Source organism: Indicator indicator, chromosome 1 (assembly GCF_027791375.1).
Source record: "Indicator indicator isolate 239-I01 chromosome 1, UM_Iind_1.1, whole genome shotgun sequence".
Taxonomy (NCBI): domain Eukaryota; kingdom Metazoa; phylum Chordata; class Aves; order Piciformes; family Indicatoridae; genus Indicator; species Indicator indicator.
In genome coordinates, this window is record NC_072010.1 from 130907885 (window position 1) to 130975394 (window position 67510).

At 55.0% G+C, this 67510-nt stretch overlaps 4 protein-coding genes across 4 annotated transcripts in view; all 4 read left to right on the forward strand.

The window, feature by feature from the left end:
- VEGFD (vascular endothelial growth factor D) overlaps window positions 1–13380 on the forward strand; it is a 23354-nt gene extending 9974 nt beyond the window's left edge. Inside the window, exons 2-7 of the mRNA XM_054388167.1 lie at window positions 2459–2669; window positions 5973–6163; window positions 7841–7989; window positions 9239–9336; window positions 12754–12949; window positions 13254–13380. Coding sequence (XP_054244142.1) covers window positions 2459–2669; window positions 5973–6163; window positions 7841–7989; window positions 9239–9336; window positions 12754–12949; window positions 13254–13380 — 972 coding nt within the window. The remainder of the gene's footprint in view (window positions 1–2458; window positions 2670–5972; window positions 6164–7840; window positions 7990–9238; window positions 9337–12753; window positions 12950–13253) is intronic.
- Window positions 13381–19127: 5747 nt separating this feature from the next.
- PIGA (phosphatidylinositol glycan anchor biosynthesis class A) lies at window positions 19128–26512 on the forward strand. Its single transcript, XM_054397592.1, has 6 exons — window positions 19128–19246; window positions 19498–20162; window positions 20774–20906; window positions 22245–22377; window positions 23925–24131; window positions 26261–26512. The coding sequence occupies exons 1-6, from the start codon at window positions 19128–19130 to the stop codon at window positions 26510–26512; spliced, it is 1509 nt and encodes a 502-aa protein (XP_054253567.1).
- A 5168-nt stretch (window positions 26513–31680) lies between these two features.
- ASB11 (ankyrin repeat and SOCS box containing 11) lies at window positions 31681–41219 on the forward strand. The gene is made up of 7 exons (XM_054383277.1): window positions 31681–31858; window positions 35405–35484; window positions 37125–37232; window positions 39101–39251; window positions 39554–39688; window positions 40779–40970; window positions 41095–41219. The coding sequence occupies exons 1-7, from the start codon at window positions 31681–31683 to the stop codon at window positions 41217–41219; spliced, it is 969 nt and encodes a 322-aa protein (XP_054239252.1).
- A 3635-nt stretch (window positions 41220–44854) lies between these two features.
- Window positions 44855–55489, forward strand: ASB9 (ankyrin repeat and SOCS box containing 9). The gene is made up of 7 exons (XM_054397700.1): window positions 44855–44948; window positions 49644–49723; window positions 50738–50845; window positions 51111–51261; window positions 52172–52306; window positions 54645–54836; window positions 55365–55489. The coding sequence occupies exons 1-7, from the start codon at window positions 44855–44857 to the stop codon at window positions 55487–55489; spliced, it is 885 nt and encodes a 294-aa protein (XP_054253675.1).
- The last annotated feature ends 12021 nt before the right edge of the window (window positions 55490–67510 follow it).

Consider the following 67510-nt stretch of genomic DNA (forward strand, 5'->3'; position numbering starts at 1 on the left):
AGGAAGCTGAAGAGACAAGGACAAACCACTGAAATCTGCTACTCTACTGAGCTGCACACAGCATCTCTTACAGCCTCAGGACAGCCCTCTGCAGCCCTCCTGTAGATCCCTTCAGGAGGTGCAAGGCAGCTCTAAGCTCCAGGGGCACTTCTACAAGAGTGCAGAGCTCTGTCTTGTGTTTTAGAGTCCTCTCATTTCAGCTTACAGCTTCTCTGTGGATCCAGGCTGGTTTGGCAGCCTTGGATGCTGCCCCAGAACATCTTTCACTGCAGAGAGAGGGAGAGCAGCACTTTTGTGGCTGGTTAGGAGCTCCCCTGCCAGCACTTGCCCTACAGTCATGTTCTGCAAAGTCAAAGAGGCAGTTCTTGAGCAGGGGGGAATTTCTCTGGGGTTCTTCAAGCAAATGAGCATTGACACATTGACCTCCAGCTGCATTTCAGCTTCCCTAGATCAGCAGAATCCGGAGTGGCTTGTTTGTCAAACCATCCTGAGAGCCAGTCAGTGGTGCTAAGTGTTGACGTTCCTTGGGAGCCATTCGTCCTTCAGTGCTGAGAGAGGCTCCCCAGACTCCCCCAGACAGGAAAAGCCTGGCAGCTGCTTCTCCTATGGGCTGCAGCCATCTGCAGAAGGAGACATCGCAGCCTGCTGAAGCACCAGATAATCACAGGCTCACAGGAGCTTAGGGGTTGGAAGGGACCTCTGGAGGGCTTTGAGTCCAACCCCCTGCCAGAGCAGGAGCATAGAATCCAGCACAGATCACACAGGAACACATCCAGACAGGGCTGGAAAGGCTCCAGAGAAGGAGACTCCACAACCTCTCTGGGCAGCCTGTTCCAGTGCTCTGGGACCCTCACAGTGAAGAAGTTCCTCCTCTTGTTGGAGGATGGGCATGAGAGCAGAACAAATAACTCCTTCTGAGGGAACTGCACCAGGAATTCTGGGTCAGGGGAAGGTAATCACCCCAAAAGGAACTTGGCCCCTGGGTAAAGGCTAACATCTGTATGTTGCAAAATAAATGCCACAGATGTTTCACTAACAAATAACAGCTGCACCCAGGGCCTGCCTTCCAGAGCTCATCTACAGCCCTTCCTCTTGGAGGTGACCCCTTGCTTCCCCAGCCCTGTACACAGCACTTGAATGCTGCTGTTTCAGCCTGCAGCCTGCTCTGTGCTCCCCATGGCCAGCTCCCTGTGCCTCAGCTTCGCTTTCCAGAGGTGTGCTTTATTGGTGGCAGCTGGCACTGCAGCCCTGCATTTGCAAGTCAAAGAGTCAGCTGCATGGGCAGAGAGCAGCTGAGAGCAGCAGCCCAGAGATAACCTGGCACTGGGGCTGCAGCAGCAGCTCTCAGCCCAGGACAGCTGAGCCCCTTGCAGAGCTAACCTGGCACTGGAGCTGCAGCAGCAGCTCTCAGCCCAGGGCAGCTGAGCCCCTTGCAGAGCTAACCTGGCACTGGGGCTGCAGCAGCAGCTCGCAGCCCTGGTGAGTCAGTGGAAACAAACAGTGCCTGGACAGAGGGAGGCACAAACATTGCTGCCAGAGAGCAGCAGGCAGAGCAGGGAGCATTGCTGGGGGTGTTGTGCAAGGTTAGGTTTCTGTTAAACAGGTATGGTCAAGGTGATGAACAACTTCAAACCGATAGGGCAGGACCTTCCAGGGAGGCTTTTCCAGTGGGATGCAGAGGTGGAGAATGCAGTGACTGCTAGTGCTGGGCTGAGGTTGCACTTGAGGCCTCTGTGGCTGACGAAGGACCCAGGATGGGCTGTGGCAGCTGCAGCCTGTGCTTTGCAGCACACTGCATGTCCTGTGCATGGGCCCTTGCAACCAGGACAGCTTCCAGCTGTGCCACCTGGCCCTGCAGTGGTGTCTCACAGCTGGTACAAGGGTTTGGCACCTGAGGTGGCTTGCTGCAGAGGCAGGAGGGTTGTGCTCACCAGCTGCTCACTCAGGTTGTCTGTAGGGGTGATGGGATTCAGGCTGGCCAGCTCAGGCACAGAAGCCACAGGGCTTCCACTTTCCAGTTCATGTGGGCACAGAGCAGCAGATCAGTGCTGCTGGGACATCCCTGTGTGCTCCTGGTCTCCCAGGGGCTCAGGGCTGCCTCTCTGTACACATAGAATCATGGACTTCTCAGGGCTGGAAGGGACCTCAAGGCTCAGCCAGTCCCAACCCCCTGCCATGGGCAGGGACACCTCACACCACAGCAGGTTGCTCACAGCCACATCCAGCCTGGCTGCAAAAACCTCCAGGGATGAGGCTTCCACCACCTCCCTGGGCAACCTGTGCCAGTCTCTCACCACCCTCATGGGGAACAACTTCTTCCTAACATCCAATCTCAATCTCCCCACTTTTACTTTTGCTCCATCCTCCCCAGTCCTATCCCTAACTGACCTGCTCCCTGTGCTGCTCTGGGGACAGGCTGTAAAGGTGCAGGGATCCTGACTTCTGCTCCCCCTTGCAGAGGACATACCTGTCAGCACTGGAGCAGTCAGAACAGCAGATTAGGAGGGCATCCAGCCTGGAGGAGCTGCTGAGGATCACCCACTCAGAGGACTGGAAGCTGTGGAAGTGCAGGCTGAAGCTGAAGGGCCTGGCCAGCCTGGACTCCCGGGCTGCATCCCATCGCTCCACCAGATTTGCTGCTGCCTTCTATGACATTGACACACTGAAAGGTAGGGCAGACCCTCACCTCTGCTGCAGCACCACTGATCCTGAGTAGTAAAGCCTCAAGTACCAGGGGTTTGCTAGAGCCACAGAGCTGGGCCACAAAGATAACCCAAGGGCTGGAGCAGCTCTGCTGCGAGCACAGGCTGAGGGAGCTGGGTGTGTGCAGCCTGCAGAGGAGAAGGCTCCAGGGGCACCTCAGAGCTGCCTGCCAGGACCTGAAGGGATCCTGCAGGAAGGCTGCAGAGGGACTTTTCCTGAGGGGGTCTAGAGACAGGCCAAGGGGGAATGGTTTGAAGCTGAGGCAGAGCAGGGTTAGAGTGGAGCTGAGGAAGAAGTTGTTGAGTGTGAGGGTGGTGAGAGTCTGGCACAGGCTGCCCAGGGAGGCTGTGGCTGCCTCCTGCCTGGGGGTGTTGAAGCCCAGGCTGGTTGAGGAGCAGCTGAGTCTAGCTGAGAGGTGTCCCTGGGCATGGAGGGGAAGTTGGAGGAGCTGAGCTCTGAGGTCCCTTCCAGCCTGAGCCATTCCCTGCTTCTCTGAACACACTAGAAACAACAACAGAGCATGCTTGGGGAGTGACTTTGCAGGAGGAAGTATCAGGCAGCAGCTGCCACAGGCCTCCCTGTTTGGTGACCAAGCCAGGTCTGCTGTGCTCTGTGTGCTTCCAAAGGGGAGCTGGGCTCGGTATGGATTTGTCTCTCCACTGCAAGGAGGGGAAGCCAACCTGCAAGGAACAGGGTAGGATGACTGCCCCAGGGGGCAGCCAGCTGCTGGAGCTCAGCATTTGCTCACAGGCAGACAGGGAGGAGCTTTGCTGCCAGCAGAGCAATCCCTTTTATACCCTGATGTAAAGCAGTAGAGCAGCAGCAGCAGTATCTGGGTGGGAATTGCAGAGCAAGGAGCTGGTACCGTAACTGCAAGCTCCTTGAGCTTCTCCAGCGAGAAGTCAGCTCACCCCCCTGGCATACCCTGCCTCTGTGGTGTGCTGGGCAGACCTGACCAGTCTCTAGCCCTGCCAAGGCTGGGGCTGAGCCATGGCCCTCAGCACCACATTTCTGCCTCTTGTAAACACCTCTAGGGATGGGCATTCAGCCTCCTCCCAGTCAGGCCATGCCAGGCTTTGAGAACCCCTCAGTGAAGAAGTTCCTTCTAATCCCCAACCTAAACCTCCCCTAGTCACAGCCTCCCCTGAGCAGCTCAGCTCCCCTAGCACTGCAGAGAGCCTGCATCAGAGGCACATTTCTTAGCAGCTGCCCTTGCTCACAGAACAGATCAGGCTGCTGCAGGACAGAATGGGACACCCACTTCTGCAACTGCCCCTTCCCACAGCAGCCCTCTGCTAAAGCAGTGCGTAACCAAGTGAGGATGAGTGCAGTTGGAAAGGTCAGCACTGCTGGCACTCAGGGAAGTGCCACTGAGGTGGCTGCCTGCCACAGCTCCCTGAGCTTGGCAAACACCTGAGCTGCTATTTGAAGGCCTGACATGAGGTTGCTGTTTGATAGATCACCATTACTCTAGAAGTCCTACTGACTTTAGTGACTCGTCATTTAAGCTGGGAAATCAGAATTAGGAGCCCCAAATCCTGTTTCTTGTACTTATTGCCTGACTGGGAAGTGGAGTGAATCAACCCTGGGGAAGGGCTTTGCAGCAGTAAAAACAGGATTGAAAGAAAAACAGTCAGGAGTTGAAAAGAATGAAAGGCAAGGCAAGCAGGAAAGAGAAAGAAATGCTGCTCTGGAGACAGTGTGGCCTGGAGATGAACAAGATTCCATCATTTTGGATTTGTGCTTTCCAGAAGGTCCCTGCAGTCGTAGGCATTGCCTGCACACAGCAGAGGTGAGCTGCACTGGAAGTCAGAGCAGTGTTCTCAGCAGCAAAGTCACTTCTGATCTCTCAGCAGCCTGCTGGAGGGTGGCAGACATCATGATTTAAATCAGGAACTAAAGTGTGAGCAGTGATGGCTCTTGAGTAATCCTGTCAAAGCAGGGAAGCAAGAGTCTGAGTAAAGCAGAGCCACCTCTTAAAAAAAGAGTTGAGAGCAAATCCTAGAATGGCTCAGGCAGAGCTCAGCTCCCCCAAACTCCCTACCATGCCCAGGAACACCTTTCAGCTAGACTCAGCTGCTCAAGGTCTCATCCAGACTGGCCTTCAACACCCCCAGGCAGGAGGCAGCCACAGCCTCCCTGGGCAGCCTGTGCCAGACTCTCACCACCCTCACACTCAACAACTTCTTCCTCAGCTCCATTCCAACCCTGCTCTGCCTCAGCTTCAAACCATTCCCCCTTGGCCTGTCTCCAGACCCCCCCAGCAAAAGTCCCTCTGCAGCCTTCCTGCAGGATCCCTTCAGGTCCTAGCAGGCAGCTCTGAGGTGCCCCTGGAGCCTTCTCTTCTGCAGGCTGCACACCCCCAGCTCCCTCAGCCTGTGCTCACAGCAGAGCTGCTCCAGCCCTTGCATCATCTTTGTGGCCTCCTCTGGCCTCTCTCCAGCATCTCTGTGTCCTTCTCCTGCTGGGGACAGCAGGACTGGAGGCAGGATTCATCTGCTGGCAGTGTCAGAGCTCTCTCCCCATGGTCAGTCAGTTCTTGCATTCTCCTTCCCACAGCCAGACTGTGAGAGATTGCTCTAAGGAAACCCCTGGTCTGCACCAGCTGAGCGTGTGGAAGCTGCCCCAGTGTTCTGAAGAGGCAAATCATGCCTGAATTCACATTCCTCTTCTTAACTGGAACCCCCTGATGGCACTGAGGTGTGAGGCTGTTTGTGTTGGATTTCAGTAGACACTTTGGAAGCAGTGCTCCCTGGCTGGCATCCAGGAGGGGCAATAATGCCTCTGACCAGAATCTGGTAATCATTAATGTGCCCTTGCAGCCAGGCTCAGCCTCTACTTAGTCTGCAGGGGGAAACACACAAGGAGAGGATAAAATGACCCAAAGGAGGTCTGCCCTGGAGCCCAGCAGGGCAGATTGTGGGTCAGCTCTGTCAGACTCTCAGCTAGGGGAAATCTGAGCAGCTCTTCTGAGCCCACAGGAATCAGCAGAGATTTTGGGCATCCCCACTGCCAGCTGAAGGCAGAGCAGTGCAGGGACCTCTGCCAGGGCAGCTGCTCTGAGTTACTGGCATCAGTTTGCACTCAGGCTCTCTCTGATCCTTACATTGATCCCAGTCAGTGCAGATGGATCCCAGTCAGTGCAGCTGGATACCAGTGAGTACAGCTGGCCTGCCAGCACTTCATTTTGCTGTATGAAATGCTTCTCCCTCACTAATCAGAGGCTTGGTTTTGCTGTGTTGGCTCCTAAAATGTTCTGTTCTCTGCAGTCATAGATGAGGAGTGGCAGAAGACTCAATGTGTGCCAAGGGAAACCTGCGTGGAAGTGGCCAAAGAGCTGGGCACAACCACCAACAAGTTTTTCAAGCCCCCCTGTGTGACTGTGTTCAGATGTGGGGGCTGCTGCAACGAGGAGAGCCTGAGCTGCATCAACACCAGCACCACCTATGTCTCCAAGACGGTAACTGAGGCAGTCCTCTGCATTCTCCTCAGCCTGCCTTGCTGAGAAGGGAGGGCAAGGAGGATGTTTGGGTTCTGAGATCCTGTTATGACAGCTCTGTCTGTGCTGCCATAACAAACAGAAGAAATAATTTCTCACATATGCAGAGTGAAGGCAGGCAGGAGCCATACCAACCCTTACCCTCATGCTGCCTGATTAAAAACAGGTCTGTAGGGGTAGAGATGGGAAACCAGGCCCTGGGAAGGTGACTGCAGGCTCACATGTTGTCAAGCAGTTTAACCCTCCTTTGATGTCCTGTTTCTTGGGCTTGGAGCCTCTTGAGAGCATTGGTTCCTCTGCACCAAAGGATTAAGAGACACTCCAGGAAAAGTTGCTGTGTGAGGCCAGACGTCCAGGAGGTGCATTTCCAAACTGCCAAGGGTGCCAGAAGGGCTGGGTAGCAATTGTAGAGGTGAGCCACTCCCAGCAGGAGACACCAGATGTTCTCCATGTGAATGCCTTAGGATATGAGTGTCTGAAATCATAGGTCCCTTGGAAAGGAAAGGCTTAGACCAGCAGTCAGTTAGAGAAGGTGTAACAGGAGACAGAGAGCAGAGCTGGAGTGAGCAGTGCCAAAAGTGAGCAGAAAGGCACCAGCCAGAGAGCCTCTTCCTGCAGCCTGCTCCTGCATCGCCCCTCATCCTGCTCCTGGGGAGTACGTTCAGTTCCCTTCTGTCTTTGTTTCAGGCCTGTTGGAATGTGATCCCAGTGGGTTTGGCTGTGCTGGAATATAGCTGGAGTGAAATAAATCAGGGCCTGTCCCGCTTGTGTCTATGTTCATTAACTGCTTTCATTCCACAGCAGAAGGAGGAAGGACTTATGAGCTGATGGCCACACACAAAAGACATCTGATCAGCTCAGGGAGCTAGGTCAGCCTAAGAAGAGTTTATTTATGGGTGGCTTTGGAGCTGCAGTTGATAAGTTTGTTGAAAAGCTGCAGTTCTGCAGAGTGTAAGGTTCCCTTAGCATCCCTCAGCTGAAACACTCCCTCCAAAGCCCCCAGCTGCCTTCCACTGCTGGATCCACCACCAGCCCAGACCTGTTCCTCCCAAGGAGTGGGATGGCTCCCACCTCAGTGACAGCATCTGGATTTCTTGTTAGAAATGATCTGCTTAGGGCTGTTCCCACCACCTGCAGCCAGCCTCTCTGATATCCCAGGCTCCCTGTCCAGCTCTCTCTCTCTTGGGGACAGTTCTCAGCTCCCTGCAGGAGCCCACTTGGAGCAGAATGAACTCTGCTCTATCTACTGCTATTTCTTCCCTCCCTGAGGAGGCTGTGGGGGTTAAAGTGGGCTCCTAAGGATGTGTGCTTTGATTACAGCCTTTCACAGCCTAGCACATCTGTCTTCTCAAGTGGTTGATGATGGAACTGGGAACCAAGCTCCCAGCACCTGTATCTTTCCCATTTGGCCCTAGCATGTTTTTAAGTGTGTTTGCAAATGATTTTGAGTGGTCTTGGGTGTGTAATAACTGCTGACACAGCATTGAGAACAGCAAGCTCCTACCTTGGTGGGCACTGCTTGTTCCTCTCTTCCCCTGCTCATTTGTACCTCCAGTAACTGTCTCCAGAAGAAAACCCTCAATGTTAACTGCATGATAGAAACTGGAAAAAAATAATGTTGTTCTTTCACCCACCTAGCTGTTTGAGATCTCAGTCCCCCTGACAAGTGTTCCTGAGCCTGTGCCCATCAAAGTTGCCAACCACACAGGCTGCAAGTGTCTGTCAAACCCCCAGCACCATCAGTTCACCATCATACGGAGGTCTGTCCGGGACCGAGAAGAGGATGGGTGAGTTCCCTGCTTTGCAGGCTCCCACACAGGCTGTGCATCCCCAGTGTGCCAGTCATGTTCTGATCTGGGCATGACAAAGGTCCCTTCCCTTCCTGGTAGCCCAACAGTTCTTCCAAGTGACTTGGTTATCACTCAGGGTTTGAAAGCTTCAGCTGCCCCTGGGGAGCTGGAGTGAGTGGCACCAGAATCCAAGAAGCACCTGGCTCATTCAGCACCTGGCTAGTTCAGCTCCTTCTGGAGTTATGAGGACATTGAGGTGTTTCAGAGTGCCCATACCAACACTGTGTGCCACTGGACCATCAGGGTGTGCCCACATGCATCTTGCCAACGTGACACGAGCAGCTCTGCCCCTGCACTGTTTAGCCAGGGTGCACAAAGTGCTGTGCCCAAGCTCAAGCCCTCTGCCACCTCCCATGGCACACTGGGGCAGAACCAGTGTGAGCCATGGCTTTGCACTTTCCAGCTGGTTCTGATTTGCATCTGTCTGGCTTACTGGCTGGAAAGTGATCTCACATCTGCCTCCGAGATATGGTATGAGATACCTGCAGTCCTGCTGAGCCCAGGCTGTGTTCATGGAGCACAGACCTGAGGGACTCCCTGGAGGTCAGCTCAGATGCCTCTGTCCAGCCCTGCATGCAGGCTTGCCCACCAACCTGCCCTTCAGTCAGGCACCCAGGCTGGGGGACAGGTGGCATTCCAGCAGAGCCCCCAGGCAACCTGCTGGCCACTCTGAATCCTCTTCCCACACAAATGCAGAACCTGCTGACTGCAGGGGGTTGGACTGGATGGCCTTTGGAGGTCCCTTCCAACCCAACCCATTCTAGGATTCTATAATCTCAGCCTTCTCCCAGGATGTGAGCTCCCTCCCAGTGCCCAGAAGTCATGCTGGCCCCTCTGACCCTGCCTTGAGCATGGGCAGGCTTGGCCTGGAGCTACACTCTGGTAGCAGGGCAAGGTTAGCACAGCTGCAGGGCAGGAGCACTGCAGCCTGTTTTAGGGCACCGTGGAGCCCTGAGATCTTGGCTGTCTCCTCGCTGTGATGTGCTATGTGTGCTGTGCCTGCTCCACCAGCTGCTGGGAGCCAGGCAGCTCAGCCCAGCCAGCAAAGCCGTTCAGGCTTAGGCTGTTTGCAGCACCAGCACCCCAGAGACTGCTCCTGCACCCAAGGGACAGAGCCAGCACAGCAGCAGGCACTCCTGCTCCTGGGTTTTCAAGCCCTCTTTTATTTTCTTTCCCTTTCTTCCAGATGCCCCTTTAGCAACAAACTGTGCCACAATGGATGGGTCTGGGACAGTGCCAGATGTGAATGTGTGGTAGATGCACAGCACCCCAGCAGACGAGAAGGTAAAGCTGGAATGGCCAAGGACCTCTTTTGCTGCCTGTTTCCAGGCTGCTTGGCTTGCACTTGGGGTTTGTCCCATTTTTGTCCATTGAGAGAGGGAGAGTTTGGACTCCGCAACCCCAGGCAGACCTGGCTAATGCTGTAGGATAGCATAGGAGGTTCCACCTCAACATGAGGAGGAACTTCTGCACTGTGAGGGTCCCAGAGCACTGGAACAGGCTGCCCAGAGAGGTTGTGGAGTCTCCTTCTCTGGAGCCTTTCCAGCCCTGTCTGGATGTGTTCCTGTGTGACCTGTGCTGGATTCTATGCCTCTGCTCTGGCAGGGGGTTGGACTGGATGATCTTTGGAGGTCCCTTCCAACCCCTAACCTCCTGTGAGCCTGTGAACTCTTCTGAAAACAAATCACCTTGTGTGCTTATCCCCACCTCATGGTTTTGTGCTTGGACATTTGACTTCTGCTGCCTTGAGCATCCTGGGCTGGTGGGAGATGTCCCTGCCCATAGCAGGGGAGTTGGAACTAGGTCAGCCTGAGAGGTGTTTATTTATGGATGGCTTTGGAGCTGCAGCTGATAAGTTGGTTGGAAAGCTGCTGTTTTGCAGAGTGTAAGGTTCCCTTAGCATCCCTCAAATGAAACACTCCCTCCAAAGCCCCCAGCTGCCTTCCACCTTCCCTGGCAGGGGGGTTGGAACAGATGGTCTTTAAGGTCCCTTCCAGCCCAACCCATTCTGTGGTTCTGTTAGCAACCTGAGCAGCAAAGTGCTACAAAGAGGGGAGAGGGCAGGCTGGGTACATTTCTATTTCACATGGCTCTTAATCTGTGTGCTGGGCTCTAGGGAAAGCTTTTGAACTGCAGAGGGTGAAATATCCTCTGGGATGTACTGCATGGGGAAGGTGCTGAGTCTTTATTGAGGGAGACTCTTAAGAGCAGACTTACTTAGGAATAAACAAAGTAAAATCAGTCCCGCCTTTCAGTTGTAGATAGTGCAAAAGATTTTATGACCTTTCAGAGTATTTAACTACTCGTTATGATGATAACAAGGTAATAATGATAAGGTGCTTAGGTAGTCAAACAGGTCTGGGCTGCTTTATGCTTTAGCCAAGGAAGTCAATGAGCTTGAGCAGAAAGTTTTGTGTTTCAGTGAGAACTGTAGCTGCAAAGTTCATGCAGTGTTTGTGGGTAACATTGTGAGAGCAAGGAAGAAATCCTCCAGAATGACTTTTACTGAACTATCAAAGTGTGTCCCAGGAATAGTGCAGTGGTTCTGTCTGTTCCACAGCACTCATGGTGCTGATGGTCCCTGCCCAGGGCTCCATGTCAGTGGCTTGGGGTCTCTCCTCTCACACCATTTTTCCAGTAAACACAAACTGCTTCCCGACTCTGGGTTTTTTTGTTAGCTTTAAAGCTAACAAATTACTGCCAGAGAAAAGCAATGCAGCTTGGTGATGAATAACCTACCAATGAAGGAGAAAAATGTTGTCATCCTCTTCTGGACCTTACACTTCCCATCAGATCCCTGGCAAAGGTGGGGTGAATGTGCTCAGTAGCAGAGGTGCAGCCATGGTCCTCAGGGCTGGGTATGGAGGCTTTTGTAAGGGTGTGAGCAGTAGGACAGAGGGGAATGGTTTGGAGCTGAGGCAGAGCAGGGTTAGAGTGGAACTGAGGAAGAAGTTATTGAGTGTGAGGCTGGTGAGAGTCTGGCACAGGCTGCCCAGGGAGGCTGTGGCTGCCTCCTGCCTGGGGGTGTTCAAGGCCAGGCTGGATGAGACCTTGAGCAACCTGGGCTGGTGGGAGGTGTCCCTGCCCATGGCAGGGGGGTTTGAACTGGGAGATCTTCAAGGTCCCTTCCAACCCAACCCATTCCACAAATCTATCCATAGATGAGATCCTCTGCTCTCCAGGTTAGGTAGTTAAGCTCAAGTTAGGCTTTTGTCTGCAGAGCATTCTCTGTATTTCAGAGCAGACCCAGAGGACTGTGAGTAGCCAGAGTCCTCTTAACTCTTAGCTGTTTAACACCAGCTTGGAGCTTTACAATCTGTGGTTTGCTGAGTTACAGCTTTTGTTGCCAGGCACTCAGCATTCCCTCAGCCACAATACCCCTCTCTGAAGCACTCTGTGTTTGGCACTGGCTGGAACAGAAGCACTTTAAAACCTGTGGTGGAAACAAAGTGAGATGGAAACACTCGACACCACTTCACACACCCCAAGCTTTATCACCAGGAATTTGGGGCTGATTCCTGCTTTCTTCCCCCCACCCCAGTAAGGCTGAGGTTGTTTTGCCTGGATATTGATTTTCCAGCATGAAGTGAATAAGAATGAAGGTTTCTTTCCAGTGCTGGGTAAGCCTTCCCTGGCTCCTGAGAGCTGGGGCTGCAGGGGTCATGGCTGCAGCTTACATTCCACATTCCCTAGGATAGATCCAAGAGCTAATTGCAAAGCTGCAGGAAATGACCTTCCCATGACACCTTCTATGCTGTGCCCTTTAACCCAGGATGTGCTGCTAGCATTTTAATAAAGCTCTCTCCAAAGGAGTTCCCTTTCTGCCAGGCTTAGTCTCAATTTGTCCTCCAGGTGTGTGTTTTGAGGGCAGGTAGATGAGACAGGAGACAGTGAGCTCCCCTGCCCGGGGTATTGCTTCTGAAGCTCAGGATTCTCCCCTTTACTTAACTGAGTAGGGTGCATCTGCTCCTGTGGAAGCAGTCCATCAGCTCACACCTTATTAGACTTAGCACTACTGTTGTAAACATTCCCACAGTAGGTGGACAATGAGGTGCACTGAGCAATGAGTCTGACAGCTTGTGCTGGGGATGTGCACTTTTGGCTCTCCTTTCTGAGATGTTCTTTTTAAACCCTGCTGTCCAGTAAAGGTTTGTGCACTCCAGAACCCGACACTAGGCTGTTTTCATATCCAGCACCCCCCAAAAGCATTTGCATAGCCCAGGAGAAAGAGCAGTAGTGAAGTGAGGGAAATGATCAGCCCAGGTCCCTCAAGTGCTTTTCTGCACTGTAAGTCACGACAGAAACTCCTAAAGACTAGAGCTGGGCAGAGATATGTGTGAGCCCTGGTGACTGCCAAGCAAGAGCAGCCCTCCTCAGAAGCAGTGCTCAGACATGCAGAGCTGGGAGGGGGCTAAGGAGAATCTCAGGAGGTCTGATGAGGCAAAGGGCAGGGTTCTGCACCTAGGTCTGGGCAACCCTTGATGTCAATCCAGGGGGTGCTGGTGGGGGAGAAGCTGGACAGGAGCCAGCAAAGGGCACTGGCAGCCTTGAAGGACATGGACCTGATGGAGAGGGTCCAGAGGAGGGCCACAAAAATGATGAGGGGGCTGGAGCAGCTCTGCTATGAGGACAGGCTGAGGGAGCTGGGGGTGTTCCCTTCCAAGCCAAACCATTCTCTGGTTCTCTGCTTCTCTGTTGCAGAGCTCCCCCCCCTTGCTGAGCTGGCTATGTGTGGACAGCACATGGAGTTTGATGAAGAAAGTTGTGAATGTGTCTGTAGGCAGAAGTGCCCCACGGATTTCTTTCAGAGTAAAGAGAACTGCAGCTGCTATTTGTGCAGGGAGAGCCAGGAGAGCTGTGCTCTCAAACACAAGATATTTCACCCTGAGACCTGCAGGTAAGTGTCCTTCTCCTTCAGGGGCTGTGCTGCAGTTCCTGAGGTAGCTTGCAGAGGTGCTGGAGGTGCAAATGCTGAACTAGCCAGGAGGTGCACTTGGAATTAAATCATTGCTGGGGTAGGAAGAAGAGGCAGTACAAAGTCTTGGCTCCCTCTCTGGTGGGCTGCTGACACTCTGCCAACAGCGCAGAGAACTGCAGAGCTCCTAAGACAAGCTGAGCAGTGTGGCAGTGAGGCTGTTGTGTGGCAGTGAGGCTGTTGTGTGGCAGTGCTGCTTGTAACTGTGGTCTCCTCTGTCAAACAGCTGTGAGGACAAATGTCCCTCACAACCCAGAATGTGCCCAACTGCCAAACCAGTGTGCCCCAGGCACTGCCGCTGCCCGAAGGAGAAGAGAGGTCCTCATGGGTCCCAGAGCAAAGAAACTCCTTGACTGAGCTTCCCCAGCCTCCAAAACCCACTGCTTTGCAAAGTAGTTGTCACTGACTCAAACTGTAGCCAGCAGGAACCTCTTCCACAGCAAGAGAAGCAGAATGACTGAATCCAGTCTGCATTTATTTATTAATCACTAACTGCAGGGGAATCCTCTGGGACACTGCTAATTGTTCTCTGAGAGGCACCAACAACTCACAGCTGCTGGAAGCAAGAGTGGGAAGAGCCAGCTCAGCAGCCTGGAAGATGGAGGTGGCACCTTGGTGATAGCCACAGTCCACAGCAGGCCTGGCAGCAACTGGCAGTAGCTGACCACAGCCTCGCAGTCCTTAGCGAAAGCAGCTGGTGGGTGAAGCTTCCCTCAGAAAGGCAGTGTAGAGGAGTGGGCTTCTAGCAGGGTCAGCCCTGAGCCCTCTATCTGCTCTCCAGCTTCTCCATGACCACCTGGAGTGTCTTGTACAACTGCTGTCAGATGTGCCATATTTAAGTGTATATAGGAAAATAAAGACATCAGTTATTCAAGTGGCTTTCCTCTTCCTCTCTTGTTGTAAAGCTCTGCCCAACACAAAGAAAATGAGCAAAACCCCAAGGCCACTAGGACTGGCTTCTGCCCAAGCCCAGGTCCAAACCAGGTCCCTTGCTCCACCAGTTTGAGCACAGCTGAATTCTTTTCCCCACAGCCACATGTCATTGACTTCTGTGCTGCTGCTGCAGTGTGCTCCTCTCCCTCAGGGGATGGCAGCCACACAGGGACTCACTCCTCAGTGCACTCTTCACCACAGGAGGCTTCTCCTTCCATCCTAGCAGCTTTGCCCTGCCTGCAGCAGCTTTGCCCTGCCTGCAGCAGCTTTGCCCTGCCTGCAGCAGCTTTGCCCTGCCGCTCCTCTCAGCAGCATGAGAGCTCAGCACCAGTGTGAGACCCAACCTGAGCACAAGGACAGCATCATGCTGTGAGCCAGGCTAGAGGAAATGTGGTGAGCCAAAGCCTGAGCTGGAAGTGGCAGCCCTGCTAGCTGGATGCTCTTGTCTCCTTGGTTGCATTCTCCAGTTCCCCACTGCACTCTGACCAAAGGGAATGGAGCAAACAAAACAACTGCTGCAAGAATTGCCTGGAAGGACAACACAGAGGTGGGTGCTGGGCTCTTCTCACACTGATGAGTGACAGGACAAGGGACATGGCCTCAAGCTGCACCAGGGGAGGGTCAGGCTGGCCATTAGGACATCTCTTTTTCACTGAAAGGCTTGTCAGGCCTTGGCACAGGCTGCCCAGGGAGCAGGTGGGGCCACCATGCCTGGAGGGGTTTAAAGATCCTTTAGGTGCGGTGCTTACCAATATGGTTCGGTGGTGAACTTGGCAGAGTAGGAGTAATGGTTGGACCTGATGGTCTCAAGGGTCTAAGACTGCAGGAGTTGGAGTGCTTGACACAATGCAGGGAATAGAGAGTGGCTTTCTGCTGTGCACCTGGGGTTCTTTATACTGAAAGAGGGAAAACCAGATTGCTTTCTAGGGAAATCAGAGCCAGGGCTCATCAGCTGCACTGAATCCTGGGGTAAAGCACCAGATAATGTCTTGTGTCTCTTGTCTGGGCAAGGCCTTTAGGATGTGACCCTGGTTGGCTGCCCCAAGCTTTTCCTAAGCTCTTGTGGTCCAGGTCTGTGCAAACCCTCTGGCAGGCTGTCCTTGTGACCTGTGCTGGGGACACCTCACCAAGGAGCACAGCCTGACCTGGGAATGGTCTGGGTGGAGGCCCTGCAGCAGTGCTGCTGCGGGTCTGCACTGGGCTCCCCTGCTGAGGACAAGGAGGGCAATGTGACCCCAGTACAAAACCAGGTGAAGCAGCTCAGGAGCAGGAGCACAGCCTCACAGTCCCCTTGCTCCTGCAAGAGGCTTTAAAGACACACACAGGCATGTGGTGGCTGTGGTTGCCTCCTCCATGAGCTGTTTCCAAGCTGGATGAGGCCTTGAGTAGCTGAGCCTAGTTGAGAGGTGCCCCTGGGCATGGTGGGGAGATTGGAGGAGCTGAGCTCTGAGGTCCCTTCCTACCTAGGATTCTGTGATTCCTGTTTTCCAGCCCCCCAAAAGTTTTTGATTCTGCTTGTTGCTTTCTGTTGGTTTTGTTGTTTGTTTTCTTGTGCCACTGTAAGGCAGGAGTTCTGTTATCTAAAATAGGTTATTTTGCTTTACAGTAGCATAAAAGAAAAACAAACAGAAAGCTTGAAACCTCCCCAAAAATTTGTGGCAGCTCTTGGAGTGGTCAGCTTCCTCTGTGCTCTCTAAAGAACTGTTACAAGGGTTTCAACTTTCAAGTATCAAAGAGATTGTTGCCCTCTAATTTTTGACTCCTGGCATGAATTGATCTCTCTGGAGCTGCAAGAGGTTTGCCAGGACAAGGAATCTACATTCTCATTTATTACACTCCACATCCCAAAGCAAACAAGCCAGGGGTTACAAATGACGTCCTGCCATTCATTTCCTTCCTGTCAGACTCCTACTTCAGCAGTTACTCACAAACTTCACTGGGAATGTTTCACTGGGGAGCAGAAAGTCTGCTTTAAATTAAGTTAAAAGGAAAGTGCTCCATCAGGCAGTAAAGCAAACTGAGCACATGAGGGGGGCCAGCTGCAGGACCTTGCCCTGGGACTTGCTGAGCCTCAGTTGCCAGTGGCCCACAGCTGAAGCCTGTCCAGATCCTCCTGGATGGATCCCTGCCCTCAGCTTGAAGAAAGGCTGCTTTCCTTTGAGGGATTTTCAAGTGTTGCTACAATAAATGGCTCCTGCTTTGCAGTTTCAGTCTGGCTGCCTGTCTAAAGCTGGAGATGAGCTATCCAGTCCTGGGGGGCTCCTGTTCAGAGTTGATTAGCAGCTCAGCTTGCATTCAAAAAACAGACAGCAGGCAGCTCCCCCACTGATGGGCACCATGGGCACAGCCAGCAGTGCTGTGCAGAGCACTTGTGGTAGGACACAGCACACATCAGGCACAGCTTCTCCAGCCTCACAGGGAGATGTTTTGTGTCTCCAGCAGTAGGAACAGGGCTGAGGTTTGCAGGAGCTCCATCTGCTGTTGCCACTGCAGGCTTTTTCCTTCCTCCACCACCAGGTCCTTACCCTTGTTTAACTTTTGTCTTGAGAACCCATCCAGGAGTCCTGGCACTTCAGTGTAAACTCTAGGATATAAATTCCTAGGATGCTTTAAAAGATGTATTCAAACACAGTCTGAGAGGTACAATCAGAAGGGTCTCTTAAGAGAAGCCTCCTAACCCAGCTGAGGCTGAATGCTGAAACACTTCAGTGGGGGCTCAGAGCTGCAAAAACAGAAACTCAGATCTACAGCTAAATACAGAACTCTGGTAGAGCTGAGCCAAAAAGAAGCAAACCAGTATCTGGTGTGGTCAACAGGCTGTGGCTCCAGCACCACTGAGAGCAGATCTGGGGAGGGGCAGATTAGAGAAAGGCAGAGCTGCATCCGTGTCACACCAACCAGGTGACTTCTTACAGAGCTGGGGGTGCAGTGGCTGCAGGGCAGGCACAGAATGATTGAAGGGTTTGGGTTGGAAGGGACCTCCAAAGGGCATCCAGTCCAAATCCCCTGCAGCACTGCTTCACAGCTCTGCCAGGAGCTGCTCTGTGAAAGGCTCATCACCTGGGGTGGTCCATCAGTGATGCTCTGACATGAGCAATGTGCACGCCTGAGGCACACTGAGTGTAAAGAAATGCATTAATTGTGTGCAGACAGCAGAGCCACCTCACCAACAGGGACAGAGTTTGCTCCACAGACGTGCAAGAGGAGCAGCACCAGCCCAGGCTGGGGACAGGGTGGTGAATTCAGCATGAGAGGAGGCTGAGAGGGAAGCGCAGAGCAGAGGGTTCAGCAGGCATTTCCCTCACATTTTCAAGAGCACAGAAGTGGTCTCCCCAAGGCAAGATGTCACCTGCTAGCAGAACAAAGCCACAGGAGGCTCTTTTAAGTGTCCTCCATCTTCTCTCTCCATTAACTCGATTTATGAGGGTGCTTCAGGGAGCACTCGAGCAGCAGTAATTACTCTGCTGTCACTGGTTTAATGTCTTTGCTCCCTGCTTTCCATATCCCACAGCCCCCTCTGACCTTATACATTCTTGGAACGAGGCAGTGAGAGCACCGAGTGCAGGCATTCAGGAAGGAAGACAATTTAATTCTCTTCAGCTGCTGGTCACTTCTCAGCAGCTTCACCTTAGGTCGGGGCAGGGATGACTGGATCTGCTCGGGATCAGGGACAGTTTTATGAATGAACATAGCCAATGAACAGGGTGTGGTACCTCAGCCCTGTGCTACTGCATCCCTGTGGCACCTCATTCTTGTGCTACTGCATCCCTGTGGCACCTCATTCTTGTGCTACTGCATCCCTGGGACACCTCATTCTTGTGCTACTGCATCCCTGGGACACCTCACCCCTGTGCTACTGCATCCTTGTGGCACCTCATCCTTGGGAATCAGTCATGGACAGCAATTTAGCAGCACCCCTGTGAACTTCACAGTGTCAAACATTCTTTTCCCTCATGGGGTGTTCCAAGTGCTTTCCTCCTCCTGGCACTATGTTGTCTCTCTCCTAAGTGTAACTGAATGCAGCTGCTTGACCCTCCAGCTGCAGTTTCTCTGGGGACTGGAATCTCTTTGCTCCTGGCTCCCAGCCTCTCCTCTCACAGCAGGACAGCTGCCACTGCATGGGAAAAGCCTGCCCACTCCTGGCCTCACACCCAGCTTCTTATCCTGAAATTCAGGTTCTTGTCCCTCCAGAGGACAGGTGATGGAGTCAGAGCTGCCAGCATAGCTCTCACCTTTCTGAACCCCTGAGAAGTGGTCAAACAATGAGCAATGTTTTCCTTCTTCAGCACATTGTCTTTCCTGCCTGCCAGTCCACAGAATGAAGTGCTCGATGTCCTCCTTGGGATCAGTAGCTCCAAACCACCTCTAAGGTTCCAGCAGGCACACAGCCAGCACTGCTGCCTAGGTCAGCTGCAGGCACTCATGGCACACATTTGTGTAGGAACAACGACAGGACTGAACCTTACAGCCTCTGCATCTTGGCAAGAAGCAGCAGCTGCCAAAGATCACTTTGGGAACAGGCAGTAAAGGCATCAGCAGCCGCAGCCGGGGCAGTTATCGTCCTCCTGGGCAGCCAGCTGCAGTTCGGGCCCCCGCTGGAGCTGCTAACAGCTGCATGCAAAGCTCCTTGAAAGGACCAGCGGTAGCCAAGTGCCAGCGGCTGGGAAGTCAGGGCACAACTCGCACAGCTGCCGGGCTGCTGCTCAACCTCACGACATGTTTATTTCAGTTACCGAATATTCAATTCAATTCAGAATACCGTGGCACAACGACCCAGGAGCATTCCCGGCGTTCCTGCCGTGCCCGAGCGCAGGGGCACGGCAGCAGAGCAGCACCCGCGACGGGGCAGGGCAACGCCGTGCCTCGCACGCATCGCTGCGGGCGGCGCCGCTTTGTCTGCAGCCTGCTTCTGTCTGTTACAGCAACCGGCCGAGAGCGGCCCCCCCGCGCACCAGGGGCCGCGCTGCTGTAGGGCAGCCTGGGCCGGGGGGCGCGGGCAGAACCCCAGCCGCGACAGAAAGCCCTGAGCCGAGGCCCCTTCGGCGCCCCGCGGCCGGCGGTGCGCCGCGCGAGCAGCCCGGCCCAGCTTTCGCCGTTTCCCTTCTGCCCGCCGCGGCCGATCCCATTGGCCGCCTCCTTTCCCGGGTGACGCGGTGCCGGGCGGCGAATGGCCGGCGCGGCAGGCCGGGGGCAGGAGCGCGGGGCGGGCCCCGGGCGTGCGGTTGCTGCGGTGACCGGAAATGGGAGGGCGCCGGGAAGCGGCCGCGTAGCGCCGGCGGTCGGCAGGTACGTGCACGCGCGCGCGGGCGCACGCGCTCCCCTTCTCCCCCGCTTCCCCCCTCCCCCGAGGCGGCCGCCGCCGATCACCTTCTTAAAGGGCCCTCGGCGGCTGCCCCTCCGTGCGCGGCGCCGGCAGGGGCGGCGGTGCGGCCTGCGCGGCAGGCATGGCTGGGCCCGGCGGCGGCGGCGAGGGCTTCGAGTGGCCTTGCGGGCGGCTGCCGGCGAGTGATGGCACTTGGTGGTGGTTTCCCCGGCAGGAGCAGGCCCGGGATGGCGGGCAGGGGCCCGGCGGGACGGGCGCACAGCGTCTGCATGGTGTCGGACTTCTTCTACCCCAACATGGGGGGCGTGGAGAGCCATATTTACCAACTGTCGCAGTGCCTCATCGAGCGGGGCCATAAGGTCCTGGTGGTCACCCACGCCTACGGCTGCCGGAAGGGCGTCCGCTACCTCACCAACGGCCTGAAGGTCTACTACCTGCCCCTGAAGGTAATGTACAACCAGTCCACGGCAACCACGCTCTTCCACAGCCTGCCCTTGCTCAGGTACATATTCGTGAGGGAGAGGGTCACCATCGTCCATGCCCACAGCTCCTTCTCGGCCATGGCCCACGACGCCCTCTTCCACGCCAAGACCATGGGGCTGCGGACGGTGTTCACCGACCACTCCCTCTTCGGCTTCGCGGATGTGAGCTCGGTGCTCACCAACAAGCTTCTGACCGTGTCCCTATGTGACACCAACCACATCATCTGCGTCTCCTACACCAGCAAGGAGAACACGGTGCTGCGAGCTGCCCTGGACCCCCGCATCGTCTCGGTCATTCCCAACGCCGTGGATCCCACGGACTTCACCCCAGAGCCCTCCCAGAGGGATGACAAAACAGTGACCATCGTCGTAGTCAGCAGGCTGGTGTATAGGAAAGGTAATGCTCCGCCAGGGGGGTTGGACTTGATGAGCTTTGGAGGTCCCTTCTGACCCATCCTTTGATCCTAATGGGGGGCAAAACCTGAGCCTGTTCTGGCTGTGCCTTTCTGTAGGATACGGTAAGGAAGGGTTTGGTTTGGTGCCGCTCACGCTGTGTCTGTGGTGGGGATTGGCCTTTAAATGGGAGCTGTAAGGTGACAGCCCTGAGCCCTTCTGTCTGTGCAGCTCCCTGCTGCTTGCTGGGCTCCCAGGTGCATTTCTTGAGGTGTTTTCAGTACCTGCAATATTAGAACATTTGGAAGGTTTGACTTTGGGACATGATTTATGCCCTGATCTCTATATTCTGTTAGAAATGTTTGAACTGTTTCCCATTCATTCAAGCAACACAGGTTGCTTGAATGGGAAACACAGCTGAAGCAGGTTTTGTTTTTTTTTTTTCCTAGCTCTCTGCTAATGGTTCAGAAGTTGCCTTCTTTTCTGAGTGTTGTGTTCAGCAGTGGAACTGACTTCAGGAGGATTTGGGTTTTCTTCTCTTGGGGAGTTGTGGCAATCATGCTAAGCTCTCCAATCTAATGCAATAACAGTTTGCCCTGAATTTTCTGCTCTTAGGTATAGATTTGCTTAGTGGCATCATCCCTGAGCTCTGCCAGAAGTACCCAGAGTTACATTTCCTGGTTGGAGGGGAAGGACCAAAGCGCATCGTGCTGGAGGAGGTGCGGGAGAGGTACCAGCTCCACGACAGGTTTGTTCTCTGCTGCCCTTCAGTGCGCTTCAGGGGTGGGAAGCCAGCAGCCACAGCTCTTCTGCCTGCCTGCCCCCCTGAAACACCCACCCCGAAACATGAGGCTGGGGAAAGTGTTACTGAGGGCAAGGTGGATAGGCCAGATACTGACTGAGGACTGTAGGAGCTGGACTGTGAGCCTGCAAATTACTTCACAGAAGGACCTTGTGTGAACCTTCTTCCAAGCCAGGGAAAAGCTTGGAAGCTTTTAGTTAGATATAAACTAGAATCATAGAATTGGTTTGGGTGGAAAAGACCTCCAAGGTCATCAAGCCCAACTTTAAATCTTGGAGTCCTTCTCCAGGAGCAGGGTAGCAGCAGCACACAGACTGCCTGAGAAGCCAACACAGCTCCTGCTTGAGGCATGCAGCCAGGGGGGCAAATGAGCTCACAAGCTGCCAGCCTCCACCTGGACCTTTCCCTATGGTCCAGGCAGCTTGTGCCAGCCTGGGGGTCATTAGTGATCCTGTTCCTCTGACACTCTGGTGTTTGGGTCCCCTGTCGCCATGTGGCACAAGGTGTCAGCTACTTTGTCACTGCTACTCCAGAAGCAGACTGCTGGGAATTCACTGTTCTGGGAGGAAACTCTCCAGGGTAGTGCTGCACACCTCTGTGTGTTCTTGTGATAATGCTCTGAGCATGGTCTCAAGTGCTGCTTTGTTTTGTGCACATGCATTTGGCTTTGGGGTTTCCTTGCTCTTCAAAGACAGTTTTGTGTGGCAAGCACCAGGTTCTTGTTTTTCCATTTTCTCTGTTCTTTCCTGTTGCCCATTCTGCACTTCAATCAGTGCTTGCTCTGGCAAAGTTGTTAGCATCCTTCTTCTTTCTCCCTTTTCTGATTCCCAGGATTTCTTCAAAATAATAGCTCCTGGTCATTGCAGCCTAAATACCTTTCTTCCCCCCTCAGACTTTGAGAGCGATCAGAGCTCACACTGAAATTTCAGATGATGGATCCAAAGGAAGGAAGGCAGGAAAGAAGGAAATCATGAAGATTTACCATCTTTTCCTTCCACAACAGCAAAGCTTAGCAGCAGTGCTTTGAAGGCAAAGACATTTCTCCCCCGTCAACTTTATTTTCAGGAGTTCATTTTAGTGAAGGAAGAGGCAAAGCCTTCTGTCTGTCCATGGCTGGGACAGCCTGGAGAGAGAGTGGATCCCAGGTGCCTGTGTTCTTCTCAGCCCAGAGGTGTGCAGCACTGGCACATTTTCCAGTCCGTGTAACACCAGGGCAGCATTACTGCAGCTCAGACCTAGTGCTCAGCTCTTGTTTGTTTGCTCACTTCTTGCTCTTCCATGCAGGGTACGTCTCCTAGGAGCCCTGGAGCACCAGGATGTCAGAAATGTTCTAGTCCAGGGGCACATCTTCCTCAACACTTCCCTCACTGAGGCCTTTTGCATGGCAATTGTGGAAGCAGCAAGCTGTGGTTTACAGGTAAGAAACAACAGTAATGAAGAACTCTCAGCTCTCTAGAATGCCTGAGTCCACCTGGACTTAAACAGTGCTTGCTTGCAACATCTGATTCCATCTGAGGCTCTGTGAGGAGCAGAGGTCCCTGGAAGCTGGGGCAGAAAGGTTAAACAAAGCTGCTGAAGCTCCCAGAAGAACCTTGTGTGGAGTTGGTCATAAGGTGGAGATGTGCTGACTTGCAGGTCTCTGAGCTAAGCAGGCTGCCTCTTCTGTGCCTGCCCCTGCACTGAGTTTCAGGTTTTACTTTGCCACTGCTTGTGGAGGAGCCGCAGAGAGGTGGCTCATGGGCATGGCCAGTCAGGCCTAGGGACTCAGCAGCCTGCAGCATTGTGCTGGAGCTGCTTTCTTCTTGCATCCACAACTGCCATCTGTTTGCTTAAAGGAGCTGGGGGTGTATTTGCCTTGCCATGGGGTGTGGAGAGAAAGAGGAAACAACTCCAAGAAAGTTAAATCAGCAGCCACAAAGAGCTTAGCTTCTCACATGAGGTGTTTTAGAAGCCTGACAGAGATCTGATGTGCAACAATTACAGCACTTGGGAGGGGCTCTGCTTCTTTACTCCTTTGGCAGTAGTCTCTGCCTCCACCTAAGGGCAGGGAACTCTGCAATTGTCATAGTGCCTGCTGCTTAGAGCTGATTGGGTGACCTCAGGCTTAGTTTCTGATTCCCTCTCAAAGGAGTAATTCAGATTAAAGTTACTGCAAAGGAGCTAAGGTAAATGTTCAGAGTGCTTCAGAAAGCATCAGCTGCAGGCAGGTGCAGATGATGTTCTCCCCAAGCAACAGGAACAGTTCTCATGAGGGATTGCAGAGAGAAGGTCCAGAGTCTGGTGACACAGATGGGGTTGGGACAAAGCTTCAGCAAGGGTAGCAACCACTCACTAGATGAAGGCTGCTCCCTGCTGACCTCCTGCTGCCTTCATGGTTGGACCTGATGATCTCAAGGGTCTTTTCCAACCTGAGTGACTCCATCACAGAATCATAGAGTGTGAGGGGCTGGAAGGAAACTCCATAGAGCATCCAGTGCAAGCCCCCTGCCAGAGCAGCAGCACCCAGGGCAGCTCACACAGGAACACAGCCAGGGGGCTTTGCAATGGCTCCAGACAAGGAGACTCCACAACCTCTCTGGGCAGCCTGCTCCAGCCCTCTGCCACCCTCACAGGCAAAAAGCTTTCCCTGGCACCTCCTCTGCTCCAGCTGGCACCAGTGCCCCTTGTGCTGTCCTTGGCCAGCCCTGAGCAGAGCCTGGCTCCAGCCCCAGCCCTGCACATCTTTCTCCCCAGCAATGAGGGCAGCCCTCATCATTCCAAGCAGTCAGTCTGACCAACATTAAAGCTAATCCCCTGTGCCAGGTTTTTTCCCAGGCCTACACATCTAGTCCAGGTAGAGGTAGAATTCCCAGCTTGCAGCCTCTGGTTGGATGCTTTTTGTTTCCTGTTGCTGCTGGGTGCTGTGCCTGCCCTGTGCAGCAGCAGCAGCAGCGCTCAGTGGTGTTTGTTCTGCTTCCTGGCCAGGTGGTGAGCACCAGAGTGGGTGGCATTCCTGAGGTGCTGCCAGAGAGCCTCATCATTCTGTGTGAGCCCTCTGTGAGATCCCTCTGTGGAGGCCTGGAACAAGCCATTGCCCGGCTGAGGTCAGGGGCACTGCCATCCCCTGAGGCTGTGCACAGGGAGGTGAAGACCTTCTACACCTGGAGGAACGTGGCAGAGAGGACTGAGAAGGTGAGTATAGCTCTGCTTTTACCCTCTGCTCAGGTCAGTCCTGCAGCAGCTCCTGCTGTGCAGCACTGCTGTGTGCACTCTGTGTAGTCTCTGTGCTCCCACTCCAACACCTGCTTCACACACCTTCACAAAAGGCTCTTTTTTTCCCCCCCCTAAATAGGTGAGCTTTTATCTACCTGCATTTTTCTCATGCCGTGACCATTCTGAGGAGCAGCCTAGGGCGCTGGCTACATTCCTGCCCATCTATTTGTTTTCCACTTTCCACATGAAGTGACTTTCTTGGCAGTGTTGGGAAATGTTGTGTGAAAAGGAACAGCAGAGGCCATGATGAAGATTTGTCTGGCATCAGCTTACAAGTGGTGTGCAGTGCTGAGAGGCAGTGCAGTGCTGGCAGGATGGGCACAGCTGCATTGCCATAAGCTGTGGGTGTGATGGCAGTTCCCTGGCACACTGCTGAGATTGTTTTTCAGACAATGGGTTGGGTTGGAAGGGACCCCAAAGATCATCCAGTGCCAACCCCCTGCCAGGGGCAGGGACACCTCCCACCAGCCCAGCTTGCTCAAAGTCTCATCCAGCCTGGCCTTGAACACCTCCAGGCAGGAGGCAGCCACAGCCTCCCTGGGCAACCTGTGCCAGAGTCTCACCAGCCTCACTCTAAAGAATTTCTTCCTCATCTCCAGTCTCAATCTGCCCTCCTCAAGCTTCAATCCATTCCCTCTCATCCTATCACTCCCAGCCCTTGGCAAAAGTCCCTCCCCAGCTTTTGTGTAGCTCCCTTCAGGTGTTGGAAGGCTCTTCTAAGGTTTCTCTGGAGCCTTCTCTTCTCCAGGCTGAACAGCCCCAACTCTCTCTGCCTCTCCCCACAGGGGAGGTTCTTCAGCCTCTGATCATCTCTGTGGCCTCCTCTGGCCCCACCCCAGCAGGTCCATGACCTTCATGCTGGGAGCAGTTCTAATGTCAGGATTCAAGCTGCAGGTCAGTGTGAAAGCTCAGGTGGTAGTGAAGAGTGCTGCCTGCAGCCCTCTGCCTTAGGCAAGGGAGCAGCCGAGTTGGTGCCTCTGGGTTACACTGTGTGCACTCAGAGGTGTATCTGCTGTGTCAGTGCTGAAGCATCAGGTCTGACCAGTTTGTGTGACCCTTTGGAAGCACCCCCAATGCAGTGCCCTTGATAGTTTGTCACTGCAAGCAGCATTTCAGCTGCAGAGCTTTTACAGAGGTTAGTGTAGATTGCAGTTTCCCTTACAACCCTATACTGAAAAGGACAAACCAGAAACCTCTGTGTAGGGAAGTCACAGAACCCTAGCATGGCTCAGGCTGGAAGAGGCTTCAGAGCTCAGCTCCTCCACCCTCCCCACCATGCCCAGGGACACCTCTCAGCTACACTCAGCTGCTCAAGGCTTCATCTAGCCTGGCCTTCAGCACCCCCAGGCAGGAGGCAGCCACAGCCTCCCTGGGCAGCTTGTGCCAGACTCTCACCAGCCTCACACTCAACAACTTCTTCCTCAGCTCCACTCTAACCCTGCTCTGCCTCAGCTTCAAACCATTCCCCCTTGGCCTGTCTCTGCCTGCTGTGAATATGAGATGAGAACCCCTTCAATGAATGACCCAAACCCATCCCTCTGGCCCTAGCCTCACTGGAGAGTCAGGTGGTGCAGCCACCCTGCCCAGTGCAGTGCTTTGGAGAGCTGTCAAAAGCCTTTTTCTCCTCAGATAAATGAAAGGCAGTTTCAGAACAGCACTCACAGATCAGCACTGCAGATCCTCAAGGCTTTTGTGGGTGTCCTTTGTCCCTTTTGGTGTCAGGGATAGAGAATTCATTTTGCATGCTAATGGGAGCTGGGTTTGTTCAGCCTTGAGAGGGGAAGGCTCAGGGCAGACCTTATCACCATGTTGCTACCAAGAGGGTGGAGTGTCTGAAGCTGTTGTTGTCTCTCCCTGCAGGTATACAGCAGGGTGGCAGCTGAGGCCATGCTGCCCATGGCCCTGCAGCTGGGCAGGCTCATGTCCTACTGTGACACCCCTGGCACTGTGACATCCCTGGCACTGTATGGTTGTGTGGCACTGAGCTGTGGGTGTTTCCTGGGGCAGGGGCAGAGTGCCTGAAGCTGTTGCTGTGTCTCTCTCTGCAGGTATACAGCAGGGTGGCAGCTGAGGCCGTGCTGCCCATGGCCCTGCGGCTGGGCAGACTCATGTCGCACTGTGGCCCGGTCACCGGCCGCATCTTTGCTCTCCTGGCTGTCCTCAACTTCCTGCTCTTGCTGCTCCTGAGGTGGATGACTCCAGATTCCATCATTGATGTTGCAAGAGATGCCACAGGACCTAAAGGTGCATGGACCAAGCAGTGTTGTGTAGGAAAGAAAGGAAGAGTCCCAAGCTCCTGAGAGGTGGAGAGGAGAAGACGCTGGGGGCACCGAGGGCTCTGTGCCTGCCATGGGGACTCTGCTCCTGGCAGTCTGCAGTTTCCTTCTGAAGCTCTTGGACAGAGACTTGCTCAACTGTGCTACCTCAACTTAGGGTGATGTTCTCATTGAGCCTTGGAGTCATGCAGGTGTCTGGACATCCCTTTTGCACTTCAAGCTGGGAGCAGAACATGGAGTGTGGGCTGTGGCAGAAGCCTTGCAGGCAGAAACAGAATAGGTTGTACTTGACAGCTTGACTGGTCTAGAAGGTGACTGAACTACAGTGAGAACTGCGAGAGCCAAACACAGACATGGTTAGCTTGCAGCAGTCTCTGCTAATTCCTGATCTTTACTGTGATTTTTATTTTGAGACCTGTTTAAAAGTATTTCATAGAATCACAGAAGAGCTCTGAGTTCTCTTCCAGCCTGAGCCAATCTCCTCCAACCTCCTCACCATGCCCAGGGACACCTCTCAGCTAGACTCAGCTGCTTAAAGCCTCATCCAGCCCCAGGCAGGAGGCAGCCACAGCCTCCCTGGGCAGCCTGTGCCAGACTGTCACCACCCTCATACTCAACAACTTCTTCCTCAGCTCTACTCTAACCCTGCTCTGCCTCAGCTTCAAACCATTCCCCCTTGGCCTGTCTCCAGACCCCCTCAGCAAAAGTCCCTCTGCAGCCTTCCTGCAGGATCCCTTCAGGTCCTGGCAGGCAGCTCTGAGGTGCCCCTGGAGCCTTCTCCTCTGCAGGCTGCACACCCCCAGCTCCCTCAGCCTGTGCTCACAGCAGAGCTGCTCCAGCCCTTGGATCATCTTTGTGGCCTCCTCTGGCCTCCCTCCAGCAGCTCTGTGCCCTTCTTCTGCTGGGGACACCAGAACTGGACACTGTTTAGTTCAACCTCCCCCAAAGAGGTGACCCTGGCATTGGACATGAGTCCTGCAGTCCATGCCCATGGACATTTCAGAGCCTTAGTCCTAGCAGTTGTGTCCCTGTGAGTGTTCTGCCTGCAGGGTTGCTGTTCAGGAGTCCTTCCTGCGTCACAGTGGGACCATCCTGTTATCAAAGCAGAGCTCCAGCATGAACTGTTGATGGCTTTTAGCAGGTGCCAGGTTTGTGCTGCTCACTGCCCTGTGGGAAGGTCCTGTCAAGCTGATGGCGTTTCTCTGAGCACCTAGGAGAAGCAATTCTGTCAGCTGGAGATAATTCAGCCTTCAGGAACAGCCCAGGCCTGCAAGCTCCTCCAGCAGACCATGCCAAAGTGTGCACAAGAGAGACCTCTGAAGGGCTCAACAAGCAGCACTGTGCTGGCTCTCTCTCTCCACCCTCCCACCCCCTCTTGCTTTGGTTTTGGGATTTTTCTGGGTTGCTTTTTTGTTTGGGTTTGGTTTTGGGTTTGTTTTTTTTTTTTTTTTTTGAATGGTTGGGTGTAAAAATTTCCTTTCTCTTCCTTCTGACCAAAATGGCAGTGCAGGCCCTGGCTGGGAGGGACAGGGCTCAGTGTGTGTAGTTTCACCTAGCCTACATCAGAGACACTGTCAGACAGGTTCTGCAAGTGGAACAGAAGCACAGAATGGCTCAAGCTGGAAGGGACCTCAGAGCTCAGCTCCTCCAACCTCCCCACCATGCCCAAGGACACCTCTCAGCTACACTCAGCTGCTCAAGGTCTCATCCAGCCTGGCCTTCAGCACCCCCAGGCAGGAGGCAGCCACAGCCTCCCTGGGCAGCCTGTGCCAGACTCTCACCACCCTCACACTCAACAACTGCTTCCTCAGCTCCACTCTAACCCTGCTCTGCCTCAGCTTCAAACCATCCCCCCTTGGCCTATCTCCAGACCCCCTCAGCAAAAGTTCCTCTGCAGCCTTCCTGCAGGATCCCTTCAGGTCCTGGCAGGCAGCTCTGAGGTGCCCCTGGAGCCTTCTCTTCTGCAGGCTGCACACCCCCAGCTCCCTCAGCCTGTGCTCACAGCAGAAGTGTTTTTGGAAGGCCTTCCTTGAGTGACAGTAACCCCTAGGTGTGCTTTTCATGGAGAGAAGAAAGCCCCCAGCCCCCAGAGCTCCCTGTGTCTGCTGGCAGTGCTCAGTCTCCTCTTCCTGGGGCTGCATCCCAGGGGCTGGCTGTCTCCTTCCTGTCACCAGCACCATGCCCTGCCCAAGGCACTGGGTTCAGTTCTCTTCAGGCATCACTGAAGACTAAAACTCTGACACTTGACTGACTTTTGAGTATTGCCCTAGTGTTAGCCACTATTAACAGTAAATTAATAGTAAACTAATAGTGCAATATGAGGCTGCTGTTCCCTGAGCCTTGTCTGTGCAGGGACTCAACCTCCAGGCTGACATTTCCTGGTATCATTGAGCAGGGAAACCAAGCCACACACCAAGCCTGGTTTCTTTACCAGAGTTTTTAAAAAGCCTTTTCTATCTTGCATTCTGCACTCTACTGCAGTCTATTTTTTCCAGCTGTGCAGTAAAAGTGGAGGTCAGGTCAAGTGGTGCCAAACCTTGGTGTGCTCCAGCTGGGTCTGCAGCTTGCCTGGAAGTTCTGTGCCTGCCCTTTAAGGCTGGGGATTTTCCATTAGCCTGTGGGAACATGCAGTCAGGAAGGGCAGAACATCTGCTTCGTGTTCCTGCTTGCTGCTTGGGCTGCTGCTGAGGAAGGTGACTATTAAAAGCTGTCTGCAGAAGCTGCCTCCAGAGTTTCATGCCTGACTCCTCCAACTGCAAACCTGCTCACTGGAGCAACTCTATTGCACAAGCTGGGAGGGTGCCTCAGCTCCTGGCCTGCTGCAGGGGAGGAAGGGCTGAGTCACAGAATGGGCTGGGGTGGGAGAGACCTTAAAGATCATCTAGTTCCAACCCCTGCCATGGGCAGGGACACTTTCCACCAGCCCAGCTTGCTCAAGGCCTCACCCAGCCTGGCCTTGAACATCTCCAGGGAGGCATCCACAGCCTCCCTGGGCAACCTGTTCCAAAGTCTCCCCACCCTCACTGGAAAGAATTTCTTCCTCATCTCCAGCCTCAATCTGCCTTCCTCCACCTTAAAGCTGTTCCTTCTTGTCCTATCCTGATGTCATCGACTTTGGGCAGTTTGAAAAGCTGCCAGGGGCTGAAATAGGAAAGTTTCAATAATGCCACTAATAATAACAAGAGAGCTAATGAGTGTCCCCAGAAATGACCAACCCCAAAGGGCTCAGCTGTGCTCATAGGTAACATTTGGTGGTGCTGAAATGCTGGGAAGGTGTCAAGGAAGAGAGAGCAACACTGAGTCATGTCTGGCTTTGGTGTGCAGGAAAGGGAACACCCAAACACCTTCCACAGAGCAGGGAGGGACCTGTCACTGATGGGATCACTGATCTGCACTGGAATCCATCTATCTGCACTGGAATCCATCCATCTGCACTGGAATCCCATCCCAAGGGCAGAGGAAGTTGCTGTTTACAGTGCAGTAGAGCAGACACTGAGTGAAGCCCCAGGCAGAGTGTTGGGAACTGGAAATTCCATGTGAAAGGAGCCCAAGGGGAGCAGGGATGGCAGAGGCCTCTCAGGCTGTGCTGGGGGGGGGTCTGGAGTGCCCTGGGAGAAGGTGACTGCACTGTGATGGGCTCATGTCTGGGGTCCAGCTTTCCCCCATCCTTTCAAAATTAAAGACTTTGGGGTTTTTCTCCCTCAGGATCTTTCCCCTGGGTAGTTGTTGGTTGGTTTGGGTTTGTTTCATATATGCTTAGGCTTAGAACCAAGCAGTTGTGGGAGTTGATCCTTTTGATGCTGCAGTCAGATTGTGTAAACAGAGAGAGGAACAACCAAGCTCCTAAGGAAATGGTTTACAAACATTATCAGGTTTGAAAAAATCACAGAACCCTAGACTGGCTCAGGCTGGAAGGGACCTCAGAGCTCAGCTCCTCCAACCTCCCCACCATGCCCAGGGACACCTCAGCCAGACTCAGCTGCTCAAGGTCTCATCCAGCCTGACCTTGAAAAATACTTCAGTAGTACCCAATTTGGTGTCACTGAAGTGTGAAACCATCACAGACAGGATCAGGCTCATGTTTGCTGTACCTCTGTTGTGGACTTCTGCAGATTTGCCTAATTCCTTGAGCACTGCCATAGACAAAAGGCTCTGCTCTGTAAGGGAGGAAAGATAAAGGCAAGGTCATGGAATCCTAGAATGGGCTGGAAGGGAGCTCCAAAGGCATAGTTTGAAATAAGATAGAATCATGGAATGGGCTGGGCTGGAAGGGAGCTCCAGAGGGCATCCATCCAACCCCCTGCACTCAGCAGGGACATCCTCCACTAGAGCAGGTTGCTCACAGCCTTCTCCAGCCTCACCTTCATCTCCAGCCATGGGGCCTCAGTTCCCTCCCTGGCCAACTTCTTGCAGTGTTGCAGCAGCCTCCTGCTGCACAATTTGTTCCTCACATCCAATCTCAATCTGCTCTGCTCTCATTTCAAACCCTTGTCCCTGCTCCTGTCCCTGCAGCCCTTTGGGAATAGTCCCTATGCAGCCTTCTTGGAGCCCCTTCAAGTCCTGGCAGGCTGCTCTGAGGTCTGCCTGGAGCCTTCTCTTCTCCAGGCTGAGCACCCCCAGCTCCCTCAGCCTGTTCTCACAGCAGAGGTTCTCCAGCCCTTGGATCATCTTTGTGTCATTGCCGACTGCGGTTTGCTGCCTTCCTGCCCAGGCAGCAGCAGGAGCTTAGCCAAGCAGAGCTGAGGTGGTGCAGTGGGTGGTGGATAGCTGAGAGGATTCCCTCATGGGCTTGTGGGAGAGCAGCTGGAGAGTCACTGCAAGCACAGCTGGGCTGATGAGCAATTGCTGCAGCCTCACCTGTGCTGCCTCCTTAAATGGCCCTGCTCCAGCACACAGCAAATGCAGCCTGGGAGTGAGGGCTCTGGGGGGCACCTGAACATCCCAGTCCTGTGGTTCTGGGCAGGACTTGCTGTTTGGTTCCTGTATGGCACCTTCACCCCATCCCATCCCTTCCCTTGTATTGTTCTTCAGTGTCCAACAGCCACACATGAAAACACCCACCCCAGGATGTATTTCTGGTAAGTGAGGAGCAGCAGGTTCTGTGCAGTCTAAAATAGCTGCCAGGGAGCACCAAGAATAGCCACTGAGTGCCACCCTGCCAGCCTGGGAGGCAGTTCAGAGAGCAAAGCAAAATGGAGGGCAGAGCTGTGCTGCCTGCAGTCACTAACATCTACCTGGCCATTTTTGCTTTGTTTTGCTTCAAGCTTCTCATTAAGATCTCCTTGGCTTTGCTGACTCATTTCTATATTGTCAAAGGCAACAGGAAAGAAGCTGCCAGGATAGCAGAGGAGATCTATGGAATAGTTCCAGGTAAAGTAAAACCATGTAGGCTCTAACACTGAACTCTGTCTTTGCTGCACTTTTGTGACTGGGAAGTGAGGAATCTGTTGCTAAATGCATGGGGGAGTGTTGGAACCTGAAGTCCCTTCCACTTCTGGGGGCTCTGCAGTGCTGGCATTGCTCAGGTATGCAAAATATCAGACTCCAACCACTGCCCAGACAGGGAGAGGGCAACATGAAGGGATCCTGCAGGAAGGCTGCAGAGGGACTTTTGCTGAGGGGGTCTGGAGACAGGCCAAGGGGGAATGGTTTGAAGCTGAGGCAGAGCAGGGTTAGAGTGGAGCTGAGGAAGAAGTTGTTGAGTGTGAGGCTGGTGAGAGTCTGGCACTGGCTGCCCAGGGAGGCTGTGGCTGCCTCCTGCCTGGGGGTGCTGAAGGCTGGATGAGGCCTTGAGCAGCTGAGTCTGGTTGAGAGGTGTCCCTGGGCATGGAGGGGAGGTTGGAGCTGAGCTCTGAGGTCCCTTCCAGCCTGAGCCATTCTGTCATCCCCAAGTGATTTGGGTCCTTCCTGCCACTGCCATAGCAATAAGCAGCCAGGTGATGTATCCCTGTGGCTGCACTAATTAAACCCACACAGCACTTCAAGTTCATCATTAAGGAGCTCTGCTTTTCCTGCCTGAGGATTCCTCTCAGCACTGGGAGCTGGCAGATCTTTGTGTGGTATATCCTGGGGGCACTTGCTTGGTGATGAGCTGTGCCAGCACAAGCAGGCAGGCAGGTGAAGGTGAGCAGAGCATGGGCAGTGCCAAATGGGCCCTCAGAGCAGAGGGATGGAGATGTGGGCAGCAGAAATGCTGCAGCAAGGGACTGGTTTCCAAAGCCCTTCTGCACAGGCACCAGTGGGTTGTTCATTTATCTGTCATTCCCCACAGTATGCTCCCAGTCCTGTGCTGCTCTGCTTTTCACTCCAGGGGTCTTCCTGCAGTTGTGGGCAGACACAGATCAAACAGTTTCTGCTCCCTGCAGGTTCTTACCAAAGCGCCCTGAAGTTTAGCAGGCCACAGCCTATTTTTATCTGCAAGTTGCCGTTTGCAGACAGCCATGCTGGGATCATCTTGCAAAACACAAGGGCATGTGGTACTGCTGCTGGGGCTCAGTGCTGGGCTCCAGCTGCAGCCTCACAGCCCTTTCTCTCTCCTGGCAGTGAGGGGACACAGCAGCAGCAGAGCTGCTCCATTGCTCTGCAGCTGCTCCAAAAGCCACAGCATTGTCAGACATGGCACTGACAGCTGGGAGGGGAAGAAGTGCCCCATATGGGAACTACATCTGCCACAGTCTGCAGGCAGGTAGGTTGCTGTGGTTGCATGGCAGCATGCAGCAGCATGAGCTGCTGTGGGGCATGTGAGTGCGCAGGCAGGAGCTGTACCTGCATGCAGCCTGTGCCAGCACAGGAGAGGGCTCAGCAAGGCTCTGCAGTTCTGCTGCCTGACCTGTACTGAAGCTTCCTACTGGACAAGGGCCCCAGGCTGTGTCACATACAGCCTCAGAATGGCTCAGGCTGGAAGGGACCTCAGAGCTCAGCTCCTACAACCTCCCCTCCATGCCCAGGGACACCTCTCAGCCAGACTCAGCTGCTCCTCATCCAGCCTGGCCTGGAACACCCCCAGGCAGGAGGCAGCCACAGCCTCCCTGGGCAGCCTGTGCCAGACTCTCACCACCCTCACCCTCACACAGCTCCACTCTAACCCTGCTCTGCCTCAGCTTCAAACCATTCCCCCCTTGGCCTGTCTCCAGACCCTCTCAGCTAAAGTTCCTCTGCAGCCTTCCTGCAGGATCCCTTCAGGTCCTGGCAGGCAGCTCTGGGGTGCCCCTGGAGCCTCCTCTTCTGCTGCACACCCCCAGCTCCTTCAGCCTGTGCTCCAGGAGAGCTGCTCCAGCCCTTGCATCATCTTTGTGGCCTCCTCTGGACTCTCTCCAGCAGCTCTGTGTCCTTCTCCTGCTGGGGACAACAGAACTGGAGGCAGGATTGGAGGTGAGGTCTGAGCAGAGCAGAGCCAAGGGACAGAATCCCCTCTCCTTACCTGCTGCCCACGCTCCTCTGGCTGCAGCTCAGCACACAGCTGCCTGCTGGGCTGCATGAAGGCACTGCTGGCTCCTGGGGAGCTGCTCAGCACCCAGGACCTCCAAGGCTCTTTCTTCAGGGCTGCTCTCAACCCACTCTGCACCCAGCCTGGATTTGTGCCTGACTCTGAACTGAGTTTGCCTGTCTCAGTCCCCAGCAGGAGCAGGGATTTGGGTATGTTTGGGTATTTCCAGGAAAATGTTCCTCAGTCCCTGCCTGCTTCCTTTTCCCATCATTTCTCCTGGTGCAGCCTATCTGGTCCTTAGGAAGCTGCTGTTATATTGTGCATCTGCCCTTTCCATGCCAGCCTCCAGCCTCAGCAGCCCAGGAAGGGCCTCCTAAAGAGATAGAAACAGCAGTGGTAAACCCTAGCCCCATGGGAAACCATGGTTAAACCCCAGCCCCATGAGCTGGAGTCCTTTCTGGCTCTTGGGAAAGACAAGGAAACTCCCTTGGCCCAGGCTGGGACCTCTGCTGTGTCCTTGCCCTCCAGTCCCCAGGGCTGTGTCTGTGCCTCTCATTGATGTCTCCCTGCCTCAGCAAAGAGCTGGAATAGAGAAAAATGGGAAAACACAAGAGGAGAGGTGTCTGCAGTGCAGTGGTGCTGGGGCTGCTGCATTCACACAGCTTGCTCCTGTGCCCTGGCACTGGGCATGCAGCTGCCCCCTGCAGAGGTGCAGCACTCTCTATCCTGGTGTGGCTGGAAGCTTTCATACAGGACTGGTGAATCTGCTTTCCTCTTGAGCCCCAGGGGCTTACACTGGACTGCCTGCCCCTGCCTGTCTGTAGTAGCTGTGCTGAGGAGCTTTGTTTCATGACATCTGTATTAAGATAAGGGCCAGGGGTAGCCTACAGGAAGGAGTCTCAACAGTTCCACAGCTCCACATGATTGAGGAAGAGCTGTGAAGCCTCATGCAGAATTTATTCTCCCATGTCTTTGGTGAAACCTCCAATGGGGAGGCAGATGGAATCTGGCCCTGGTAGTCTGTGATGGAGGAGATTGTTTGTGGAATTGTCAGCTCAGGCAATAAGGCTGCCAGGGACACGCTAGAGTTCCTCTGCTGGCCAAGCCAGCCCCATGTCTCCCTGCCAGGAGCCTCCTATGAAACTGCAAGAGAAGCTGGAGCATGATTTGTGACAAGAGCTCCTTAGGAAAGGGAGGCTAAGGTGCTTTGGAGCAGAGCTGCAGGGCTCTGGAGTTCCTGGTGAGTCCCTGCAGCACTAAACTCCTGGTGTTGGCTGCCTGGTCCGAGCTGGTTCTAAAGGTCCTGCCAAGAAGCTTTTGTTGAGGTCCCTTAGCAAGCAGCCAGTTTGCCCAGGAGTGCTGAGCCCTCAGCTGCTGTGCTGAAATCGGTTTACCCACCGCCCCCAGGCTGGTTCCAGTCCCGATCTGCGTTCGCACACAGCTCCTGCCCTGCTGCTCCCCTAGCTGACTCGGCTGCGTGTGTGTTGCAGGAAGCTGGGCAGACTGCTCCCCTCTCCACGAAGCTGCCTTCCAGGGCCGCCTGCTGTCTCTGAAGACTCTGCTGGCACAGGTAAAGCCCTCAGGTAAAGCACAGCCTGGCAGGCAGCACAGCTTCTGCTGCGCTGCAGCTGGGAGGTGGTGCTCTGCTGGGAGGCTGCAGCAGGGCACAGCAAATGCAGCGGTTTGCAGGCATGCCTCTGGACCTGCATTCGTTGGGATGCTGGGGGCAAGGCCAGGAGCAAGGCTCTTGCAGCCTACTCTAAGGTGAGCAGAGGTCCTCCCAGCAGAGGAGCATTGCTGCCACCTCCTGAGCTGCAGACTCATGGCACAGCAGCGGTGCTGCACAGCAGCGGTGCTGCACAGTGCAGGGCAGCCGCCAGGCAGCCAGCAGGGCTCTGCCTCTGCTCCCCAGCGTGTCTGTGGGATCCCAGCGCCCAGGAGCTGCGCCCTGGAGCAGGCAGGAGCGCTGCTCTCCCCCTCCTGGGCAGGGTTGCTGTCTCCCATGGGTGCTGGAGGAGCTGGCTGAGGGCACTGCTAAGCCACCCTCCCTGCCAGAGTGGGGTCTTGTCCGGGGATATCTGCAGGGCTCAGTTCGGTGGTGGCCAGCGACAGGACAGGAGGCAGTGGGTACAAACTAGAACACAGGGGTTGCACCTGGGCTTCAGGAACTCCTCCTTTGGTGTGAGGGTCCTGGAGCCCTGGAACAGGCTGCCCAGGGAGGATAAGGAGTCTCCTCTGAAGGCTTTCAAAACCTTCTTGGATGTGTTCCTGTGCTGTCAGGGGGTGTCAGACTGGATAATGCCCAGGGGTCCCTTCCAGCCCCTGCCGTCCTGTGACTGTGGTTGTGCAGGAACAGATATCAGGGCTGTCGTTTGGGGCAATAAAGCCCTGCAGTGAGGCATCTGGCAGCCACAGCCCTTCCTCTCCAGGTGCAATGCTCCCTGCTTGGTCAGACAAGAGGGACTGGACCGTGGGTGGGATCTGTGCCACCAGGTGCTTACTACCTCTGAGTAAAACACGCTGGGCACCCCAGGTAGGCAGGACACAAGTCTTCTGAGGGGCAGAAGCAGCTGGAGTAGTGTGGGAGGAATCATCTGCCAGAGGAGCCTCTTGCTCTCCAGTGGGGCAGCCAAGGTGCCCCTCCAGGCTGCTGATACCTGTGCCAGAGGCAGCCCTGTTCAGGGAGGTGAATCACAGAATCAGAGAATGTTAGGGGTTGGAAGAGACCTCCAGAGAGCATCCAGCCCAAGCCCCCTGCCAGAGCAGAAGCACCCAGGGCAGCTCACACAGGAACACAACCAGGGGGGTTTGGAATGGCCCCAGAGAAGGAAGCAATCAAAGAATGCCCCCAGGTGTAGCTCCTGGTGCTCCCTAAGGCCATGGAGCCCTTCATGTGCTGAGCTGTGACCTGTGAACAGCTACAAGCAGGAGGCACAGCTTGGCCCTGCTGCCTCTTTAACACCACCAGCAGCTGCTGTGCTTGGGGCCCTGAGCCCAAGAACCCAGCACAGGCACCTCCCCTGGCACCACTGCCACCCTCCCAGGCGGCCCCACGGCTGTGCCGTGCCAGGCTCCAGGCGGCTCCGCGGCTGTGCCATGCCATGTTCTGGATAGTCCCGCGGCTGTGCTGTGCCAGGCTCCAGGTGGCCCTGCGAGCCCCAGAGCAGCCGTGGAGTACAGGCAGGGCTCTCCCCTCCCCTTCCCTTGCAGGGCTTCAACGTGAACCTGCTGACCACTGACTGTGTGTCGGCGCTGCACCAGGCCTGCCTCGGGGGCCATGTCGCCTGTGCCAAGCTGCTGCTGGAGAACGGTGCCCAGGTGGGTCCCTGGGGGTGCTGGGGGAGCAGAAGGGCCCAGAGCTGCCTGCATCAGCAGGGCTGTTGAGTGGGCAGTGCCAGGATGCAGGCAGATGGCAGCAAATGCCAGGAGGAGCAAGCTGCATGTTGGGCTCCAGAGTGTGAGCAGAGAGGTGTTGCCCACACCCTGGTTATCTGCCCATGCCATGCTGCCTTGCCCACCTCCTGGCCCCCTCATGGCTGTGTTCCAGCCAGTTCTGCTCACTGGTTTTCTATGAAGGTGAGCAAGCAGAGGAGGCACCAACCAGGAGTCCTGGCTGCCAGCTCTGGTGTAGCTCCAGTCCAGCGTCACTTGCTGCTGCACCACTGGAGCATGCTGAAACCCTGGAGATGGCAAGGACTGGCTTGGGACTGGGCACCTGGTGGGCAAAGGAGCTGAGTCAGCAGCACTGTAAGCAAGTCAAGGGTTCCAGTGAAGGAGGACAAATGCTGTCTGGGAAGGGATCAAGGGCAGATGGGTCACTGCTGAGCTACCCAGAAGAAGGTCTCCAGACATCCCTGCCTGGGCCACTGCTGAGCTGCCCAGAGGACAGCAGGAGGTCTCCAGACATCTCTTGCCAGTCCCATTCTGTGAGCCCAGGGCTTTCTGCCACAGTGCTCTGACCCCTTGGCAGCGAGGCTTCTGTGCTTGCACTGGCACCAAAGTCCTCTGACTCCCCTCTGGCCCAAGACTTCTCCACACCTTCCTCTCCCATGTCTCTCCTCTTCTCCCTGAGCTGGCAAGCATGCCATGGCCTCTTAGGTGCTTGCACAGGCACTGCTCTGCTCCAGGCTTGCTGCAGAAGTGGCCTGTGAGAGCTTGCCTCACACCTAACCCCAGCAGCCTTATCCCCTGCACAAGCCAGGGGCTGAGCTGTCCCTCTACAGGCTGCTGGGGGCTGGCTTCCTGCCAGGGTTTTCCATCAGCTGTGGAGGGAGGGAATTCCTTCTCTCTGATGCACACAGCTACAGGCAAAAGCATGTGAGCAGAGACCCTCCCAGGCTCCTTCTCTCTCAGGGAGTAAGAGTTGAGTTTCCATCAACACTTAGCTTCCTGCAAATGTGCTTTCAGGTCAAGGCATGGAGCAGGAGGGAAATGTTTGCAGCTAGAAAGTAAAGGGATTTGCATCTCAGCCTGTTCTGGCTTTCTGTTGATCCAATCTAGAAAGTCATGGCAGCACTCAAGAAATAAAATCTGCTTTCAGAGATTCACAGAATGGGTTGGGTTCGAAGGGACCCCAAAGGTCATGCAGTGCCAACCCCCTGCCATGGGCAGGGACACCTCCCACAAGCACAGCTTGCTCAAGGTCTCATTCAGCCTGGCCTTGAACACCTCCAGGCAGGAGGCATCCACAGGCTCCCTGGGCAGCCTGTGCCAGAGTCTCACCAGCCTCACTCTAAAGAATTTCTTCCTCATCTCCAGTCTTAATCTGCCCTCCTCAAGCTTCATTCCATTCCCTCAAGCTCCAATCCATTCACTCCCAGCCCCTGTCAAAGGTCCCTCCCCAGCTCTCCTGTACCCCCCTTCAGGTACTGGAAGGCTACTCTAAGGTCTCCCTGGAGCCTTCTCCTCTCCAGGCTGACCAGCCCCAGCTTGCTCTCAGCACTGCAGGAGGAGCATTCACAGCAGGCAGTGTCACTGCTGCTCTGGAAGAAGGACAGAGCTCAGAGAAGGTTGCAGATGTTGTGCCACATTGTGCACCCCTGGGAGCTGCTAGGGACTCGATGATCTTGGCTCTGTGCCATCAGCTCTGGAGCGGAGCAGCAGGAGCAGTGCTGCTGTGCAGGGCAGGCACGCTGCAGGGGCCTGCTGTGTGTGCAGGTCCTGCTGAGCCTGTGCCTCTGTTGCAGGTGAATGCAGCCACCCTGGCTGGGGTGACTCCAGTGTTCAATGCCTGCTGCAGTGGCAGTGCTGCCTGTGTCAGCATGCTGCTGGAGGCTGGGGCCAAGCCGCAGCCCGGGAGCCACCTGGCGTCACCCATTCACGAGGCCATCAAGAGAGGTAAGGCTGAGGCCTGGGGGGAAGCAGACAGCATCTGAGGGATGCATCTGCTCTGGGTATTAAGGGGGCTGCAGAAGTGTCTGTTCATCCTGCTGCAGACCAGTGGGCTGGGTGTACCCCAGCTGAAGAAGCTGTAGCTCTGGTGCCTCAGGACATGGGGGATGGTGGCTGGGGCATGGCAGGGCTCTATGAGCAGAAAGGTCTCTTCCAGCCTGGGGCATTCTGAGACTCTTGTGACTCCTTGGTGGTAGCTGGGTGCATTCTGCTCTGCAGCACCTCAGTGCTGGCTCTTCTCTCCACAGGTCACAGGGAGTGCATGGAGATCCTCCTGGCTCACCAGGTTGACATTGATGAGGAGGACTTGCAGCATGGGACCCCACTCTATGTGGCTTGCACCTACCAGAGGACAGACTGCGTCAAGAAGCTTCTGGAGCTAGGTACAGATGGAGAAGGGGCTGGGGGAGGGCTGGGGTGGTGTAAACCAGCACTGCTGGTCTCTGGAGGCTTCCTCTCCCTTGCAGACATCATGGATTACTTCTACAGGAGGTGTTTGTGCAGCCTCAGCCTGTGAGACTGCTTCGAGGCTATACAAAATGTGTGCCACACTCATGAGGAATTGGTGCTTTCCTCACTAAAAACCCCTAGCTGCAGAGACCTCCCTGGGACTGCCTGAGTGTGACAATAAAACGCTTCATTGCCCAGGGTGGTGACAGGCAGCACTGGCTGACATTAGAGACCAAACCAGCTCCTGATTGTGAGAAACTGCCATGGATGCTGCAGTAAAGAAGAATGATGAGTGCAGGTCCAGACACAGCCCAGGAGCCAGCATCCATTCCTGCTGGCACTGTGTGTTAGCTGCTGTGGGGTCACTGCCAGCTGCTGCAGCTGTGGCCTGGCAGAGTCAGGGCAAGCACTTCCCTTGCTGTGTTCCTTGAGTTACTACAATGAGATCATGGGATCACAGGCTCACAGGATGTTGGAAGGGACCTCTGGAGAACTTTGAGTCCAACCTCCCTGCCAGAGCAGGGCCATAGAATCCAGCACGGGTCACACAGGAACACATCCAGATGGGGCTGGAAACTCTCCAGAGAAGGAGACTCCGCAACCCCTCTGGGCAGCCTGCTCCAGTGCTCTGGGACCCTCACCCTGAAGAAGTTCCTCCTCATGTTAAGGTGGACCCTCCTGTGCTGAGATACCTAAAGGGGTTGTTTATTCCCCCTGGTAATTAACTGGAGATGCTCTCTGTTAGGTTTGATGTTCTTAGGAAGTTTGCAGAGCACAAGGTAGGCTTTGCACACCCAGTGGGCTGAAGGTCAGGTTCATCACAGAGAGGATTTTCTGGCTCAGGGGAGTTCCACACAGCAGATCAATTTTGCACTGCTGCTGCTGAGAGAGCTGAGGGAGGCTCTTGTGCCACCCACCCCCAGCCACCTGCTGAGGCTGCTGGTGGGAACCAGCCTGTGTGCTGGGGGCTGAGGCAGCTTCTGCTGCCTGCCAGCTCTCCCCATGCCCTGCTATTCCCTCCAGGAGCCAACGTGGACAAGGGGAAGCACTTGGACATGCCGCTCCACGCTGCTGCCCGGAGCTCCAGCCTGGAGCTGGTCACCCTGCTGGCAGACTACGGTGCCAACCTGAGGAGCAGGAATGCTGACTTCAAATGTGCCCTGGATCTCGCCATACCCAACAGCAAAGTGGAGCAGGCACTCCTGCTTCGGGAAGGTAAGGCTCTGCTTCCTCCTCCTCTTCTTGTGGAGTAGAACAGGTTCTATTCCCTTTAGCCAAGGACACTGCTGGGTGGAAGTTCTCTTCCTCTTCTCTTTCTCCTCTCTCTTCCTCTGCCCAGGTCCTGCCAGCCTCGCCCAGCTGTGCCGCTTGTGCATCAGGAAGCAGCTGGGGCGCTCCTGCCTGTCTGCCATCCACAGGCTGCACCTGCCTGAGCCTCTGCGGAACTTCCTCCTTTATCGATGAGCCTTTGCCTGCCCTGCCCTGGGAAAGAGAGAGGAACAGAGGGTTTTTTTACTCCAAAAACAGTGTCTCAAAGAAAAACAAGCCAAGGCTCCTGTGGTGGGTTGAAAATTCCCCCAGCGTTCAATTGCCAGCCCAGCCCAGTTGGGAGGACAGGAAGCTGTGCTGACAAGCAAAGCTACAAGCTACAATGGAATGCAATGAATGTGTACAAACTATACAATGTTTACAGATGTTTACAAGTGAGAAACAGCACAAGAACCCCCCTGGACAAAAACCAGGGATGCCAACAACAGCTTCCTCTTCCCTGCCCTGTTCCCGCTACCCACCCTGTACCCAAGGGACAAGAGAAGGAGCAGAGTAGCTACTCAGCCACAATAAAAAACAGAGCCAAGGTCAGTGAAAGCCAGCAGCAGCTCCAGCCAGAGCAGGGGAAGCAAAAAGAAAGTTTACCTTACAGCTCATGTTTGTTTTCTATCCAGTGGGAGGCGGCTATCATTGTTTTCCTTTTCACATCCAATGGTGATTTATTTACATCCTACCACTTTCTCTTCAAGATCTGTGGCAAATTTTCCAGGCACAGCCTGAAACTACCCCAGCTTCATTCGCTGCCTGCTGTGGCTGTCACCCATCGGCTGCTAGGTGACAGTGCACATTAAAAACACTTCTGGCAGCCTGTGAAGGGTACCATGGCTGCAGTTCCTTCACAGCCTGCTGCCATCCACCTGACAGGTGTGTGGATGCCTGTGCACACATCCACCCTCCCCCAGAGCCCCCTGCATCCAGTGTTTTATTTATCTCTGTGGTGTCTGTGCACCTTCTCCCTCTTGCCCATCCACTCTCACTGTTAAACCAAGGGAGTAGCTGATGGGCTTCCACCAGTGTGAGCAGGAGTCACAGAGTGTGAGGGGCTGGAAGGGACCTCCAGAGAGCATCCATCCAAGCCCCCTCCCAGAGCAGCAGCACCCAGGGCAGCTCACACAGGAACACAGCCAGGGGGCTTTGCAATGGCTCCAGACAAGGAGACTCCACAACCTCTCTGGGCAGCCTGCTCCAGCCCTCTGCCATCCTCACAGGCAAAAAGCTTTCCCTTCTCTTGCCCTGGCACCTCCTCTGCTCCAGCTGGCACCCAGTGCCCCTTGTGCTGTCCTTGGCCAGCCCTGAGCAGAGCCTGGCTCTGTCCTCCCCACACTGCCCTGCACATCTTTCTCCCCAGCACTGAGGGCAGCCCTCAGGCTCCTCTGCTCCCAGCTCCAAGCCCCAGCTGCCTCAGCCTGGCCTCACAGGGAGATCTTCCACTGCCTGCAGCAGCTTGGGGGCTCTGCCATGGACTCTCTCCAGCACTTCCCTGAGGTTCTTCTTGAGCTGAGGAGCTCAGCTTCACAGGTCTGAGAGGCTGATGATCCATTCCTCAGGCCATGAGATGTAGTGCTTGCAGTCTGACCTGTGCATGCTGGTACCAATTTTCCCTGCCCACCCCTCTTAAGCCGGGGGGAATTGACCTGCTGAAGCCTGAGTCCAGCCTGAGCCCAGCAGCCTTTCACCTCCTGTCCCTGCTCCAGCATAAGCAGCCCCTCTGATTCAATGCTAATCCCTTAATTTCACTTTCCCTCTCTGGACACAGGTCTAATGTGTACTTTCCTAAGATCAGTTCAGCACAAGTAGGATAAATTCAGCACAAGTAAGGTCAATCCCACAAAGTCAAATCAATCCAGCACAAGTAAGATAATTCAGCAAAGCAAGACCAGTTATGCTGGCAGCAGTGTGAGTCTGAGCCTGCAGTGCCCCAGCCAGGAGTGGATGCAGTTTGCAGGCTGTGCACACACTGGGTGCTGTCTGCTGCCCATAAAGCTGGCAGTGACAGGAGTGACCTGGTAGAGTGCAGCACAGCAGGAATCTCAGAGATCCCAACTCCACATTTTCAAGAGCCTCTGAAAGTCAAATGCTGCCAAGCAAGCAGCACCTGCATGGTGTGATGGCAGCAGCCCTCCCTCAGCCCCGGGTTCAGTGCCAGCTCAGCTGCTCTGTCTCTCAGGAGGCAGGCAGAGCCCCCCTTGCTATCCAAGCAGGGCCCATCTGGGGGGCCTGTCAGTCTGCACTGCCAGCGGGGAGCTAACTGATGAGATTGATCCGGAGCTGTGTGGTACTGAATGGATGTCCTGCTGCACTGCTCAGGGGAAGCAGCATCTCACTGGCAGAAGGCTTTAAACTGGAACATGAATCTCCACGCAGGCATGCGAAGCCGGGCAGCCTCCCGGGAAGGGCTGTGTTAAGGAGCAAGCAGAAGCTGCCCTGTATTTATTGCTGGTATTAGCTTCCCAGCAAAAAAAAATCACCTCCCCTCTGCTGCCTCCTGGAGACATCAAGGAGACATCAGATCAGAGAGTTTGGAGGGGACAGAGCCTTCACAAATCAGAAGTCCTGATGGTAAGTGATGCCAACTTGTTGGCACGGGCAGGGTCCCCCTGCCTGTTGGTGTGGAGAGGGTCAAAAGCCTGAGGCTGCTTTTTTCTAGGAGTGCTTCCCTCCCACCCACGGCAGGCAGCCAGGGCAGCAAGGCAGCACAGCTGGTCTGCCAGGTGGCTGGGGAGGCAGCAGCTCGACTGGCATCTGGGAAAGTCTTTGGGCTGCACTGACCTGACCCACACCATGCAGGAAACGCTGCACACCGTTGGGAATGGATGGGAAGAGCTCAGGCTTTGCACACTTGCAGCGGCTTGGGAGGACATCTGGGGCTGCTGCTGAGCAGGAAATCCCTCCTTAAGGATTTTGTTTCTTTCTCTTTTTCCCTTTTATTGGATGTGTCCCAGGCACAACAACTACGGAGACTCACCCCTGGGACCTTTGCATTCCCCTTCTCATCAGAAGGAACACGAAGCTGGGTCAGGGGGTTGCCGTTTCTTCACTAGCAGCTTGGGGTCTTTGCTTTAAACCGAGAAACTGCTTACAAACGCAAGAGCCAAAGCTCCCGCGGTGACTGTGACTGGGCGCAATGGACTGGACTGGGGCTGTGGGGAAGGACGGGAGCCAGCTGGGCACTGCCATCTCCACGCCGTGCAGCCAGCACACGGCCTCCCGCGGGCAGCTCGGTGCTGTCCGTGCCGGTGGGGTGGGCGTGCCGGCGGCCGTGCAGCAGGCGTTCGCCTCTGCCCGCAGGCTGCCAGGTCTGGGCAGAGAGCAGGGGAGGCTTGGCACGGCGCTGCGGTCCGGGCGGGGGGAGCGGCGCGGATCCAGGCGTGCGGCTGGCTCCGTGGGTTCCCTTTGCACATGCCCCGCGGGCAGGCTCTGCTCCGCTGGCTCTGCCTGCTCTTCGGCAAACTGAGAGGTTCCTTCCCGGTGGGGGCGGGCGGCGGCGGCGCCGCCATTGGGCGCTGCGTGGGCAGGATGTGACATCAGGGCACAGCTCTGGCCCCGCAGGGCTGCCGCTGCTGGCTGGGGCAGCCCGGGACTTGCTGCCTTAAATCCCAGCCCAGGTGCTCGACTGCTTCCACGAGGTGCTGCGAGGGCTTCCCAGGCTGCTGCAGGGTGTGCTTGGCTCTGCCTGATGGCTGAGCGCCGGAGCTGGGGGCTTGCCGGACAGGATGGGAGCTGAACTCTTCAAACACACAGCAAAGGGGAAATGAGCAGACGGCGCTGAGATGGACGAGGAGGGAACGAATCCAAACGGCAGCAAGCTGCAGGGAGCTGCAGGCCGGGCGTCAGCCACGTCCCTGCCAAACCCAGTGATGAGAGGTAAGTAACTGCTTCTGTCCCGCACCAGCCTGCAGCGCTGCCAGGCAGGCGCAGGGCAGAGCGGGGCTGCAGGGCACGCTGCAGGGCATGAGCGGCCCCTCCGCACTTCAAACGGGGCTTTAATGAGCTGCTTCTACCTGCTGGGAAGCTTTGGGTGATGTTTGGGTGTTTCACAGCAAGGAGTGCCGATTTCTGTGCCGCAGGCTGTGCCAATGCAGCCCCGGAACCACAGCACGCTGAGCTTGCAGGGTGGCATGTTTGACTCAACAGTGCCAGCTGCGAGTTCAGCACTGCCTCACTGCCTCTTTCCCTCTCTTTTCATTCCCTTTCTCCTTACTTTCCCCTTTCTTCTTTTATTTATTTCCTTTTTTGTTGTTGTTGTGTTTTTGTTGTTTGTTTTCATTTGCCTTTTCTTTATTTTTTGCTTTTCTTTTCCCTTTTTTCTCCTTCTTCGTCCTCCCTTTCCCCTTTTTTCCCCTTCTTCGTCCTCTCTTTCCCCCTTTCTCCCCTTCTTCGTCCTCTCTTTCCCCCTTTCTCCCCTTCTTCGTCCTCTCTTTCCCCCTTTCTCCCCTTCTTCGTCCTCTCTTTCCCCCTTTCTCCCCTTCTTCGTCCTCTCTTTCCCCCTTTCTCCCCTTCTTCGTCCTCTCTTTCCCCCTTTCTCCCCTTCTTCGTCCTCTCTTTCCCCCTTTCTCCCCTTCTTCGTCCTCTCTTTCCCCCTTTTCTCCCCTTCTTCGTCCTCTCTTTCCCCCTTTCTCCCCTTCTTCGTCCTCTCTTTCCCCCTTTCTCCCCTTCTTCGTCCTCTCTTTCCCCCTTTCTCCCCTTCTTCGTCCTCTCTTTCCCCCTTTCTCCCCTTCTTCGTCCTCTCTTTCCCCCTTTCTCCCCTTCTTCGTCCTCTCTTTCCCCCTTTCTCCCCTTCTTCGTCCTCTCTTTCCCCTTTATTTTCCCTTTTCCCTTTCTCCTTGTCCTTTTATTCTTTCAGATGAGCAGACTCAGGTGGTGTTGCCCAGGCTGAGCTACCAGCCCTAGTGTGCTCTCCTGCAACAAGCCAGGGCACAGTGGTCAGCTGTGGCCAGTGCTGTTGTGGTGGCCTCCCTCTCCTCACTGTTCTGTTATCTGGATCAGAGGCATTGAAAATTTATCACAGTGACAAAAGCTAAGCAGAGCAATTGCCCAGAGCAGTTCAGCCAGGTGTGTGTCCTCTGCTGTCTGAGCACATGGTGAGTACAGAGTGAGTAAGGTAACTGCAGCTGGTGTGAGTTTACACCGTCCTCACTCCTTGCCTGGGCTGCTCAGGCTGCTTCCACTGCCAGCAAACAGCAAATGAAGACCCTAGAAGTGCACTAAGGGGATGCACTCAGGGGTGCTCAGTCTGTTGTGTTGCCTGCCCCTTCTCATGCGTGCCCTGTGTGCCCATCCTGGGGCAGGTGTTGTTAACAAGATGGATCTAACCAGCTTCAGCCTGGGGATGAGCTCCAGGGAAGTGGAGGCTGCAGGAGGGGAGCCCACATGCCCCACTGCTGCACACAGCTCCAGTTGAAAGGCAGAGTTCAACCTGTTCTCCTCCTGTCCGCCTGCTCCCTAGCAGAGCCAGGAGGTCAGCAGGCTACCTGAGGCAGGGATGTGTTTGGCTCAGGCCACACATCACAGAGGATAGAGAGAAGCCTTAGAATGTGGAAAGTACCAGCAAAGGTCCTCTGCATGACATCTTCTATACAGCCTCTGCTGTGAGGCCAGGCTGAGGGAGCTGGGCTTGTGCAGCCTGGAGAAGAGAAGGATGCAGGGGGACCTTACTGCTGCCTTCCCATAGCTGAAGGGATCCTGCAGGAAGGCTTCAAAGGGACTTTTCCTGAGGGTGTCTAGAGACAGGGCAAGGGGGAACTAGGCTGCTCAAGGCCTCATCCAGCCTGGTCTTCAACACCCCCAGGCAGGAGGCAGCCACAGCCTCCCTGGGCAGCCTGTGCCAGACTCTCACCACCCTCACACTCAACAACTTCTTCCTCAACTCCACTCTGACCCTGCTCTGCCTCAGCTTCAAACCATTCTTCCTTGGCCTGTGTCCAGACACCCTCAGGAGTTGCCTCCCCAGTGTTTCTTGAGGGCTGAGGTGTTTGCAGCAGATGGAGCTAGGGCAGGAGAGAGAGCAGCTTGAGGCCATGAAGCAGACTTGGAAGTGAGCTCTGGCAGTTAGTCACTGGTCAGCCCTTTAAACCTCTTTCCAGTGAATCCAAGGCTAGTGTGAAACTACCACGGACTTCCACTTAGGATCAAAGTCCTGCCAGTGCAGACCTGTCAGCTGGCTCACAACATGCTGGATCAGGCACTCACCTCTTGGTTCCCACTGACACTCATTCCGGACACTCTCGTGCTCAGGACTGGCCTCTCTTGTCCAGCTGTGGTAGCTTTGTAAGCTTATGGCCAGTCCCTCAGTGGCTGTGGTCTGCTCTGTCTCTGCCTAGGGTCTCAGTAGAAGCCTGCCCTTTCTCAGGGAAGCTCTGGGTGGATGAATTCTGCACATGGCTGTGGTGCCAGGGCCAGGCACCTCTAGCTGAGGTGACACTGGAGCAACCTGATGGTTTGCACAAACCCTGCCTGTACTGAGCTGGCCAAGAAAATATCAAGCTGCAGCCCAGACAACCTGTTCCCCAACCTACATTTTTGGATTCACTACCAACATTCCTTCCTTGCAGCTCACACAGGCTGGGCAGTGGCCTTGGTTTGTAAGGGGGAAAATGAAAATCTTTTAACTGAGCCTGGAAACACCACCAACAATAGGACATCAGTGATAACATCAGCAGGTGATGGAGAGCTCCCCAGGAGCCAGCAATGGTCCCTGGCAGCCCAGCTGGCAGCTGTGTGCTGAGCTGCATCCAGAGCAGGGAGAGCAGCAGCACAGGGAGGGGATTCTGCCCCTCTGCTCTGCTCTGCTCAGAGCCCACCTGCAGCACTGCCTCCAGTTCTGGGGCCCCCAGCACAAGAGGGGCATGGAGCTGCTGGAGAGGGTCCAGAGGAGGCCACAAAGATGATCAGAGGATGGAGAACCTCCCCTGTGGGGACAGGCTGGGACAGTTGGGGCTCTTCAGCCTAGAGAAGAGAAGGCTCCAGGGAGACCTTAGAGCAACCTTCCAGTACCTGAAGGGGGCTACAAGAAAGCTGGGAAGGGACTTTTGCCAAGGGCTGGGAGTGATAGGATGAGAGGGAATGGATTGAAGCTTGAGGAGGGCAGATTGAGACTGGAGATGAGGAAGAAATTCTTTAGAGTGAGGCTGGTGAGACTCTGGCACAGGCTGCCCAGGGAGGCTGTGGATGCCTCCTGCCTGGAGGTGCTCAAGGCCAGGCTGGATGAGACCTTGAGCAAGCTGTGCTGGTGGGAAGTGTCCCTGCCCATGGCAGGAGGTTGGCACTGCATGACCTTTGGGGTCCCTTCCAACCCAACCCATTCCCTGATCTGTGGACACAGTCAGGATCAACAAGCACATCAGCATGGTCAGATAAACCCCACCTGGCATACATCACTTAAAAAAAAGCTATTTTAGTCAATGAATAATACTCTGCTTTACTAATTATAGCATTGTGCTGAGAGCAGACCCCAGCTCCTGGCAATGGCTGTGCAGGAAGCCAGGGGCTGGCTGTGTACTTGCTGGACCTCCCTGTTTGCTGTGGGGCATGGCTCATGGAACACAGGAGGAGGCAGGTGGAGTTGCAGTGATGCTAACAACAAAGAACACAACTTTCTGTAAGGACCACTTGAGGTGCCTTGCCCAGGGTTCCTGAGCTTGGTCCTCTCCTCATTTCATCTCCTTGGTACAGCTCATAAAGCTGTCTTGGGGTTCTAATTTTGCCTTCTGATTTGAAGGTTCTCACAAGCGTGTGATCCTAGCACAGTCCCTCAGACCCCAGCAGCTTGTCCAAGCTGGGCACTGAGATTGTCTTTGGAGGCAGTGGAAGCAGAGTGGACCTCATCTGCAGGGCTGGGTCCAGCTCTGGAGCCCTCAGCACAGGAAGGGCATGGAGCTGGTGGAGAGGGTCCAGAAGAGGGACACAAGATGCTCAGAGGGCTAGAGAACGTCTGCTGTGAGGACAGGCTGAGGGAGCTGGGGGTGTTCAGCCTGCAGGAGAGAAGGCTCCAGGCAGACCTCGGAGCAGCCTGCCAGGACCTGAAGGGGCTCCAAGAAGGCTGCAGAGGGACTGTTCCCAAAGGGCTGCAGGGGCAAGGGTTTGAAATGAGAGCAGAGCAGATTGAGATTGGATGTGAGGAACAAATTGTGCAGCAGGAGGCTGCTGCAACACTGCAAGAGGTTGGCCAGGGAGGGAGCTGAGGCCCCATGGCTGGAGATGTTGAAGGTGAGGCTGGAGAAGGCTGCGAGCAACCTGCTCTAGTGGAGGATGTCCTCTTGGGCTCCCTTCCAGCCCAAAGCATTCCATGATTCTGTGAAATAAGTGAGAGGAGTGCTGTTGTCTCCTGAAGGGGAGTGCAGCTGCTCAGCACCAACAGGATGAGTTACAAGCACTGCAGAGTGAAGCTGTCCTTTTGTCTCGCCTCCTCCCAGCAGCTGCTCTGAGGAAAGCTCCCAGGAAAGCTTGGCAGCTGCAGGAATAAAGTGTGAGAGCAGTCTGCTGAGGTCACAGCTGCAGAGGGGTGGCTGCTGAAGGGCCCATGGAGATGTTTGTCCTCTCCCTGCCTTTGTCTCCACACAGACTTTGTTTCAGACTGGTCTCCCGTACACGATGCCTCCATTCATGGACGTGTGCTTGCCTTGCAGAACCTCATCAAGCAGGTACCTCCCTCCAGGCTGGCAGGGCTTCTGCTGGGTCTCTTCAGAGGTGGTATGGCACCTCTGGGCTGAGGCAGCCATGCTGAGCTGCATGCACTGAAATCTGCATGCAGTGGGCTGGGGTTTCCCTGCAAGCAGTTCCTTGCTTTCCACCAGCCCCCTGCACAAAGCTGCCAGTGCATGGAAAACCCTGGGGGCTGCTGGCTCCGGGTTCTGGGGAATTCCTTCTGCAGCTCTTGTTTGGTGCCCTGAGCCAGGGGCTGCTCCAGGCTCAGAGAAGGCTGCAGGTGAGGCTTCAGTTCAGCCACCCCCACAGCTGGGTCTGAAGGCCTGAGGGTAGCCAGGGCCTCTGCTCCCACTGCAGGAGGAAAGAGAGATTGCTGAACCTCATTGCTCCACTTCTCTGCACGTTTTGGATTTAGCCTGTGGGGTTGATGGAAGGGGAAGGAACGTTGGACTCTCCTCCAGCTAAGCCTTCTGGAGCACCAAGAGTTCTAGAAACAGAAGATCCTGCAGAGTCAAGCTGCTGGCTTCTACTGCTTCAGTGTTCCTGCTGCAGAGAGCAGCAGCAGTGCAGGATGCAGTCCTGGCAGGCAGGCAGGGGCTCAGCAGGCTTGAGCTCAGCAGGCTTGAGCAGTGCTGTACAGAGGTTTTTGATAGCTGTACAGCAGTTTAGCTGTACAGCAGTTTTTGATAGTTTTCTTTTCCTTTTTATTTATCTATTTCCCCCCCCCCACCCCCCTCCCCGATTTTGCTGTAGTAGAAATACCCCTGCTGAGTTCCCAAGGAGCTGTCTGCATTGTCCTGTTGGATAGGGCTCTGCCTGCAGGTTTCTGTGCCAGGCAGCAGTGTGTAGAGGTCATGGCCTCTGGTGTACAATGCCAGTGCCCAGCCAAGACATTCCAGCCTGGCTTTTGCTGCTTCCCAGGCAGCTGAGGATGCTCTAATGATGGTTTTGATTTTATGCTATGTGGCTTTTGGTGTTGGTTGCAGTGATCCTTTCCCTCTTTTCCCCAGGGCAGTGATGTTAACCTTCTCACAGCAGACCAGGTGTCTCCCCTGCACGAAGCCTGCCTGGGGGGCCATGCTGCTTGTGCCAGGGTCCTGTTAAAACACGGTGCCCAGGTGAGTAGGGGCTGGGCACACCACTGCCTCCAGCGCTGCTGTGGTGTGGCACCACACCTCCCTCCAAAGGGATGAACTGTTTCATGCCAACAGCTCACTGCTGTTTGCACTCTGTGCTTAGCTCTGCCTCAGGTACACACAGCTTGCAAACTGAACTTCTCCAAGCACCCCCAAAAGCACAGATCTCAACACTGCTCCTCAGGGGAAGCTGAGTGTTCCCAGAGCTGACTGGAAATCCCCAACTGATGGTGCTGTTTCCCCCCAGGTGAATGCAGTGACTGTGGATTGGCACACTCCTCTCTTCAGTGCCTGTGCCAGTGGCAGTGTGGCTTGCTTGGCTTTACTGCTGCAGCATGGAGCCAGCCTGCACCCACCCTGTGACCTGGCATCCCCCCTCCATGAGGCTGCCAGGAGAGGTGAGCCCACAGGCAGCAGCATTCCTCTCCCTGCTGCCAGCAGGGTGTTGAGGTGGAAGGGAGAGAAAGAAGAGGAGTCCTGGGGCTGTTTAGTGTGAAGAAGAGAAGGCTGAGAGGGGATCTGATCAGCATCTATCAATAGCTGAGGAGTGGGGGTCAGGATGCAGGTGCCAGGCTCTGTTTGATGGTGCCCAGTGACAGGACAAGGATCAGCAGGGACAGGCTGGAGCAGAGGAGGTGCCGCCTCAAGAGGAGGAGACACTGCTGTGTGGTGAGGGTGATGGAGTCCTGGAGCAGGCTGCCCAGAGAGGTTGTGGAGTCTCCTTGTCTGGAGCCATTGCAAAGCCCCCTGGCTGTGTTCCTGTGTGAGCTGCCCTGGGTGCTGCTGCTCTGGCAGGGGGCTTGGATGGATGCTCTCTGGAGGTCCCTCCCAGCCCCTGACACTGTGATTCTTTACTATTGATGTGGGTGATGAGAATACTTCCCTCGTGGTGCAGTTCTTCTCCCTGCTGCTGCTGGCTCAGGACAGCTCAGCTCAGCCCTTGGGGCATCTGAACTCATACAATGACCTTGGAAGGGCTGCATCATCCCAGCCAGCTGTCTGCAACTGTCTGCAAGGTGGAGAGCTGATGGAGTCATCAGACTCCCTTGGAAGGCACACAGCACAGGGTGTCTCATCTTTGGTGGGCAGCTGAAGTGAGCTGGAGCACACCTGAGGGCTTGGCCCGCTCTGTTCCCAGGTCTCTGCAGCTCCTGTTCTCCAGAATGGGAATGCTGTGGTGGATGACAGTGTGACACCACCTCCTGGCAAAACACTGAGCCCTGGCAAATCACACTGCTGTGTTGGGGGTTTTGAGAGGAAGAGCGTGGTGCCTGTGGGCTGACTCTTCCTTCCTTCCTCCCCTTCAAGGCCATGTGCAGTGTGTGGAGCTCCTCTGGTCCCACGGAGCAAACGTCGACCACAGCGTCCCACAGCTGGGCACTGCCCTCCACGTGGCTTGTGAGAGCCAGCAAGTGAGCTGTGCAAGGAAGCTGCTCGAGTCAGGTGAGGCTGATCTGCTCTGGCTTCATCCAGCAGCTACCTTGGGAGTTTCTTGGAATCAGAGGTGTGGAGGCTCCCCTGCTCTGGGGCCTGGAGATGTTTCTCTCCTGGCGTCAGCCCTGGGTGAAATGCAGCAGCAGGGCAGCCTGGGGCTCAGCTTTGCAGCTCCCAACCAAACAACCATGGCTTGTCCTGGTGTTCACATGGCCACTGGTGCCTGGAGCAGGCAAAGCTGCTCAGCACTGCAGGCTTTGGAGCCAGCAAAAGCTGCTCAGCACTGCAGGCTTTGGAGCCAGCAAAAGCTGCTCAGCACTGCAGGCTTTGGAGCCAGCAAAAGCTGCTCAGCACTGCAGGCTTTGGAGCCAGCAAAAGCTGCTCAGCACTGCAGGCTTTGGAGCCAGCAAAAGCTGCTCAGCACTGCAGGCTTTGGAGCCAGCAAAAGCTGCTCAGCACTGCAGGCTTTGGAGCCAGCAAAAGCTGCTCAGCACTGCAGGCTTTGGAGCCAGCAAAAGCTGCTCAGCACTGCAGGCTTTGGAGCCAGCAAAAGCTGCTCAGCACTGCAGGCTTTGGAGCCAGCAAAAGCTGCTCAGCACTGCAGGCTTTGGAGCCAGCAAAAGCTGCTCAGCACTGCAGGCTTTGGAGCCAGCAAAAGCTGCTCAGCACTGCAGGCTTTGGAGCCAGCAAAAGCTGCTCAGCACTGCAGGCTTTGGAGCCAGCAAAAGCTGCTCAGCACTGCAGGCTTTGGAGCCAGCAAAAGCTGCTCAGCACTGCAGGCTTTGGAGCCAGCAAAAGCTGCTCAGCACTGCAGGCTTTGGAGCCAGCAAAAGCTGCTCAGCACTGCAGGCTTTGGAGCCAGCAAAAGCTGCTCAGCACTGCAGGCTTTGGAGCCAGCAAAAGCTGCTCAGCACTGCAGGCTTTGGAGCCAGCAAAAGCTGCTCAGCACTGCAGGCTTTGGAGCCAGCAAAAGCTGCTCAGCACTGCAGGCTTTGGAGCCAGCAAAAGCTGCTCAGCACTGCAGGCTTTGGAGCCAGCAAAAGCTGCTCAGCACTGCAGGCTTTGGAGCCAGCAAAAGCTGCTCAGCACTGCAGGCTTTGGAGCCAGCAAAAGCTGCTCAGCACTGCAGGCTTTGGAGCCAGCAAAAGCTGCTCAGCACTGCAGGCTTTGGAGCCAGCAAAAGCTGCTCAGCACTGCAGGCTTTGGAGCCAGCAAAAGCTGCTCAGCACTGCAGGCTTTGGAGCCAGCAAAAGCTGCTCAGCACTGCAGGCTTTGGAGCCAGCAAAAGCTGCTCAGCACTGCAGGCTTTGGAGCCAGCAAAAGCTGCTCAGCACTGCAGGCTTTGGAGCCAGCAAAAGCTGCTCAGCACTGCAGGCTTTGGAGCCAGCAAAAGCTGCTCAGCACTGCAGGCTTTGGAGCCAGCAAAAGCTGCTCAGCACTGCAGGCTTTGGAGCCAGCAAAAGCTGCTCAGCACTGCAGGCTTTGGAGCCAGCAAAAGCTGCTCAGCACTGCAGGCTTTGGAGCCAGCAAAAGCTGCTCAGCACTGCAGGCTTTGGAGCCAGCAAAAGCTGCTCAGCACTGCAGGCTTTGGAGCCAGCAAAAGCTGCTCAGCACTGCAGGCTTTGGAGCCAGCAAAAGCTGCTCAGCACTGCAGGCTTTGGAGCCAGCAAAAGCTGCTCAGCACTGCAGGCTTTGGAGCCAGCAAAAGCTGCTCAGCACTGCAGGCTTTGGAGCCAGCAAAAGCTGCTCAGCACTGCAGGCTTTGGAGCCAGCAAAAGCTGCTCAGCACTGCAGGCTTTGGAGCCAGCAAAAGCTGCTCAGCACTGCAGGCTTTGGAGCCAGCAAAAGCTGCTCAGCACTGCAGGCTTTGCATCTCTTGTAGGAGCTGTTAGCCCAGGGTTAAGGGGAGGGGGAACATGGATCAGAGGTGCTTGCTTACATCCTCCTCTCCCAAAAACATCTCAGACTTTGTCTTTCTCAGAGTTTTTCCCCAGCAGATACTTTGGACATTGAAAGTGCCAGCAGCTTGAGGCCCAGGACAGAGCAGGTTAAAACACTGCATTTATTTCAAAGGCATGGGGCAGTGGGAGGGGAGCAAAGGAGGTGAAGCTGCATTCATGGGCTGGGCTGTGGCTGGAGGGCTTCCTCATGTGCTGTTCCTCTGGGATCATTTTGTTAGTCACAAGCCCACTCTTTGTCAAGCAGCATGAGTTGTGCCCAGGGTAAGGAACTCCACCTCTGGGTGGATGCTGCAGCAGTTACAGATCTCCAGAGGAACAGCAGCCAGTGCAGGACATGGAATGTGCTGCTCTGTGGTCATTGCTCTTTGTCATTTCTTGGTGTCCAGGAGCAAATGTGAACAGTGGCAGGGGCTTGGACTCCCCTCTGCATGCAGCTGCCAGGAGCGGCAGCGTGGAGCTGGTGACGCTGCTGCTGGACTTCGGCGCTGACGTGTGGGTGAAGAATGCTGAAGGCAAGAGGCCGATGGAGCTGGTGCCCCCCAGCAGTGCCGTGGGCAGACTGTTCCTGCAGAAAGAAGGTGCCCCTTAGAGCTGGTTTCATTTAGAATCACAGGGTGTGAGGGCTTGGAAGGGACCTTCAGAGAGCATCCATCCAAGCCCCTGCCAAAGCAGCAGCACCCAGGGCAGCTCACACAGGAACACAGCCAGGGAGGTTTGGAATGGCTCTAGACAAGGAGACTCCACAACCTCTCTGGGCAGCCTGCTCCAGGGCTCCAGCACCCTCACCACAAAGAAGTTTCTCCTCGTGTTGAGCTGAAACCTTTTCTGTTCCAGTTTGTATCCATTGTTCCTTCTCTTGCCCCTTCACACCACCAAATAGAGCTTGGCCCCCTCCCCTTGACACCCACCCCTGGCAGCCTGATGTCCTTTGGTGGCTGTAGCTCTGGCTTCTCACTGCTGAGTGTTCTGGGGGCCACACACCCCCAGCATGAAACAGGCTGCAGGAGGAGGGGGTGCAGTGGTGCAGAGCTGCTGCTGCAGAGGTGCAGTGTTGGGGGGGGGCGGTTGGAGCCCCCTGTATAACCTCTGCCCTGCTCTCCCTGCAGGGCCTTTGTCCCTGATGCAGTTGTGTCGCCTGTGCATCAGGAGGTGCTTTGGACACAAGCAGCACCAGAACATAGATGGACTGTTCCTCCCAGATGAGCTGAAGCAGTTCCTCCTTCATGCTTGAGCCTTCCATGCTCAAACCTGGTGTCTGAGAGCACAGCAAGGTTGGTACAGCAAAGGCTTTTCTCATCCCTAGTGTTGCTAACGTCTTACCTCACAGCAGCTTCTGCTCTCTGCTAAAGCCCTGGGTCCAAGCAGCAGGGCACTGACCAACACACTCAGTCCTTGCTGCTGTCACCCCCGAGCAGTTCCATCAATTGGAAAGGAACAATTCTGCATGGCTGAGGGTGAAGCTTGGAAATGTAATTTGAGAGTCCCTTAGAAAAGCTAGAAAATGAGTAGGGAACTTGAAAGCACATCTCTTGTCCTCTAGGGGTGAGTCAGAGGGCTGGTGGCTGACAGCTGCCCCAGCACTGGCAGCACTCCATGGGATGAGAAGGACATGAAGGATGGCTGCCCTGGCTCTGTGAGCAGTGCTCCTGCATGTGGCATCTGGGGGCCTGTACCCACACCACTGCAGGGATAAGGAACCCACCTGCAAAGCCAGGAGGCCCCCTGGCAGAGGTTAGAGTTTCTAAGCACATCATGCTGCAGAGAGATCAGCACCCACCAGCAGTCACCTGCAGCTGGGCCAGCAGCTGGAATGTGCCTGCTACTCCTGTGGCAGCAAGGAGGTCACTGCCATGGCAGCTCCCCACGGAACAGAGTGGGGAGGAGGTTTTTAATGATCCATCAAAATCACTTCTTCCTGATGCTCTGGGACAGAAGGAAGCCACACTTCAGAGCTATGTTCTCTGTGGGGTTCTCCTCCTGCAGGGGCACAGCTGAGAGGCAGGGGCACAGGCTGAGAGGCACAGAGTGCTGCCCCTTCCTGCCCTGAAAACGAGGTGCTATTTCCTAAGCATTTCTCAGTGTGCATCAGAAAGCCAACAGCTTCTGTCCCCTTTCCCACCTGAGGAGAGAGATCACCTGGAGACAGAGATGAGTTTTTTTTTCTTGGAGGGGAGCTGCTTCATTCCTGGCACTCATGGCAGCATGGGAGTGCTCAGCTCTGCCCCTGCCTGGCTGCTGTGCTGCTGGCTCAGTCTCTCAAACAGACAAACATGACCTCTGTGGTTCTCATTCCCCTGGGGTTGTCAGGACAAACATTTCCTCCAGCTAAACTTTAACTCTGGCTGTTTGTCTTTCCCTCCCAGGAGCACCTCCTGCTGCCACAGACCAAAGTGTGCTTGTGACCACTCTGTGCCCCCCTGAGTGCTCTCCTGGCCCTATCAGCTGCCTGAGACATGCAGGAGCAAGGATGCTGGAGCTCTCCTGCCTGTGCCCTGTCTCCTCTCCAGCACTGGTGCATCAGCAGCACCTGGGAGCAGCAGGACACAGCCATGTCCTCCTCAAGGTTTCTGGAGATCCTTGGGGTTTTCACTGCACTAAGCAGGCTCCTGCAGGAGTGGCCTTGGTGTGCAGGAAACCGTGTGGGCATCATTGACACCAGCAATGAGAGACATGCAGCTCCAGTTCTCATCTCCTGACTGGAGACTCTGCCAGCTTCCAGTGCACAAACTGCTCTTGGTGTGTGCTGGGGTGCAGGACTGTGAGCTGCCCACTGCACAAACTGCTCTTGGTGTGTGCTGGGGTGCAGGACTGTGAGCTGCCCACTGTTTCTCCTGACCTCTCAGCAAGGGACACAGGGAATGACTGGAGTGCCCTGGTGTGTGCCTACACAGCAGGAGCCCTGTCCTGGGAGGGAGAGTGTGGGGGTCCCTGTGCAGGCAGAAGAGCCCAGGGGGTGCTTGCCAGCATGCAGTGGGCACACTGTGGGGCTGGAGAGACCTGGGACAGGGCATTAGTGGTCTCTCTGTTAACCTCTGTCCACAGAGGTCAGGTGAAGAAGAGAGGGCAGCCAGCAGATTGCTCTGCAGGTTGTTGCTGCTGGATGCAGGGCTGCTCACCAAATCAATGGGAGCACACAGCCAGCACCTCACAACAGGAGGCAGCTGGCTTCAGCAGGAGAGTTCTCCTTGGGTTTGTGGGGAGGTGGCTGCTGCTACGAAGGGCTGCAAATTTGCTTTGGCTCTGCAGCAGCTGCTAGGTCGAGTCAGCTGTGTCCAGCTCATGTCTCCATCTGGTGGTTGTGTGCAGAGGGCCACAGCTGCCCTGCCCATTCCCCAGCCTCTCTGGAAGCCACAGGCATTCTAACCTAGTAAATGTGGTGGGCAGCTCTGGGGGACCAGCAGAGGGCAGCCTTTTGCCTCTCCCCTGACTTGAATTCATTCCAGGGTGGCCAAGGAGGAAGCAAATTTTGCTTTACTGGCTGAGCAAACTGGGACAGAGCAGCTGCAAAACAGATTGGCTGTGCTGGAGGAGGGAAAAGAGGATGCTTGTGTCCCTGAGTTCCCCTCAGGCTCATGTTCTTGAGAGCCACAGGTCCAGTACTTGATGCTCCTGGAGCCACTTTCTCTTGCTTAGCCCTCAGACTGCAGCTCCCAAAGGGGCACTGCCTTGCCCTGCAGCCCCAGCCTGAGCTCTGCTGCTCCCCAGCAGTTGTTTGCTGAGCTCCCCAGCAGTGATTTGCTGTCTCTTGAGTAATGATTTCTCATTCCTTGATGCAGTGCTCAGCTCACTGCTCCAGAGGATGCTCCTTTTCATGCAGACAGGTAACAGTTGGTGCTGAGCTGCTCTTTAGAGCACTGCTGTCTGAACTGACAGCAGTGCTGGGTGGGAAGAGAAATGCTTCAAAGCCTTCTACAGCAAAGTCTTTAACACAGCAACCCTTGTTGCAGCCCTGCCTGCATGCTGAGGTAGCACAGCTGGAGAACCCCTGGCCTGAGTCCCTGTGCAGCAGGGTCTTGTTGCCTTCCTGAGCCAGGTGAAGCCTTCTGAGCCACTGTCCCCTGTGTTTGGGCAGGGCTCAACACTCAGCCAGACTCCCAAATCCTGTGAACCAGAACTGAAATCCAGAACATTGAGAGCTGTGTGAGAGGAGTAAATGAATCCATTTCTAGCTTGAGAGGCTGAGCTTTGCTGCCCTTCCCCTGCCACAGCAGCTCCCCAGTGCTTCCTCAGGCACTGGAGCTTCCCTGGGGCAGCAGTGCAAGGGCAGCACAGGGGCTGGGATGGAAGCTGTCAGCCCCCAGGCCTGGTTGGGCTTCTTCAGGCAGTGCTGGGCTCAGCCAGCAGATGGTATTGCTGGCACAGCTCTGCAGAGCCCTGCCTTGAGAGAAGTGCTGAGGGGAGCCTGTGGTGCTGTGACTGACCAGAGCCTGAGGCTCACAGTGACCAGCAGCAGCTCACCTGTGCCACTGCTGCTCAACAGCCATGCAGCCTGCACTTTTTACTGGCCTGATCCTGCCCAGCCTCTCTGCAGCATTCAGCAAGGCAGAGGATTTCCCTTAGCAGATACATTACCTGTGCTTGGTGTTCACCTGCCTGTTCCTGGGCAGACTGGGACTGGGACCACCCAGAGATGGGAAGAGAGCACTGCAAAGCTCTGCAACAAAAGAACACCAACACTCCTGTGGTTTTCCTCTGGCTGTCCATGGCCTCATCACTCATACACAGAGTCACACAATGGCTCAGCTTGGAAGGGACCTCAGAGCTCAGCTCCTCCACCCTCCCCACCATGCCCAGGGACACCTCTCAACTACACTCAGCTGCTCAAGGTCTTATCCAGCCTGGCCTTCAACACCCCCAGGCAGGAGGCAGCCACAGCCTCCCTGGGCATGCCCTCAGCAAAAGTCCCTCTGCAGCCTTTCTGCAGGATCCCTTCAGGTCCTGGCAGGCAGCTCTGAGCTCCCCCTGGAGCCTTCTCTTCTGCAGGCTGCACACCCCCAACTCCCTCAGCCTGTGCTCACAGCAGAGCTGCTCCAGCCCTTGGATCATCTTTGTGGCCTCCTCTGGCCTCTCTCCAGCAGCTCTGTGTCCTTCTCCTACTGGGGACCCCAGAGCTGGACACAGAGACCCCACAGAGGTGAGGTCTGAGCAGAGCCAAGGGGCAGGATCTCCTCTCTTGCCCTGCTGCCCATGCTGGTACCACAGAGATGTCCTGCAGCAGTCCCAGTCTCAGGAAGGTCTCCTTGTTGGCTTAGTTTTTATGTAGCACTTTGCTTAAGATATTTTTCTCCTAACATCCATTAACATCTGACAGCAAAAGTACCAGCTGCAGAGGATGGAACCTCCCTACCTTCTGAAATAACATCTAATTAACTAATTAGTCCCTGAGCTCTGCCTGGGTGTGCAGAATGAGACTTACTGGTGTGGAACACCCTTCAGAAGCACTTCTCTAAGGAAATAAGTGCTGCTGCCAGCTCCCTAATTCCACAGCCTGGCTATTACCAGTTTCTAGACAGCAGCTCTAGGCAGGACTCCTGATCTGTGCTCCTTGTTAGTCCTGGAGCCCTCTCCTGCAATCCTGCAGCAGGGGAGTGCACTTTGATGTCACACTCAGGACTCCTCCCCTCTATGCCCCACACTGTGCAGTGGCTCAGATCCCAGGGAGATGTCTCCTGTCCATGTCCTCTCTACAGTGTTTTGTTCCCCCTGCTTTCCACGCTCTGCAGCCCAGGAGAGGGATCTATTGCACAAGGCAACCTCATTCAGCTTCTCCTCTCAGCAGAGAAATGTCCTCCCACACTGACTACATGCAGGCCAGCCCCTGAGCTGCAGTGTGTGCTGTGAATGATGATGCAGATCCCTGCTCATCCTCAGGAGGTGAGGGCTGCTCTCTTACTTGGAGGTGAGACAGCTTGGCAAGGCACACCAGCGACTGACTGAAGATGTGCTTTTGCCTCCTGCAAACGGAGGCAATCTGAAGGCAGCCCCTCAGGTGAAGAAGGAGCTGAGGGAAGTGCTGGAGAGAGTCCATGGCAGAGCCCCCAAGCTGCTGCAGGTAGTGGAAGATCTCCCTGTGGGGCCAGGCTGAGGGAGCTGGGGCTTGGAGCTTGGAGCAGAGGAGCCTGAGGGCTGCCCTCAGTGCTGGGGAGAAAGATGTGCAGGGCAGTGTGGGGAGGACAGAGCCAGGCTCTGCTCAGGGCTGGCCAAGGACAGCACAAGGGGCGCTGGGTGCCAGCTGGAGAAGAGGAGGTGCCAGGGGAAGAGAAGGGAAAGCTTTTTGCCTGTGAGGGTGGCAGAGGGCTGGAGCAGGCTGCCCAGAGACGCTGTGGAGTCTCCTGCTCTGGGTGGGACCCATGCACCGCAGAGATTTCAGCGCTGCAGTTTCTGGCTCGTCTCCTATGGGTCCTACCCCGGCTGGTGCTCATTTTGCCATTAACCTCCAGCTGTGGTCATCCCGAGGCTGCTGTCGCCCCTGCAGCACTGTCTTTGTGTGCCTGGGGGCTGGAGTGAACACCCTCCTTGCCCAGCAGGCTTCGAAGCCTGGTGCTCTAAGTGCCCTCTTGGTCCCCCCAGACTTCCATTACAGTGCAGCTATTCTAATGGAACCTGGGGAGGGAAATGAAGAGTTCGGGGTGGAATTTTGTGCAAATAACTTCTGTTCTATTTTTTGATCACTTCCGCCAATTTTCCCTCTCAGATCCCTCCTTCCTCTCACTAATGCACTTATTGACTCAGATCTATGGGAGCACCCTGCCTGCTGCTCCCCTGGCTGGCTCATTACCTGTATTTATTGCTGCATTTCTCTGAAGTCATTTCATTAAATTCTGCTTTATGGTTATGGCAGAAATTTACTGCTAGCATACAGTGCCCTTTCTTGCTCCTAGCAAGTGCAGGCTCATTCTGTCTCTTACATTTTATTAATCTCTTTCAATCAAAAAAAAGAGCAGTTAAGTTACTGCAGGATTTTGCTTCTTTCCATTAAGAGCAAAATAAACCTAATTTCCTGCAGCTTTCTGCTGTCTAGCTGAAAGCTTTGGTGTGGATTACTTTTTGGAGAGCTATTATGATTGCCCACAGGCAGAACAAGTTCAGCAGAGGATCAGCTGCTGAATCTCCAAAGAAACATCCAGTGGGGAGGAACTTCCAGCTCTTTGCAGCATTTTGTAGCTCCTTCAGAGGGGTTCCTGTTGCCTTAACCTCATTAAAGGTGACCCCAAGCAGTGGTAGTTTTCAAGTGCCGCAAGTGTGAGACATGAATGTGAAGATTGTGAGGGGGGTAGGAAGCACTTTTGAAAGAGTCCAGAAAGAGAAGAAAGTGGTGAGAACTCTGTACTGGCTCAGAGAGACTTCTGCATTAGATCCAGGACCAGACAACAGCCCTGAAACAGGCAGCTCTGACTTTTAGTAACTGCTGATTGTGCTCCAGCTGGCACAGTCACACTCCTTGCCTTGGCAGCCAGACCACCAAAGCCATTTAGATGCCATGCTACAGGGATCTCTTTGGGCCAGAGTGGGAAGGAAAGCTGCTATGGCCTCATGGGTGGCCAGCCCTTGGTGCAGTGGCATGTTCAGAAACCCTTCTGAGGGGGCTACAAAATATGCTGCAAACAAAGAGCTGGAAGTTCTTCCCCACTAGCACATCCTCAGGCAATGCTGCTGCACTTTCAAACACATCTTGGGAAGTGGCTGCAAAGAAATCCCCAAATTCCTCTTACTCCACAGTGCAAGGTAGACAAGGACACCCTCCCCCCATCTCCCATGACTGCAGGGTGCCTCCTACTACTATACCACTACTGCATGTGGATGACTTGAGGAGTTAGAATCATGGAATCCTACAATGGGTTGGAAGGGAGCTCTAGAGGGCATCCATCCAACCCCCTGCACTCAGCAGGGACATCCTCCACTAGAGCAGGTTGCTCACAGCCTTCTCCAGCCTCACCTTCAACATCTCCAGCCATGGGGCCTCAGCTCCCTCCCTGGCCAACCTCTTGCAGTGTTGCAGCAGCCTCCTGCTGCACAACTTGTTCCTCACATCCAATCTCAATCTGCTCTGCTCTCATTTCAAACCCTTGTCCCTGCTCCTGTCCCTGCAGCCCTTTGGGAACAGTCCCTCTGCAGCCTTCTTGGAGCCCATTCAGGTCGTGGCAGGCTGCTCTGCCACAAAGATGATGCAAGGGCTGGAGAGCTCTGCTGTGAGCACAGGCTGAGGGAGCTGGGGGTGTGCCAGGACCTGAAGGGATCCTGCAGAAAGGCTGCAGAGGGACTTTTGCTGAGGGGGTCTGGAGACAGGCCAAGGGGGGAATGGTTTGAAGCTGAGGCAGAGCAGGGTTAGAGTGGAGCTGAGGAAGAAGTTGTTGAGTGTGAGGATGGTGAGAGTCTGGCACAGGCTGCCCAGGGAGGCTGTGGCTGCCTCCTGCCTGGGGGTGCTGAAGGCCAGGCTGGATGAGACCTTGAGCAGCTGAGTCTGGTTGAGAGGTGTCCCTGGGCATGGTGGGGAGGGTGGAGGAGCTGAGCTCTGAGGTCCCTTCCAGCCTGAGCCACTCCAGGGTTCTGTGATCTAAAAGCTGCTTCAGGCAGTATTGATAGAGGTGATTTGGTGAGTGAGGTCTGGAGGTGGTGACACTGAGAGGCTTTATGCTGGTTTGCCCCAGCTCAGGGATCCTGTCCTTTGGATGGATTCCCTGCTCCATCAGAGAGAAAGGTTCTCATCTCCCCTGGAGCCTGCCCAGCTGCAAGCTATAGATCAAGCTGTGCACACTTCACAAGGCAGCACTTTTGCCTCTGCTTTCAGTCAAAAGGTAGCAGGGAGATTTTTTTCCTGCTTTCAGTTGTCCCTTAGTCTTAACCTCAGTAATTCAGCCTAATTACAGAGCACCTTGAATGTAAGCTTGAACCTAATCTCTTACCTGTAGGACTCTAGATCACTGCAGGTCTTCAAGCAGCTGCCTCCTCCTTAGCTACAGCTCTAGGTCCAGACTAAAGGACATAAAGATTGCATGCTGCAGATCCTTTTCCTTTTTCCTTCTCAGTTCCACCACATCATCCCAGGCCAGCTTTGCTCTTTTCCCTGCAGCTGGTGAGGGAGTCCACCTGCGTCTGTGTAAGGGGAGGGATGGAGGAAGGAAAGGCAGCACTTTGGTTCTGTGCAGAGCTGGTCCCAAAGGAATGTGTTCTGACCAGACACAAAGGCCCATCGAGCACTGTGCCATCCCAGTGCAGACCTGGACTTGCTTCTGCCCTTCAGCTCCACCCTTACCCTCAGCAGCAGCTGCTGTGCCTCAGATCCAAGAGGAGCTCAGTAGAGCTCTAAGTGGGAGTGCAGAGCCCAGAGGTGCCACCCAAGTACCACTAGTGGGGTACGGGAGGAGGTTGCCTTCGCCTGGGGTCATTGTGGCACCTGAACATTGGTGTCCTTGTGTGAGTCTGGTGTTTGAGCTCCTCTCCAGGGAGTGAAGCCAGCTGGAGCCTGCCAAAGTCTCCTGCTCACAGTCAGCCCCTGCTCAGCTGCCCAGATTCAGGCACCTAGCCCTGTGCAAGGGCCCCTGGGTGTTCTGCCTGACTTAGCTGCTGGACCAAAGGTGGGGTCAGGCTCTTGGCCCTGTGCTATGCCTGAGAGTCAGCTGAGGGCATCTCAATCAGCCTAGGGTGCCTCAGGCAGCAGTGGAGGTAGCCAAGGCCTGCTCCCACACCTCAGCAGCAGAGTAACCCTCTTGCCTCTCCTGGGTGCATTATTTAGGGGTCCAGCTTGGGCAGGGGTACAAGCCCTGGGCTGGCAGGCTGGGCAAGGATGAGTGCCCTGCACAGAATCAATCACAGAATGGGAGGGGCTGGAAGGGACCAGGGAAAGCAAATATTGTGCTGCAGGAGGTTTGATGTGTGGAGAAAGCAGTTCCTCAGAGACACCAAAGGTCTTAACATCTTAACAGAGGGCTAAACAAGTTAATTATGTTCAGCCTCAGATCCTGGTGTTCTTATTTAGCTTCAGAAGTCAATCAGCCTGCAAAGTGTCCCACTGGAAGCCAAGGCACTTCTGCAGAGGAGAGACCTTCCTGGTTGGGGACACTAACAGAAGTCCCTAACTTGCTCTCCATGTTTACACTCCTGAGGACCTGATGGCAGCTGGGACACTTCCATCTCCTCTTTGCACACCACCCGAGCGAGCAAGGGGCTGAGACATCTCCACCTGGACTCTCAGGGCAAAGCTAGAGCCTGGATTTTGTTTTCCCTAGGGACACTGAGAAGCACCAAGTCTGGGGTGCAGCAGTAATGCAGCTCAGCACTGCTGCAGCTGACTGGGCTATGGCTGACAGGCTCTGTTAGTGCTTCAGGGCACACTGAGCACCTCAGCTGAGCACCCAGGGAAGAAGAGGTCCCATTCAAACATCCTTAATGATTGCCTGCTGTTAGTGATCCAGGTAAGGCAGGGCCCAATGCATCAGTCTTAAAGTTGCTAAGGAAGGCAAACACATCCTCAGCACAACTCAGCTCCTGGAAGCTTGTCCCCTGCTCCTGAGAACATTTTATGCCCTCAGCACTCTTGATGAGCAGCTGAGATTTAAAAGTTGTGCCCTACTTGTCAGTCACAGCCCTGAATTTATGGCTTCCAGTGTAGGTGGTGAATACAAGCAGGGAAGCAGGCTGGGGATGAATGGATCAGTCTTGTACTGTTCATCTGCATGTCCTCATTCACTCTCAGGTCACACACTCACCTTCCTGATGTGCCTCTTGGCTCACTTGGAAAAGATCTCCCCTTCTCTTGCCCAGACAGACCTTGAGGCCATTTCAGCCATACTGGGGTGGATATTACTTTTCTTCTGCACTCCTTTCATTCTGGCTTGTGTTCCATGAGGGAAGCTCACACAATTGTGAAGTCAGGGGTCTGGGTAGGAAGGGAGCTCCAGAGGGCATCCAGTCCAACCCCCTGCACTCAGCAGGGACATCCTCCTCTAGAGCAGCTTGCTCACAGCCTTCTCCAGCCTCACCTTCAACATCTCCAGCCATGGGGCCTCAGCTCCCTCCCTGGCCAACCTCTTGCAGTGTTGCAGCAGCCTCCTGCTGCACAACTTGTTCCTCACATCCAATCTCAATCTGCTCTGCTCTCATTTCAAACCCTTGTCCCTGTTCCTGTCCCTGCAGCCCTTTGGGAACAGTCCCTCTGCAGCCTTCTTGGAGCCCCTTCAGGTCCTGGCAGGCTGCTCTGAGGTCTGCCTGGAGCTTTCTCTCCTGCAGGCTGAAGAGCATTCATAGCTCTGTCCCCCTAGCAGGGCACTCTGCCTTTGCAAGGCTGTCTGGGTCCCTTCAGCAGCACATCCATTTGTGTCACTGAGTGGTGCCAGCCCATGGCCACCTGGAGCAGAGCCTAAAACCAGAGCCATGGGTTCAGTGGATCTCCAGTCAGAGCACACTGCCAGGTGAGGAGCCCAGCAGTGCATGGCATGGCATGGCAGGAGCAGCTGAGAATGGGAGTGGAGGAAGCCAGAGCCTTGCAGAGAGTCAAGAGCAGGAGGTAGGTGTGAAAGAATGATTGCCTTTCCTGTCAGACATGAGCCCAGGAGGGTTCTCTCTGCCACAGAGCTGCAGCCAGTTCCCTGCCCTGCATGCAAAGACACTGACCCAGAGCCTGCAGGAGCACTCCCTGGGAGGCTGCAGAGAGAGGGAACAGGGTGAGGGGTGGCTGGAGACATTCAGTGAGGTCCTTCAGACACCTTGCTATCAGAGCTGCTCCTTTGGTTCCTGTAGCAATACAGCTGAGAGCAGCTAAGCTGACAGAAGCCTGCTTAGCTCTTGTGTGTCCCTGCTGCCCTTAGCTAACAGGCTGAGGCTCACTGGGGAGTTCTTCCCACCAGGAAGAAGGGCTGGCAGTGGATTTAGGCACTGCTGTGATCAGAGCTGTGGAGCTGCAAAAAGAGCAGGTGCTGGGAGCCTTTTCTCTATCCCCAGCAGCAAGCAGGTGCCAAGCTCTGTCCCAGGCTCCCCCAGAGGTCATCCCTCAGCTCTTTCTCAGCCCCCACTGCTAACACTGCCAATGCACCTCCTGCTTTTTGCTAGCACCTCCCTGAGGGGCAGCACCCTTCCTTTCCTCCCTCTCTCTGTCACAAAGGGTGGGTAACCACAGCTCAGCAACCAGCTCCTACTGCCTGCCTTTCTCTGGCCCTTCACCACCAGAGGAGTCTTGCTCTCAGTCCCTGCAGCATGCAAGCCAGCCCTTGTGACAGCTCTGCTGTCACCTCTGCCTCCTGGTTGCACAGAGTGTCTGAGTGCCCCCTTTACACTCACCCTGAGTGAAAGACAGCAAGCAGCATCAACAAGACTTAGCTCAGAAATTGAGGTCCCAGTTCCAGGTCACACAGGCAAGGCCTGGATCCCTCTGCTTTGATGGGGCAGGGTTAAACATTCATCTGTGTGAGTTCTGCTCCCAGGTGGGGTGAGAGGAGCTCCTTTGAGGGCATTCTGACCCCTGCCAGGCTAAGAACATGCCTGGTGGTGGCTGCTGCCAGTCTCTGCTGTCAGATCCACTGCTGGGATCCTTTTGGCCAAGGCTGAACCCCAGTGCGCAGGGGCTGCTTAGAGTAAGCCCCAAGGTACAAGGGCCATGAGAATGACTGCTGTGGTGGGATGAAATCCTGAGTGCCATTGTAGCAGCATTACACTGGGCAGGTCTCCAGTGAGGATTTCTGCCCAAAACCATGCCTGGGCAGAACCTTCCTTTGCAGCTGAGGGCTACCTATGATATGTGGTAAAATGATTAATGACTTAAAAAAATGCATCAGCTTTTCATTTTGTACTACCCTCTGCTGTCTGGCCAGCATTAACAGGCTCCTTTAAACTGGCAGCAACAAAGTAACCTCTTTGCTTTTCATCCCCATTCTATGCCTCTGGTTTTGTGAAGAAACTGTGCTCCTAAATTATGTGTTGAATGCAGCTGAGGCTTCTTGTAAAGCAGATGAATGTTAAAGAGAAGCAGAGCACCAGAGCCTATGTCCCACCCACAGCCCTGGTGGGCAGGGTTCATTCAGCCTTCAGGGAACTGCCAAATTACAGAGTCCTGGAATGCCTCAGGGGGGAAGGGACCTCAGACCTCATCTACTCCAACCTCTCCACCATGGGCAGGGACAGTTCTTCCTCAGCTCCACTCTAACCCTGTTCTGCCTCAGCTTCCAACCATTCCCCCCTTGGCCTGTCTCCAGACCCTCTCAGCAAAAGTCCCTCTGCAGCCTTCCTGCAGGATCCTTTCAGGTCCTGGCAGGCAGCTCTG

Coding starts and splice junctions, on each gene's coding strand:
- ASB9 (XM_054397700.1), top strand. CDS start 44,855: ATGGACGAGGAGGGAACGAATCCAAACGGCAGCAAGCTGCAGGGAGCT. Junction 44,949..49,643: donor GCCAAACCCAGTGATGAGAG/GTAAGTAACTGC, acceptor GTCTCCACACAG/ACTTTGTTTCAGACTGGTCT. Junction 49,724..50,737: donor TGCAGAACCTCATCAAGCAG/GTACCTCCCTCC, acceptor TCTTTTCCCCAG/GGCAGTGATGTTAACCTTCT.
- ASB11 (XM_054383277.1), top strand. CDS start 31,681: ATGGAGGGCAGAGCTGTGCTGCCTGCAGTCACTAACATCTACCTGGCC. Junction 35,485..37,124: donor TGAAGACTCTGCTGGCACAG/GTAAAGCCCTCA, acceptor CTTCCCTTGCAG/GGCTTCAACGTGAACCTGCT. Junction 40,971..41,094: donor GGCACTCCTGCTTCGGGAAG/GTAAGGCTCTGC, acceptor TCCTCTGCCCAG/GTCCTGCCAGCCTCGCCCAG.
- PIGA (XM_054397592.1), top strand. CDS start 19,128: ATGGCCGGCGCGGCAGGCCGGGGGCAGGAGCGCGGGGCGGGCCCCGGG. Junction 20,163..20,773: donor CAGGCTGGTGTATAGGAAAG/GTAATGCTCCGC, acceptor TTCTGCTCTTAG/GTATAGATTTGCTTAGTGGC. Junction 24,132..26,260: donor TGGCAGAGAGGACTGAGAAG/GTGAGTATAGCT, acceptor CTCTCTCTGCAG/GTATACAGCAGGGTGGCAGC.